At 47.1% G+C, this 67,498-nt stretch overlaps 1 protein-coding gene and 1 long non-coding RNA gene across 3 annotated transcripts; both read right to left on the reverse strand.

The window, feature by feature from the left end:
- Positions 1-8,713: 8,713 nt before the first annotated feature.
- Positions 8,714-10,134, reverse strand: CITED4 (Cbp/p300 interacting transactivator with Glu/Asp rich carboxy-terminal domain 4). 2 transcript variants are annotated; one of them, XM_019737091.2, is made up of 2 exons: positions 9,990-10,134; positions 8,714-9,826 (listed from the first exon to the last, which is right to left on the reverse strand). In XM_019737091.2, the coding sequence occupies exon 2, from the start codon at positions 9,807-9,809 to the stop codon at positions 9,258-9,260; it is 552 nt and encodes a 183-aa protein (XP_019592650.2). In that variant the 5' UTR covers positions 9,810-9,826; positions 9,990-10,134; the 3' UTR covers positions 8,714-9,257. The 2 variants fall into 2 exon arrangements, with proteins under 2 accessions (XP_019592650.2, XP_019592651.2); XM_019737092.2 differs by having other exon boundaries at positions 8,714-9,829; positions 9,990-10,114.
- Positions 10,135-21,729: 11,595 nt separating this feature from the next.
- LOC141572081 (uncharacterized) lies at positions 21,730-54,768 on the reverse strand. The gene is made up of 4 exons (XR_012497191.1): positions 54,415-54,768; positions 32,550-33,127; positions 27,493-27,709; positions 21,730-23,307 (listed from the first exon to the last, which is right to left on the reverse strand). It is a non-coding gene; the product is annotated as an uncharacterized LOC141572081 (long non-coding RNA).
- Positions 54,769-67,498: the final 12,730 nt, after the last annotated feature.

Here is a 67,498-nt window from a genome sequence, read left to right on the forward strand (position 1 = left end):
GGCCAAACCCAGAGGTAATGCCCAGAAGCCCAGACCTGGGTCACTCCACCCACAAGAACATGGAGGGCCCAAGGATGACTTAAACCAGCCACTTACCTTTGCTGATTTTCTTCTTCTTTTCCCACCTCCTGCTGACCCAGTGCAGCTGGCCTCCGGCCCTCCACTCCCTTGAAACTTCCCTGACAAAGACGTTTTTCACTTCCTGGTGGTCACATTGACTGGCCTCTTTTCAGCCCTCGTTTTACTTGACTTTATAGCATTAGACACTGCTGACCACACCTCCTTCAGGAAACACTTCCCTTGGCTTTTCCGGCATCTTCTTTGCTGGTTCTCGGCTGCCCTCCTAGCTGCTCCTCTCAGTCTCTGTCCCTCCCCTGTCTTGAATGTCTGTGTTACCCAAGGTTCTGTCCTTGGCCACTTTCTTTTATTACTATGTGTCACCATTCCTATGGCAACCATGGACATACTAATGGCTCCAAAACATGGTTATTCTCCGTCCAGAGCTCCCTGCTGAGCTCTCGGCCCACTCACCTGGCCTGCCTTTACCTGGACACCAACGCCAGATGAGCCAACGTATCACTTCTGTCTTTACCATCTCTCCTATCTACCTCACCTGCCACCACTTGTCCTAGGGCCCTCGTCCCTACCTGAATCAATGTGAAAGCCTTTGCAGCATTCTCCAGGTCTCCAATGTGCCCCTTTCAAATCCATTCTACTCACAGCAGTCAGAGCGCTCTTTCCAACACACAAATAACTCTTTTCCCACCCTGCTCATATGTTCCAAGGCTGCCCATTACCAACAGCATCGAGTTCAAGCTCCTCAAGTGTCATCCCTCTTTGGTCCTTGCCTACTTCAAATATATCCCTTGCCCCTCTGAGCACCCACCCGACACCCTAACCACATGGGACTTGTTGCGTTTTCCAATGAAGCCTTATCCATTCATGCCACTTGGCCATTTCACACACTGTCACCTCCCCTGGAATTTCTTTCTCTCATGTGCTCGTGTCCAAATTCTACCCCCTCCATTCCACTATGTGAGTGCCTCGTATGTGTCACAAACTTTGGTAAGTGCTTTCACAGCAGCCACCCATGGGTAAGTCCCATTATAATCCCTATTTCACAGATAAGGAAACTGAGCCTCAAAGAAGGGAAGTGAATTACCCAAGGTGCTCATTCGCAGTGATGACTGACTGATACCAACTCTTTTAAGTTCCAATAGTTTTTTTATATAGGACTCAGACCTCTGATATCTTCCCCAGCAAGTACCCTGGGGGCATAGGAAACTTGTATTCTGATCTCAACTTAGCCACTTATTATTTATTACTGCCACTCCCTGGTAGAGACTGCTGGTTGTCCACCAAAATCCAGCTTTCCCATCTTCAGTAGTAACTGAGTTATTGAAGAACAGATGTTTGCCAGCTACCTTATGGCTAAGCATGGTCATGTGATGAAATTCTTGTCAAGAGAATCTGAACAGAAGTGATGTGTGTATCCGGGCTAAAAACATTGGGTGTGTTCATCTCCTTACTCTCGTCTCCCTGAGAGCTGGATGTATAGGTGTCCATGACCCAGCCTCCACTCCACAGACAAATCCCCGCCCCCAAACAGAGCCACGTTGGCCTTTGAGCAGTCACCTTGGATCATGAGGGTAATGGCAGAACAATCCAGGTCTGAATGACTGGGTGGAACTAGAAAGAAATCTTTTTTGCTCTTTAAGCCACTTTTAAAATTTTCTGGTTCCCTTTGTTACAGCAGCAGCTGAACTAACACTTAAATATCTCTTCCTATGTGTACTTTCCTAAGTACATTAAATATTTTGACTTAATAAATTACTAGCTGTGTGGTAGTTGGCAAGTCACCTCACCTCTGTGAGCCTTGGTTTCCTTGCCTCCACATAACCTGGAATAACAATATATTAGTCAGATCACTGAGTTAGGTGAGAGGTTATGAGTCAGTATTAATGACCTAACAAGCAGACAGCTCACATGATTAGGGCACTAGCTGCAGATTTGAAAGACTTTGAGGTGAAGAAGATGAGGAGGAGAAGGAGGAGGAGGTAAAGCATTGCTATTTCAAAATAGTCATGGGAAATTGAAGAACTTTTTGGGATTCCTTACACTAATTTTATAATTTGGTATTATTTTATTTTGACTCACATATAGGGGAATAGGTGAACTAACCAAAACTAAATTATAGTAGGTGGTTCCCCAAATTTCCTATTACTAGGAGAAGGGTGACCAGGTCCTGGAAGGCATAAATAGCTGATGTCCCCTTCCACCTCTGGGTCTCCCTCTGTGAGCTGAAGAGCCCTATCCTTCCGCGATTTATGTGGGACATGCTCTGAAGTCACCGTCCCCACTCTGGACTCCTTTTCTGGACACTGTTAACAGCTACTGCTTACTCAGCACCTATTGAACGAATGTTGGAAACAACTATCACTTATTAGGGCCTTACTGCCTGCCGGGCCCCGTGCTGAGCCCACATCAGCCTTTAGCTCATTTAATCTGATCAGTTGGGTGTGTATATATTGGTACATATTTTAGATTATAATGAAAAACAAAAACAGGCTCAGAGTGGTAAAGTGGCTTTGACAGATGTCATCTACGTAGTTTGAGGCCAGAATTTAAACCCAGGTCTGCATGACCCCAAAACCTGGGCTTGTCCCTCAGCCCCGGTGGCTAGTTGTTGACCTCGCTCTGAGTGCAGAGCCCGGGTATAAGCACAACTCCGAAGGTGCCTCTGACTAGCTGTGAGAAGAGCCAGAATGTTCCTGTCTGTAATTTAAACCCAGAAGCGAGAGAGGGAAAAAATGGAGAGATTTGTTGACATAAAAATTATTAACTTCCAAAAGGCATGAGATAGCACAAACAAAGTCAAATAACCAGCAACAGATTGGGAGAGAATATTTGCAACATTTACAAAAGACAAAGGTTCACTATTCACAACATATACTAAACACCTAAATCACTAACAAAAGGACAACCCAGTAGAAACATGGGCAAGGAAATGAACAAGTAATTCTTAGGAGAAGAAATAATGTCTTTACTGACAATCAAAGAAATAGAAATTAAATCACTTTTTTTTTCTTTTCATTTAGACAGGTAAAAATTAAAGACATTGCTCAGGTCCAGTGTAGTCAAAGGTGTGGGCCACTGGGCACTCTCGCACTGCACGTGGCAGGACAGTGAATGGATCAGACACGAAGAGATACTCAGAGAACTATTTGGCAGCAACTATCACCATTTTATTTGCTCACATCTTCTGACCCAGTAATTCCCCTTCTAGGAATCCATTCTCCCAAGATGTCCCCACAGGTATTCAAGGGTAAATAAATACACAAGGAAGCACTGTGTAGCATTATCTGGAACAGTGGAATTTAGGAAACAAGCTAAATTTCCAGCCATAGGAGATTGGTTAAGTAGATTATGCACAATGCAGTCATTAAACAGATTAAGGTAGAGCCATATTTACTGACGCGTGAAGATTTCCAAACTGTATTAAGTGAAATAAATCCAATTAGATAAAATAGTATAATCCCATTTACGTATAAAAGAGATGTATATTATGTATATAACATAATGTACACGTTACCTGTCTGTGTGTGGAAAAACTTGTGGGGTCTTTGACTTTTCACTTTATGCTTTCTAAAGTGTTTGAATTTCCTCAAGCGTATATTACTTTTGACCAAAAACAATGTGTTTGTTTTAAAAACAAACAAGGATTGGCTCATCTCTTCTGTCTGGCCAGGGTAGGCTGGGCTGCCAAGGAGAGGGTCCTGCTGCCTGAATGTGCCAGTTGCCTGGGTGTGCCAATTTTGTGGCAGAGCCCCCAGCCAGAGCTGCTCACTAGGATGAGGCAAAGGAGTAAGTCGCTCTGGAGACCACCCTCTAACGAGCTGTGTAGGACTCCTTGCCCCATCTTGGCCACACCCCATGTGGGATGTCTGGACTTCATACTTATTGATGTCCAACCTCCCCTCATCCTACAGATAAGGACAACTTCTTCCCAAGAACCCTGTGTGTGGTTGAATAGGTTGCCTAACCTCTCTGAGCCTCAGCTGCCTAGAATGAGGCCAGCAGATCAGAATGAGGACCCGAACTACACCCACTTCCCAGAGTCGTTGTGAGGACTGAAGGAGAAAGCACATGGCAAGCCTACTGTCCCTGGAATGCTGGCTCAACACGATGCTAGGGAAGCATTGCATTTCCCTGCCCTCCTTCCTCAGTCCAGTCTCACCGTCTCCCAGGGCCTGTGAGGTAGGAGGAGAGGGGAATGTGGTCCTCCTCTACAGAGTTTAGAGAACTCGAATAATGTGCCTAGGGTCACAAGTTCATGGTCGTGCTGGGTCAAGAGCTCAGGGCTCCCAACTCCAACTTGGACTCCAGCCCCAAACTATCTTTCAGCCTCAGCTCCCTGCTCAGGGTTGGGAAGCGGCCACTCACTCCTACACTCTCTAATACTCACTCTGAGCCACACATGGGGTGGGGTGGGGACAATGAGGAATCAGGTTCTGTCCTCAGAACCTTACAGACCAGGGGGAAAGACTTCTCATCAACCCTGAAATGTGATGAAATAGGCCTTTCACAGGGGGAACAGGCCCTGAGGAGGGCATTTCAGGCCAAGGAAACAGTAGAGGCCCAGGTACAGAGGCATAAGGAGCATTGTGTAGCCGGAGCCTGGGATGGCTGGAGTGAAGGGTGGGAAGGTACCTGGAGGCTGGCTGGGACAAGGCTCTCTCCTCATCTCTGTGGTCGTGTTTCCCACCAACAGCTTCCATCTGAGCAGCTCACAGGGGCAGGCACTTAACATCACCTGAGTTCATTCTCTCAAGAAGCCTGTGGCATCTCCACTTGACAGATGAGGAGAATCAGCTCCTACTGTGTTTCCCCGAAAGTAAGACCTAGCCGGACCATCAGCTCTAATGCGTCTTTTAGAGCAAAAATTATCACAAGGCCTAGTCTTGTATTATATTGTATTATATAAGACCTGATCTTATATTATAGTAAAATAAAACTGGCTCTTATATTAATTTTTGCTCCAAAAGACACATTAGAGCTGATTGTCTGGCTAGGTCTTATTTTCGGGGAAACACGGTAGGAGCTTTCTTTATTACCTTTATCTGCCAGGGCACACTTTGGGCCTTGGGCCTTTACCTGGATGAACTCCCCAAGTTGACTCACACCCTGCCCTTTCATCACCACCGGCTCTCAGGGCTTCCCAGACCCTGAGCTGCTGGGCAGCACCTGCCCCGAAGCACTGACATCCATGTCTCTACATTGCACGCTCCAGGCTGGCCCAGATATCAAGTTCCAAAGTGTGTGCAGGTCTCTTCTCTCCAGATCAGCTGCTTAGGGGTAAAGGGCATGGCTGTTCATCCCCAACTCACCCCAGCCAAGCAGCACTGCTCTGTTTGCAATGTGCTCTCAGAAACAATGTCTCATTTATATAAATCTTTGCACACACACCTCTGAGGTTGGGATCATTCTCCCCATTGTACAGAAGAAACTGAGGCCTAAAGAGGCTCAGGGACTTCCTCTGCATTCCTGGCCACAAAATGGCAGAACCAGGTCTGGGACTCTGCTCTTGCTCTACCCAGCCAGAGGAGGGGAAGGGCCCTGGATCTGTGTACACCAGAATGTGTATGCTCACCCCACCACTTACCGGGGTGTGACTTGGAGGGGTAATTAACTGTCAGAACCCCAGTTTCCTGATCACTGGAATGGGGATGAAACTACCTAGCAGTGCTCATTTACAGGGTTGGGTGGCAGTTAAAGAAGAGGCTGGAAGAGAAACAGCGACTCCTGGGTGCTGTTAGATCCCATCAGGCCACACACCAGTAGGCACTCAACAAATTCTGACTTAGTCCTGCAGTTAGCAGTAATTCTGACCCAACATTTCTAACAGTCGGGTGGCATAAAATTAGGCAAGAATGGATTAAGGAATCCAAGAGGATTACTTGGTAATCAGCTAAATGACGTAGGCTGCCTGGGAAAAAGACTAGGGTCAGACTGGTCATTTAATTTATTCAACAAATGACTGTTGAACACTTGGCCGAGTTGGAATGAGGTTAATGATAATGGCGGCACTCTCAGTTATTAAGAACCTACCATGTAGTGGGAACTTTATTATATAGAGTCTCATTATATCAACCTTACAAGGTTGATACTCCCTAAAGTTTTTTCCTCAAATAGGGGGAATGCTAGTCAGGTCTAGTACCAGGGAGAGGCCAACGAGGCACCCAGAGCACAATTTAAGGAGGTACTTGCTGTTACGACTCTTCTGATACTCGCCTTACCTTCGTCTCCACCCCGTGCTTGTGCTGGACACCGTGATGTGCCTCGCAGACCCAAAGACCCAGCCCATGTATGAGAGTAAAATGGACAGGGCTGAGGGAACAGATGGCTGTAGGAGGTAGCCCCAGGAAAGAGGTGAGAGATACCTGTTGGATCTACAGGGAGCTGGTGTAATTAAAGGCATGCCTCGTCTTATTGCACTTTGCTTTATTGTGTTTCCCAGATGTTGCTTTTTTTTTTAAAACAAATAGAAGGCAAGCAAAAATATTATGGCTCACTTTATTGTGGTGGTCTGAAACTGAGCCCACAGTATTTCCCAGGTATGCTTTTATCATAGGAGAACCAAGACTCAGAAGGTAAGGTGACTTGCTGGAAGGCAGGCAGCTAGTAAGAGCCACTTCTGGAACTGGACCCTAAGGCTGTCAGAACACAAGCGACTACAACTACGTGCTGGTAGGAATGACACTCCATCCTCCCCTCCAGCTGGGAGGGTCAGAATCCTCCAGTGTCAGGAATTTGGGATCCAGGTAGTGGACTGCCCCAGCCTTTGTCTACCTGTTTGCTGTCTGACTTGTCAGTAGCCCTTCTGGGAGGGATGGGGGGGTGGGGTGGGGGAAATCACTCAGCAGCTGGACTCCCTCTTCTACCTCCCCCCTTAACTCTAGAAAGAGGCAGGTGTTGGGTTTTCATTGTAATGAAATGGAGAGCACGTCAGAGTTTATCAACTACTTATCAACCCATCCCTGACTTTGCTGCTCACTGTGAAATAGCAGGGCAGGGATATTAGCCCCATTTTACTGGTGGAGAAACTAAGGCCCTGAGAGAAGAGAATCAGGCCAGTGTCCAGATCAGGACCAGATCCTCCCACCCCAGTTCAGCCCCTCAGTTTCTGTCCAGCCCCTCAATTTCTGGCCTGGTGTCCTGGGCAAAGCCAGGGCAAACACTGGCCTGTCTGAGCCCAGAGCTCAGGTCAGTCCCTTTCCAGAAGGCTTTCTGCTCTTCCTTTCTGTCCTGTCCCAGAAAGCCCCATTATCTTAGGGGAGACCTTTATTTGCCAAACACCACCTGTCATCCACTCCATGCCTGTCCCGGTGATTCCAGAGCTGGCGCTGACACAGTGTGCTCTGGGTGAACTCACAGGCTGGAGGGAGAGTCATGTCAACAAACGAGCTTGGCAGGAGAGTGAAGCCCAACCACTGGGGACAGAAGGTCTCAGTTCTGTGTTCCTCTCCAGTCTTTGGAATTCATTCTCTCCTCTCCAGTCCCACTGCCCCATCCTAGCCCAATCTTCGGCACCTCTGACCCCGCCTCCTTCCTGCCTCAGTCTCTCTTCTAGCCTTTCTCCCACCCCTAGGGATCTTTCCAGGGAGTTAAGAGCAGAGTGGCCAGGAGCTCACACTGGTCACCAGGACTGAGGCCAAATCCTGCCAGGCCTGGGCAAGCTCCACGTCCCTCATCTGTAGAATTGGGACTGTGCCTACTTCACAATGTTGCTGTAAAGCCATTAAACCTTCTTTGTCCCTTCTAGAGACCTGATGTCTTCACCGTACATGCCCTGTACTTGTATGCCTGTCTTTGAATGGGCTCTTCACTTGCATGTCACCTTCTCCAACTCCCAAAGACGTACTGACCATTCAAGGCTCTGTTCACCACACCAAATGTCACCACATCCCTGCCACCTGAACTGACTCCACCCCCAGCAGAAACTGCTCCCTCCTCTGGGTTTGCCTACTGGGCCACCCTGTTTTCTAGTCCTCATCACATTCTTCCCTGTGCCATGAGTTGATTTCCGTCTGTCACCCTCCTACTCCCACCTGGACTGTGACTCCATGAGGGCATGCACCAGTTGGCAAAGGGACTGGAATAAAGCTAGCATCCATTTGCAGAATAATCATCGCTATCACTGATGGAGAGCTGCCAAGGTGTCCGGCCCTGTGCTAAAGGGCTCACATTGCATTTGATCCTCACAACCACCTGGAACAGGGACCATCTCTCTTTGAGGAAATAGCCTCACAAATCTGAATGGATGGTGTCTTGGATAAAGGAGACAACCATGGTTCAAAGTCAGGGCTTTCTGATTCCTCATGTACCATCCAGTTCCCTTCTGTGCTGTCTTCTTCCAGCAGCAGGTGGGGAGAGCACCCCCAAGCTCCCCCAACTCCTCTCAGGAGCTGGGAAGTCCAACCTTGGTGCACTTGGGTTACCCTGCCACCTAGCGGTGGCAGCCTCTGCCTTCCAGACGATGATATAATAGTTGCACAACTCACAGATAATTTTGAAAGAAACTGTCAATTTCCTCTCCTGGGCACGGCAGAGGGTTGTGGCCGCCATCCCACCCAGGGTCCCCAACAGCCTCAGGACTCTAGGAGCCAAATATAGTCAAGGGTTGGAGTGATAAGGAAATGAAAATGCAAGACTGTAAAGTGACCCAGTTTTATTTTGGTTTTTGGAGGCCAATGGGGCATTGCTCCACTCTGCAAGAGTTAGGGCTGTAAGGTCTTTCCCTCCCCAGGGCGGAAGGCCCAAAGACCTCAAGGCCCAGGCAACCAGAGAGGAGGCCCCAGGGGATGGCAGCTCCAGGGACCCAGTGATCACAGTGGGTTGCACAAGGAGAGAGGGAGGAATCAGGCAGAGGCCTGGAATGGCTCAGATTGGGGGGGGTTAGAGTGGGGGAGAGTGTGAGAGAGGACACGGAATCCAAGAACGTGGAGTCGGAAAGGGGGTCCAGCGCCCTTCACTTTACCGCTGAGGCTCCAGGTCAGAGAGGTGATGCCAAACTGTCATCCAGCAGAAGGCAGGGCCTGGAGTGACGCCAGGTGTCCTAGCTGTTAACTCGGTGCGTAGCCCGCTGCCTCCACCCTCACGGAGGGTGCGTGCTTGGACCCAGGCACTGGGTGCGCAGTCCGGTGGGCAGTCAGACCCCCGTTTACACTCGGGCACTCCAGGCAGGCGCCCGGCCGTGCTCAGCAGCTCACCGAGCCGGCGGGCGGCGCCGACCCCAAGTCTGAGAAGCAGTCGAACTCGCTCTGGCCCAGGAAGAGCACCGGCAGCTCGCGCACGCGGTGCAGCTCGAGCTCGACCTCCAGCGACATCAGCGCCTCTTCGTCGATGAGTTCGGCGTCCATGCCACCCAGGGCGTGCGCAGGCGGCGGCGGGGCCGGGGCGCCGGACTCCGGTTGCAGACCCGGGGGGCCTCCCGGGGCACCAGGGGTCGCGGTCGCACGGCCTGGGCACAGCGTCGCCACCGGCTGCAGGTGCGCGCAGCCGGCGGCCTGCGGCGGCACCGCTGCAAAGGGCTGGAAAGCTGGCTGCGGCCCAAAGGCCCCGTACGCCAGTGCCCCGGGTGGGGGCGGCGGCGGGCCCAGCGGAGCCCCCCGCGGCCGCAAACCGCTGTCCAGACCCGGGCCCGCGTACGGCTGCAGCGTCCGGAGCGCATGAGGACCATGGGCGGGCGCGGCGGGCGGCTGCCTCTGCACCAGGCGGTAACCCTCGGCGAGCATCAGGTGGTCGGCCATGACGGCGCGCCGGCTGCCTGCTGGGGCGGCGGGCGGATGGTCAGCGCGGGCGTTCCCCGGTCCCCGCCAGCTTTTCCTCTGCGACGAGGGGTCTGGGTCCCGTGCCCTCCCCGCAGCCCAGCCGGGCAAAGGAAAACTGAACCGGACCCGTGCTCCTGCCCAGCCCAGCCCAGGACCCACCGAACTGAGAGCTCCTGTGAGCCCAGTGGCTGGAACTCGTGGCGGCGAAGACAACGCACACCCACCAGAACCGACTCTGAGACCTCCGCGCCGCGGCTCCGGGCTCCGCGACTTCTTATACCCAGAGGTGTGGCTGCCCCGTCCCCGAGCGCTCATTGGCTGGATGAGACACCCCTGGGTGGGCCGCGCAGCGCTACCAGAAGGTCTTAACCCCACCCCCGTTGAAGCTCCGCCCTTTGGACTCCGGGCAGTGCAGCCGGCTAGGAGCGCTACTTTTCCAAGGGTCTGGGTTTGACTATCCCAGGCTCAGTCTCAGTGCTGGCTGGGGCCAAGTTTGAACTGACCAGAAAGTGGGGTGGGAGTGCCAGAGTTTTAGGCCCCCAGAGCTGCTGGATCACAAGCCCAATCTCTTAATGTTTCAGATGGGGATCGAGGCTCAGTATCAGAAGGGGTTTCCGTGGGATTGCAAAGCAGACCCTGGAGAGAAGCGAGATTCAAACCCGGCCACTTCTACACCGGCACGGGCACCTTAGCAGGGCAGGGCCCTACAGGTCAGCTGCTCGTCCCCATAACCCCAGGGGAGCCAGCTGCTCCTTCTCCGGCTCTCACTCACTCGTCTGTGGAAGCATGTACTGAGTTGTTATTAAAACAATTTATGGGCAAGTCTCCTGGAAGACTTGTTCATCTTTGTGACCTCAGCACTTGGCCCAGAGCCTGGGCCAGAGCAGGCTTTTAGTAAAAGTTAGGTGAATGAACAAATGAGGGAATGAATTGCAACTCATTCTCCTGAGTTTTAGTTTCTTTGTCTGTAAAATAGTAACAATAGCAGCACCCACCCCACTGGGCTGTTGTGAGGGTTAAATGAGGCAACGTGATCACGCCTGTACAGCGCTCAACACAGCACCTGACACATACCGTGTTTCCGCGAAAATAACACCTGGCCGGACCATCGGCTCTAATGCGTCTTTTGGAGCAAAACTTAATATAAGACCCAGTATCATATCACATATCATATCATATCATAAGACCCGGTCTTCTAGTAAAATAAGACCGGGTCTTATATTAAGTTTTGCTCCAAAAGACGCATTAGAGCTGATGGTCCTGCCAGGTCTTATTTTCCAGGAAACACCGTAGTAGGTGTTCAAAATTGTACCTCAACTGAATGAAAGGCTGGTCTGTCACTGGAGACCTGAGTGGGGGATGTTGCACCTTCCCTAGATAACAATAATAACTTGGATGTTTTGAGTGCATTACCTTCTACAAGCATCTTATTGGGGGCAGGGCATGGATTATCAGCCCCATTTTGCAGATAATGAGACTGAGGTACACTAAGGGAAAGTGGCCTTTCTGGGGTCAAGCACAGCCAGAGCTAGCATGTGAATGCCTGTGTCCTCAGAGCAGCTGGAGTCTCTCCCTGTGGCCAGGAGACAGCCTCCCTGAACCTTGGTCTCCACAAGTTTGCCACTCCGCCCCTCCCTTCTCTGGCTCCCCTAGCTGGTAGTGGCCTTGGGACTTCCTGGTACTTGGGTTTATCCAGTTGGTGCAGAGAGGAGAGCCCTAGAGTGAGAGTCCAGAGGCCCTACTTCTAATCACATCCCCACCACCTGAAGAAGTATGACCGCTGGGTATTGGGAGACAGGTGTCACTTTGGTTCTAGGGCCTGGGCTTTCCGCTCAGCGAAAGGAGGCTGTAATCCTTGCCCTGTCACCCTGAGAGCTTGTGGGAAGGTCACAAGTGACCGTGGTGTGATCATATTTTTTGCAACGTGTAAAAGCTGCACACTGGAATTCATTCTCTTGAATCGCTCTCCAATTAAGGCTTCACACAGAAATTCCTAAACCTGGCTGCACCTCAGACTCACCTGAGGTGTATGTGGGGATTAAAGGGGAGGGGGCCTTGAAAAGTACCAAAACTCTGGCCCCACCCAAGCCTCCTGACTCAGACTTTTTGAGGGTATTTTAAATAATAAGAATTTGTATCTTTAAAAAGTAACCCTTCATTCTGACATAATCAATCTAAGGACAGCAACATTTGGGAGCCAGTGTGCCATTATACCATTTTCCTTTTTTAAAAAAGTGTGTATGCATGTGAATAACGTCTAAAAAGTTCTTTAATTTACTCAACAAATATTTTTTGAACACTTACTCTATGTCAGGCATTAATCTGCTAGTGGTTTTTAAGCTTTTGGGATCAAGTAATTGTTTGAGAATGTAATGAAAGCTGCAGATGTCATGGTCACAAACTATTGCATATAAATCTGGCAGGTTAGCAGCTCTCTGAGAGATCCATGGGGTGCTCAGGGGTTCATGGAGTCTGGGTTAAGAACCCCTCTTAAGGGGGTGCTTAAAGACATAGTTAATAACGAACTAAGTAAAATAATTATCCACATGTTAGAAAGTGGAAGGTACTATGGAAAAAAGGAAAAGTAAAGTAGGGAGGAGATTGGGGGTGCAGGGGGGCAGCCTGAGTATTGCATAGGATGGTCAGAGTAGGCCTCATTGAGACCATTTGATTTGAGCAAAGACTTGAAGGAGGAGAGGGCATTAACCACGTGTTGTCTGAGGCCAGAGCAATCCCAGTAGAGAGAAAAACTGGAGTGTCCTTGTAAAATTCTAGCACTAAGGAGCTTTTTAAAAATGCACATTCTGGGCCCCCATCCCAAACTGGATCAGTTTCTGAATCAGTAGCTCGACTGGGGCTCAGCCATCTGCATTTTAATAAGCTCTGCAGGTGAAGCCCCTGAGTTAGGGTAACATCTCAAGGCAGGTGTGAGCAACAGCCAGGGGGGAGTGTGGCTGGAGCAGAGGAAGCTTGGGGGTGGGGGAGGCTGTCAGAGAAGAGGAGGATCATATGGGGCCTTACAGGGCCCTGTAAGGACTTTGGCAGAGGAGTGACATGATCTAACTCATGCTGTGACAGCCTTGCTCTGGTTGGACTGTCATTTGTTCCTAGCGTTTCCACGAACAGCCTCCTTGCTCTGCCTTGGACTTCGAGGCTCTTGCTCTTCTCTCTGCCTGGAATGCCCTTCTCGCAGACATCCACATGATCCAGTCCTTCCCTTTGTTCTCATCTCCATCTAAAAGTCACCCCCTCAGAGACCTTCCCTGACCAAGCTTTATCCTCTGCCCCTGCTCTGTTTTTCTTCCTAGCACCTCCCACCACTTGGCATTATTTCAGGTAATGTCTCCCCACTAGCAGCTCAGCTCCCTGAGAGCAGAGGCTTTGAATGTCTTGCACAGAATGTTCTGCACAGTATATCTGAGACATCAGAAGAGTGCTGGGCGCAGAGTAGGGACTTAAGTGTCTCTTGAATGAATAAGTTAGGCAGAGCAGAGCCTATTATCTTTTTGACAAAGGAGGAGCCCAGAAAATAACTCAGGAAGTTGGCTGAGGTCACAAGGTGTGTGTGGCGGAGCCAGGGTTGGAAGCAACGTTTGTAGTCCTTGGAGCATAGCACTCCCCACTGATGCAAACTGCTTACATCCTGAGTGATGTCTTTATGAGCCCATTGGGGGGAGGGTCAGCGGGAAGCTCTTGAGTTGACAGGGCCCCAGTAGTTCTTGGCTCTGACCAATGGAAGGAACTGGTAAGTCCTAGCCGGTCTTGCGCCACCAAGTGAGGATGCAGTTCTTCGTGCTCCTTCCTTATATCCAGTCCCCTTTCTTGAGAACATACAGAATGATGCACCCCAAGTGGCTTCTGCCTCCCCCAAAGACTGCGTGTCCTGGTCGTCAGGATCTCTTGGGTTTTACTCTTGCTGACAACCCCATTTCCACTACCCAAGGCAAAGCAAGGCTCAGATAAGTCTTAACAAATACTTCTCCATGGATTGACTGAGACTGGGAGGCTCATGAGAGGTACCTGGGAAGACCTGGCTCGAGAACTTATGGACTGGCTGCCCGGTCCCTGGCTGCTGCCCCCACCACTGCCCCAGCTGCTTGGCAGACTTGGCACTTAAACCTGGAGACTGCTCCGAGACTTGAGGTCCAGGCTCTGACTGGCAAGGAAAGTTTGTCTCTTCTGCAGCTTTTTCTTTAGGTTACATAGGAGAGGAGAAGTTTCTAGCATGTCCCTTAAGAGCCATGTCCTCCAAGAGCCCCCAGCTGATGATTTGCACCAGTGTAGGTTCTGCTCAGATGATAAGAACGAGGCAACTGTGCCTGATTGTAACAAGAATAATATTAGTTAATGTTTATCGAGTATTTCCTATGTACCAGACATGGGTTGGAGGATTCACACGTATTATTTAACCCTCATGAAAAACCTGTGAGTAGCTACTTCTATCATTCCCATTTCACAGAGAAGAAAACCAGGACTCAGAGAGAGAAGTGACTTACCCAAGGTCACACAGCTAGTCATGGAGGAAAGGAGTGTGGCAGTCCCACTAGTTGTCTCCCACTTTCACTCTCTCTTCTTTTCCAGCATGCCAGGTAAGTTTCACCCCAACAGATCCAGCTGTTTACCTTGCTCAGAATATTCTCCTCCCTCATCACCATATCTGCTTGGCTGATTCTCTCACCTCCTTCAAGTCTTTGCTCAAATATGACCTTTCTTTTATCCTGACTCTCCTATTTCATTGAAGTGGTTTCGAAAAATGTTCACACATTCTTTGATACTCCTCCTTAAACCCCCCCTCTCCTAAATGTGGGCTGGACATAGTGACTCACTTCGAACAAATAGAACAGAGGAGAAGTTGTTTCCAAAACTAGATCATAAAAAACATGTGCGTTTCTCCTTGCTCTTTCTCTCTTGAATCACTTGCTCTGGTGATGTTAGTTGACGTGTCATGAACACACTCAAGGAGCCCGATGGAGATGCCTACATAGCAAGCAACCACGGCTTCCTGCCATCACTCAGTGAGGAACTAAGGCCTTTTGCCAACAGCCATATGTGTGAGTCTCAGAAGCAGACCCTCAAGCCCCAGACAAACTTTCAGATGATGGCAGGCAGCCCCAGCTAACATCTTGTTTGTAATCCTGTGAGAGACCTTGAGCCAAAATGACCTACCTAGCCTTTCTTAGATTCTTGACCCACAGAAACTGAGATAATAAATGTTTGTTGCTTTAAGCTGCTAAGTTTTGGGGTGATTTGTTATACAGTAATAGATAACTAATACATTGATACAGCAACCGGCCCCTGTTCCATCCCCCAAATGGGCCTCACTTTGCTCTACTTTTCATTTTTTCTAAGCATTTATCATCTTCTAATACATTAAATAAGTCACCTATTTATTATGTTTAATTGTTTATCTCCCCACCACTAGAATGTCAGCTCCACAGCAGGGAACTTTATCTGTTTCATTATTGATTTATCCCTAACACCTTGAACAGTTCCTGGCAATACCCTATTTCATTAAAAAATGAGATATTATCAATATAAGGGGATTCTAATTTTGGAAAAGTTAAAATGTAAAACAGAATTCATGGGCCTGAGAATCAATAAAATATGGTTGTAGGAGCTCACTAAGCATTAGAATATAGAATGAGAGAATGCTGATTTTATTGAGGGCAGCAATATGCCCAGACAAAAATCAGACACATTCCTGGCCAATGAGACGTAAGCAGAAGAGGTTGGGTGGGGCTTCCTGGAAAACTGTTTAAAAATAGATGGAATTATGGAGAATAGGTAAATCCAGAGACAAAACAAATGGTGGTGTTTTCCAGGGGCTGAGGGGAGGAGAAATTGGGGAGCAACTGCTTAATGGGTACCGGGTTCCTCTTGGGGTGATAAAAATGGTTTGGAACTAGATAGTTGGTGGTTACACAATATGGAATGTATTAAATGCCACTGAATTGTTCATTTAAAAATGGTTAATTTTATGTTATTTGCATTTCACTTCAATTAAAAAAACAACCAGTGGATTCAGCCAGCAGTCACTTTTTGTGTTTTGCCTTTCCTCCTTTCCTGCCAGGGGTAAGGATGTGATGTCTAGAGAGGTAGCAGCCATTCTTTCAGCATGAGAAGAAAATAATAATAATAATAATAATGGCTAACATTTATAGAACACTTAACATGTGCCGATACTGTTCTAAGCTCTTTACACATATCAAGTTGCTTGATCTTTATTTATTTTATCTTCCTGTAAGGAAGGTAGTTATTCCCATTTTATAGATGAGAAAACTGGTACAGAGAAGAAAAATGATGGCACATGCTAAGGATGGCAGAGTAGAATCTAGGAGGAGCCTGGACCCTCCATGCACCATGGCGTCTCCGTAGCAGTCCCGGAAGACCTACTTTGGTCTTCTTACTATGTTATTTGAAAAAAGTATACCCCATTTAGTGAAGCCACTGTAGTTAGGTTTCTGTTCCATGCATCCTGAGATTCAAAGTTAGGTGGATGTGATTTTAGTGCAAGTGCTCTCCTAGCCTGCAAATCAGTTATCAAGTGCTTTTTGGTCACTCTGATCCCACTGGATGGTGGTCCTCTTGAGGGTAGAGATGGGATCTCCTTCCACACCAAAACCCTGTTCCCCATACAGGACCTGGTTGGTACTAAGCAGTGCAGTATGTTGATGGAATTAGCGGTTTGGACCAGCAAAAGAGCTCTGAGTTCAGGGAGGGAGACTTTCCTAGAAGTAACACAGACATCAAAGACGCTGTGAGCCTGGAGGTAGGTGAAGAGGTTAAGGAAGAGTGAGTCTTCTCGGATGGACAGCGTCTGGACTGACGAGGGCAGGGAAATGGGCTTTCTCGACAAAGAGCACAGCTCTGAAATGAAAGCACCAAGGCATGAATGTACAGCGTGAAGTTTAGCAAGTACCAGGTAGCTGTGTGGAGCTACCTGGAATAATGGTTATTTGTGTCTGGAGAGGAAGAAATCTGGCCTGAGCAGGGAAGGCCCTTAACTGTCAGCACTCACAATTCTGAAAACCATGTGCAGAGTTTCTACATTTTCTCACAAATAATCCAAGAAAGAGAAAAAGCCGGAGGATTTCACCCATTTTACAGAAAGGAACTGAGATAGAGACAGGTGGATCATTTAGCTAAAGTTGCATAGTTAGCCAGCAGCAAGGATGGGATTTGAACCTGGATCATTTTTTTAAAAAATTTTTTTGGGGCAGGGGAACAGTCTGTTTCTCCAGGGCCCATTAGCTCCAAGTTGTTGTCCTTCAATCTAGTTGTGGAGGGCACAGCTCAGTTCCAAGTCTAGTTGCCATTTTCAATCTTGGTTGCCATGGGCTCAGCCCACCATCCCATGAGGGAATTGAACCGGCAACCCTGTTGTTCAGAGCTCAGCCGCTCTGAAGCTGGGTCGTTTGACTACATCGCCTGCTGGAGCAAGGGATTGTCAGTGACTCTGTGCGGGGAAGGGCCATGGAAGGTCTCTGAGCAGGACAGTGATAATCCGCCTATTGGAACTTTCTCTCCTGCCAGTGGAAAAGACAGGATGGATTTGAGGTAAACTGCTGGGGCTTGGTAACAGACTCATTCATTCATTCATTCATTCATTCATTCATTCATTCATTCATTCATTCATTCGAAAAGTACTTACTGAGCTCCTACTCTGTGCCAGGCACTTCCTGACATCATGGAGCTTATAATTTAGTAACAACAGAGACAGGAACTAAGTGAAGAAACAAAACGATTAAACTGTCAAAGCTAGGAAGGAAACAAGCAGGGTGATTGGAACTTCCTTTAGCAAGAGGGGTCAGGGCCAGCCTCCCGAACAGGTAACGTTAGATTGAACCTGAAGGAGATGAGGAGCCAACTTGCAAAGAACAGAGGGAAGATGTTCTGGGCAAGAAGCAGCATGTGCAAAGGCTCAGGTGGGAAAGAGCTGGTGGGTTTGAGGGACTGAACGAAGGCCCTGAGTCTGGAGGGTGGTGAGCTGAGGGTTAGTGGTCAGACAGGTAGGCAAGGGGCAGGTTGTGTTGGCACCGAGGGGCTGAGTCAAGGGGTTGGATGTGTTTCAAGTACGATGGGAAACCACTGGAGCCAGGAGTCCCCCCTTGGTACCCCGATCAGGACAGGAGCCCTGTGACCGTGTGGAAGAGGGAGATTAGGGAGGGTCCAAGGGGCTTAACCACTTATAGTGGAGTCATATTTACATTTTAAAATCAGCATGTAAGGCAAAAACCACATGTAGTCCTTAAGACTCCCCTGTGGAGCTTATTACACTTACATCTTACCACATATAGTATATACAAACATGCCTAATATAAAAAATTCACCTATCCAATATACAACTTAATATTACTCTAAACACATAAAAGGGAGAGGTAAAGCTGAGAGTCAGTGAGTGCCCATATGGCATATTTGTGTGAGGCCCCTACAATGGATGCTGTGGGTGCCCCGCCTGGATCCCCTTTCCTGGCTGGTGCACCCACCTCTGAGCTGCCGCGATGTGGCTGCTAACAATCACAGCTGCCCCCTTCTCTTGAGACTTACCCTCAGCCAGATGGAAGCCACCCCTGCCCAACCCCTGCCCATCCCAGGACAGACTGGTGAGGGTACAATAGACCAGTCCCCTTGCCTCAATGTGAAGCTGGCTGTGTGGGGGCAGCTGGCGCTCCAGAGCTCCCTGTGGGCCAGGCTGAGACTGCATCCCTCTGCCTGCCCCCTTCTCTCTCAGTCTTCTTCTCCTGAGAACTCTGCTTCTAGGGAATCTGACCTTGAAGGGCATGCCTGTTAGGTGTCAAGTGGTTGATATTCACTGTCTTATTTAATCCTCACAGTAACTCTTGCAGGGATCTGCCTTGCTCATGGTGACGCTCCTCCGAGGAGTGCCCCCTTGCTCACTTTACCCGTGGGGGTCCCCAGTTGTGCTATGTGACCCACCTTTGCTGGACATAGATCCCTGTGCCATAGACCAGAGTGGTGGATCTTAGGTCCCAGCTGGGCCAGATTCTTTCTCCCAGCAGTTTGGAATTGGGACTGAAAGATAGCAGCCAGCCTGAATGACGCTGGGACTGTCACACGTACACCTATGTGTGAGCTGTGGTGCAGCCAGCTTTTGCCACAGGCACCAGATAAATGGAAGAAGCCTGTCTGCAGAGGGAGAAAAATGAAGTGAGCGCAGAGGAAAAGCAATGAGAGGGGAGACGGAGAGGGAGTCCTGCCTGAATTTCTGATGGACTTACAGGCTCCTGTGGTCCTGGAGTTTCAGGAGGTGCCCTGGTCTCCACCTGACACAGTCCTGATTTTGTTTGCGCTAGCTTGAGAGACACAAAAGGCATTGGCTAAGATGGAGAGTTTTGTCCCCGTTTTACAGATGATGAGAAATAAGCTCAGGAAGGGTAGATCACCAGCTTATGGGAACGCCGCCAGAACTTGATGCAGCTAGATGTCACAGCGAGGTCTGGCTCATTCCAAGGTCAAATTCCTTTCATTGTTCAGCCTGCCTTCCCTGTGCTCATGCCTGCGCACTGGGGACAAGGCTCAGGGCATGTGGGTGCTGAATCTCTGAGCATCCCAACTCTGGGCTGACAGAAATTGTTTTCTTTGGCTCAGGAATTCCTGAGCTGCCTCAGAAGATGGCAAAGGTGTCACTTCACCCTGGCAGGTGCTACTTCTGACCTGGAATCCACAGATATCCTGTGAACAAGTGGCCTGTGCCCAGCTTTGCAGCCAGGCTCAAAGGATGGCCCAAGAACCGTTGATCCTTCTCCTGAGGATGACCTTGACCTCTGGTGGCTGTGTAACTGGGACTGAGACCCTGCACATCTGTGGGAAGGGGAGTTTGGCCTGAACTGCATTTCCTCACCAGCATCACCCATCCCTTAAGAATCGGGCTGATAAACGAGTCCATGCTGAGCCCAAACCAGGCATGATTAATTACTTCCTCCTCTGTTTCTGCTGCTGCTGCATCCTGTGCCTGAGTCATTTCCGCCTCCCTGGTACCTAACACAACGCCTAGCACAAAATAGGTATGGGGGCACATTTGTTGAATGAATGGTGTTGAGTCTTACACTGTTGGATGTTGTGTCCACTCAGTCCCCCTGACAACACTTAAAGCAGCAGGAGGGTAGAGCCAAGTTTTACTCTATGATGGGGAAGGGCCGGGTTGGACAGGGCAAGAGTGTGGATTCGGCAGACATTCAGGAGTTCTTGGTTTGAATTCCAGATCTGCCCCTCTGGGTCTTCAAATCTTAGGCATGTTATTCCTCCTCTCTGAACCTCAGTTTCCTCATCTGTAAAATGGGGGTGATGACAACAACTATCTGACCACATAATCAGGAGGATTAAGTGAGATAATATACCAACAATTTCTATCATTGGCCTAACACAAAGTAGGAACTCAGTACATATTAATTTTCCTCCACGGAGGTATTTCCCACAGTGTCTGGCATATGACAAACATTTAGTAAATACTAGGTCATCTTCAGGCCTTCCTGGACCAAAGGGCCCTGGTCAAGCTACCAGCTGACTGCAACTGCATGAATGGACCCAGGGGATACCAGCAGAGCCCAGCCAAATTGTAGCATGTAGAATCAGGAGCTAGTAAATGAGTGCTGCTTTAATTCATACGTTTTGAGGTAGTTGTTACACAGCAAAAGCTTACTGAGACAAACAGTGAAGTGGAACAATGAAGTGGAAGAGGTCTTTAGGAGCAACTGGAACGAGAACTCTCTCTCTCTCGCTCTCGCTCTCGCTCTCCCTTTCGTCTTTGCTTTTTTGGAGCAATACTTTCTTTCTCTTTCACAGCACAATGCTTTTCTTTGCAGTGTAGAAAACATGGCTGAGTTTTATACCTTGCACCTTTAGCTAACAGGAAAAAAATGGACTCCTTTCTCTGCATTCCAGGTCTAAACACCCCTGGGAAAAGACTTGCTGGCCCAACTTGAGTCAGGCACCCCCACCTCCACCCCTCACATCAGACCCTCCCCCAATCAACCGGTGATGGGGTAGGGAGGGCAGGATCACAGAACACATCCCAGGTGACACACACTGAGCACAGTGCTATGCCAAACACTGTTCTAAGGCTTAATGTGTATTAACTGACGTCATCTTTATAATACAAGAATCCTATCAGAGCTGTTATTATCTCTGCTTTGAGGTAAGGAAACTGAAAACTGAGGCACGGAGAGCTGAAGTAACTTGTCCGACGTCACATAGCCAGAAAAGAGTGGCCGGGATTCATACCAAGACTGGCTCCGGAGCTCACACCCTTACCAACCACACTACTGTGCTTCTCATAGTGAGCTCCTGGGGTCGGGCTGGGGGATCTAAAGGATTGAGGGGTGGGCAAGGGGGAGGCCCTCCAAGGAAGGAACTGGAATGCTGAGCCCAGAGAAAGGAAGGTCCTTTCCCTAGAGGCCTTTAAATCACAGTGCCTTCAGATCTTAGCAGTGAGAGTGGAAGGTTCTGGATGATCTCTGAAAACGAATCTAGGACTAGAGTAGTGGGGAGATAATTGAAAGTGGGTTTCAATTCAATGAAAGGAATTTCTTGAGAGTCAGAGGTGTGTGAAAACAGTATAGGGGGCTCTGGAAAGGTGAGTGCTTCATTGCCAGGAGGTGGAGAAGTCCCTTGCTGGGGCCAGAGGTGCGTCTGAGAGGATACCTGCCGTCTCCATCGCTGAGGGTACAGCCCGTGCAGGAGAAGCGGAAGGAGCTCAGTGCGTAGGAGGCTGGACTGGGGCAGTGGGCCCAGATCTTTGGATCAGTAAACCGTCCCCTTCCAAACGTTAGGAACTGATAAGGGGGGCCAATTTTCTATTTTACCAAATCAGGGCATACAAAGCAGCCTAAGCAGCCATTCAAACCCACCTAAAGCAATTATCAGACACTTCACCACTTCATAAAAGGAAGGCCATTTTAATACCAAAAAATCCAAATAGACAATAAATATCCCAGAATAAACTATTGTTTTCTCTCAAGGTAAATCAGTTGACAAAGGTACACCAGCATGACAAAAAAGATATAGTATAAAAACCAATTTGAAGACAGAAAAATTAGGGCATAACACTTCATCTTACATGATTATATGGGACTATGACTATTTTCTTGATTTGAGTTTGTCCCTTTGAGGACCTCGAATTGCTGGAACCACAGACTTATTCTGGGATTAAAGAAATTCCACTTACTTTTGAAAATCCAGTTTCAAGGGGGGACTATGAAGGGAAATGGAAGCAATACCCTTCCAGCGATTTCATTTTGCAGATGAACTGAGGGAAATTAAGAACAAACAGCTTCGGGGTTCTCTAGCTGCTTTGCCCTTCACCGTCACCTCAGCCCTCCCAGCCCAGCTATCTGGTGTATGGGGAAGGGAAGCACAGAAAGGGGCTGCCTGAGGGTCAGGGTCCTCCTCGCTTTCTGCTGCCCACCCCAGTCTATGCTGCTGAGGACCTGCCACCTACCAGAGGAGACCATTTCAAACTGTCACAGAGAGATGTGGGTGGTCTTTATGAACCACTAGACCAGACACCCTGCAAAACCCCTCTCTAATCAAATTGCATTCCAATGACTAGTGCTCAGGGTCCTGAAGAAGCGTCCTGTGGCAGTCCTGGTTTGGCTGGTTTTAGTCACAAAAAAGAAGTACATGCATGAGGAAGGAGTCTGTTCTTATTAATAATAGTAACAGTAGCTGACATTTGGGGGGCCTTTCCTCTGTCAAGCAATGTGCATGCATTAGATTATCGAATTCTTACAATAACCCTGCAAGGTGTGTACTCTGATTTTTCCCATTTTAAAGATGAGAAGACTGAGGCCCAGGGAGGTTAATGTTCAGTCACACAGCAAGCAGCTGGCTAAAGTGGGGTTTAAATTTATGCCTGAAGAAGTGCTAAGGTTTCACTATTAACCACTGTGCCCTGTTCTTTATTTACCTCTCAAAATGTGAAGAGGAAGATTGGTGGGGGTGGGGCATGGAGAAATAGGTCCCATATCTGCCCATATCTCATTAAAGATCTGCTGTTTCCCAGTAGATGGAGGCTGCTGTGTGATCATCTCCAGTTACCTTGTGGGTGTGACCTGCTTCCTTGGCTGGTGTGTAAATTCCCTCAGGGGAGAGTCATGTGCCCCCTTGAATGCCCAGCCTGGTGCTGACCTGGCTGGGGACTAGGGGGTGTGGCTGCCCCCTGAGCCTGGTTCAGATGTAGGGGGCAGGGTTGGGCCAGGCAGGAAGAGGCAGCCAGAGGTTTCCTCTGGGTGGGCCAGCCTGGCTCTTGCTGGGCTGGAAGCCAGCCTGGAAAGGAACTTCCCAGTCACGTCTTAACTGTGTCTTCCTTGTGGAGAGAGCACAGCATTGGAGGAGGGGTTCTGCTCTTCACTCCCCCAGAAACCAGCTGCTTAAGATGGAAGAGGGGACTTGCGGTGCCTTCATTTTGGGGGAGGAGGCAGCAATTTCTCATAAGGCATCAGGATCTGGTTCTCCCCTCCTGGAAAGAGAATAATATTCCAACAACTGCCAAGCTGATTGGTGCCCAGTGAATGTCTTGACTTAGCTGGCTGATCACCACCAGCGCTTTAGCCAGTGCTGTAATAGAAACAGAATGTGAGTCACATAGGAACTTGTAGGTATTCTGGTAGCCATGTTTTTGTTTTTGTTTTTCGTTTTTTTTTAAGTAAAAAAAAAATTTTTAATAAATTTTATTTAACCGCAAATATCCAAAATTATATCATTGTAGTACATAATCAATATAAAAATTAAAGACATTTCACATTTTTTTGTACTGAATCTTTGAAATCGGTGTGTATTTTATACTTACAGCTCGATTTGGAGTAGCCACGTATCAAGTGCTCAGCAGCCACCTGTGGCTGGTGGCTCCCACATCGGACAGAGCAGCTTCACACCATGGATTCTGGATACAAAGACCCAAAAGTCTCAGAATTTCTGCATCCTAAGATTGCAAGGACTTGAGAAGGACTTCAAGGTCATCTGGTTAAGCCCCTCGCACACAAGGACATGACTTTCTTCAAGGAGATCCACTGTTGGGAGCATTTCCTCAATCCATTGAGATTTTGTTTCCTGGCAATTATTGTCAGTTTGGCTTAAATAAACTCTTATAAGCTTTCTTTTAGGCTAGATGTTTTTCGTTGACAATATCATCTAGTGGAATTAAATATAAAATATTAGTTTAAACTATTACATATAAAAATTTAAGACATCTGTAAAATAAAGTTCCAACCCAGTTGAGAGGCTCTTAAAAGGATCAACATGGTGGCCTCAATAAAATATCTCTCAAGATTAATTAAAAAAAAAAGGAGATGTACTGTTCATAGCAAAGCTGACGTCCACACCTACTGTGTTTCCCCCAAAATAAGGCCTAGCTGGACCATCAGCTCTAATGTGTCTTTTGGAGCAAAAATTAGTGTCAGACCCAGTATTATATTATTATATTATATTATATTATATTATATTATATTATATTATATTATATTATATTATATTATATTATATTATATTATAAAGACTCAGTCTTATAGTAAAATAAGACTGGGACTTACATTAAGTTTTGCTCCAAAAGACGCATTAGAGCTGATTGTCCAGCTAGATCTTATTTTCTGGGAAACACGGTAGGTATCTCTGTCCCAGGGGCCCCCTGCAAGGGGAGATGGGTTGCTAACAGCAAACGTCAAGTGTAAAACAGGGGCAAGAGGTAAGGCAGGAAGACACTGGAAGGAGGTAGAATGTACCCTACCCCAGTACACATACTCTCCTCTGTCACCTCCCTTTCTGGAGGGAACATCACAGCCTGGGCACAGGGTGGGCAGGAGTCCCTAAACCTGAACATAGATTCAGGCCCACCCCTTCCCTTCTGATTCTCCTCTCTTCTTTCCATATATATTGCTGCCTACAATGAGCTAGACTCTGTGCTCGGTTGCAGGTAAAGACAGGAGCAAGGAGCAGTTAACTCTGCCTTGGGCAACCAGGGAAGGCTTCCCTGTTGGACAGAGCCAGAGTAGCAGTACAGCTCAGTGGGGGTGGGGTGATGGAGGGGGGCTGGGTGATGAAGGGAAAGGGCGTCTAGGCAGAGGGAGGGTGATAGTTGGAGAGAGGGGAGCTGTGAGTGAGCTGGCATCCTATTTTCCCAGGGGTGACAGCTGCTGTTACTCTTTCTCCTCCCCCAACCCTGGGGTCTCAGGAATTACCATGGCTTCCCATGAAAGAAGGGAAATTCTTTTTTTTTTTTTAGATATGTGTGGCCCCCCTGAGGTCCTAAGAAGACCAGCACATGGTGGATACTGAGGGAATGGAAGCGAAAGAGGGAAGCAGAGGGTGAGGCTGGGTCAGCTGCACAGGGGAACATGGGGACCAATAAAGGGCAGGAAGGGAACTGGTGAGTCCTGAGCCCTGCTTATCCCACATCTTTAGAATCTCATTCACTACCTCAGTAGTAGGAGGTGGTATTGCCCTCATGCTACAGGTGTGGAAAATGAGGCTCAGACAGGTCCAGTAACCTGTGAAGTTTAAGGCCATTCTGTCTGATTCCAAAGGCTGAGCTTTCTGAGTTCTTCCTGGCATATTGTCACCTGGCTACTGCCAAGAACCCAGAAGTGACCAAGTTCTTGGCAGGCACCTCCACCTTTGGGGAGGCCTGCTTTATTGGGAGTTCCTGGTGAAGAGCGGGGTTCCTGGAAAGGGCTCCTATAATGGCAGGCACTACACCACCAAGCTTGGAGATCACCCAGTTACCACCGTACTCCACCCCCATCTCCCCCGGGGAAAGATTGGATGCAGCTCTGAGTGCAAGGTGGCTTGCTCAAGGTCATAGAGCAAGGGAGTGGGCAGAGGTAGTATTGACCACACCTGCCCCTGGGCACTGACTCATGGCAGCTGCTGTGGGAAAGCCACTGCCAGTCTTTCAGCCTTGGCTTTCCCAGCCAGGCAATGGGTAGGCTTGCTTTGACATATATATGTCTGGGCCTGGAGCCAGGGGACTGGGAAAAAGCTGAGCATAGCGCATCACCAGGACGCTTTGCCCTCGCCCTGTTCCAGTGCCAACAGTTCACATGGGGCATCCCTCCCCATGGGCAGGAGGCTTTCCAGTTCTCAGAGGGACAGGCCAAGCTGGGATGTGACTCAAACCCCCAACACCCAGCACAGGCAAGGTGACCAACTGCCCTGGTTTGCCCAGAATTACCTCAGTTTTAGCACCACTCACCCTGCATCCTGGGACTCCCTCAGTCCTGGACAAACACCGACAGCTGGTCACCCTAGCCCTGGCACCACATTCATTCTTGGTGCTCAGGAAATGTTCTAAGTGAAGGAATGCAACCAATGAAGAAAGAACAAATGAGCAATAGTGCTGGGAGGGTCGCAGAATGGGGACTGCTGTCCCCATTTCATAGACGAGGAACTGAGGCCCAGAGAGTTTATATCTTCAGATTGCTTGTACCTATCGCATGCCTTTTCTGCAGCACCAAATCTTCCCTAAACTGTCCCCTGAGAAAGGAAGAGAACGAATCAATGGCGCGTGGCAACCTCCCCGCAGGCTGGGCCACTCGGCTTCCCCTGGCACATGGGACTGCGGGCCTGCCGCTGCTCCCACCAGGTGTGGGATTGGGAATTCATGGGCGCGGGGCGCTTGGAGAAGATAGCTGAATGGCGCCGCGAGCGCGCCGATCGCCGCCTGGTAATTAGCCGGGCGAGCGGCGGGGCGGGCTTATCCACGATCACGGCCTCCCGGGCGGACTCCCGACGCCGCCGCCGCCGCCGCCGCCCCGGGCGGAGGGCACGGCGGTTCCCACGCTGGGCCCCGGCCGGGGGCGTTCTCGGGACGGCGTGGCAGCGCTCGCCACCGCCGCGGAGGCCGGGCTGTAATTAGGGTAATTGCGCGGCTCCCCGCCTGCGGCAGCTCAGGACACGGGCTGCGCCGCGCTGGGCCAGGAGTGGCCCTGGCTGAGGCCCGGCCTGGGGGCGCCCCAGCCGCTGGCCCCCACTCCTCCGGAGGAGTGACTTAGCACTCCCGGCCGCCCCAGCCCAGAAGGGGCTCCTGGAGTCGGCTTTATGGGGAAATGAAGGAAGGAGAGCGAACTGGCCTTGACGAAGTATCTACTCTATACAGGTGGTTGGCTACTGTTCCCGCTCAACGCAGAGTAGTGTCCGGTGCAGAGGAGAGCACCTGGACCACAGAAGTTGCTGATACTATGTAATAGAACAGCGTCCTAATCCCCGCAGCAGTTGAACAGGTGGGCGCTGAGAGGCCCAGAGGGGTTGAGGTGTGTGCCCAAGAATACACAGGCAGTACACCCAGGCTTCAGAGAGGAGACAAAGGCACACCTCGGGCACAGCAAACGTTGCTTTTGATTCCTTGAGGTCTTCGATTTTACAGCACCCCGAGTCGCAACCCTAAAGCCCACCCCTGACCCCTTAGTTTCTTGGCAGCCCTAATCATAACCCCAGGTCCTTACCACTGATACAACTCACTCAAAATCCTTCTGGAAAAGGCAGGTGAAAAAGAAATAATCTGATTTTAAGCTCTAATCCTAAACCCAACACAAACCTTAAGCCTACTGCATACAAACTCCCAGATTAATCTTGACCTTGACCCTCTGCCCATGTTTCCAACCTTATACCCCAAGGATCCCCAGCCGCTCCTCCCATCTGCCCCCTCAGGTACCTTCCTTCTGGGATGTCTGCTTAAGGTCTCCAGTAGCTGTTTGAAGCCTCCGGACCTTTGCACATGCTGCAGTCTCAGGCTGTGATATCATTTTCCTAGGAACATCCTCTGGTAAACTTCTTTCACTTTCAAGGTCCAAGGCAAGCCCTTTGGGTTCCATTCCCTTGGCCAGGCTCTCCACAGACTCTGAGCTCTTAGAAGGTAGGGTCCAAATCTGCTGCAAGTAGAAAATGGAAGTATAAACAATTAATTGAGTGTGAATGAGTGAGTGAGTCAGAGTATGAGGGAATAAGTGAATGAGTGAGAGAATGAATGAATGAATTATTGAATAAACAAGTGAAAACCTATTCTGAGCCTAAATCCTTAATCCTCTCTGTAGCCCTGGATTCCTTCCCAAGTAGAGAGCAACTGAAAGACTAAGGGAGTCCCAGATGTCCTGAGATTGTTAATTCTGTGTGTATGGTCACATGTGTGCATATACATTTGAGCTCGGGACTTTGAATCAGGCAAGTGACTGATTGACCTAAAGACCACTCCAGGCCCCCACTGTTTACCAGCTCAGTGACCTGGGTGAGTGACTTCACCTCTCTGAGCTCTGTTTGCTGATCTAAAATATAGTAACAATAATAAAACCCATCATGGAGAATAGCCCCTCCCCCCAGCCCCTTGCCTGAGACAGGCTCAGTGTTTGGTGCTGTAGGAAGAGGGGTAGAAGGAACAATCTTTCTTGAGGGCAAGGAACACCAGTGACAGTAGGAGGCAGGGCCACAAGAAAGGGGGACAGACTCCTGGGTGGGGAGGGAGGCCTCATGGAGGATGTGAGAATGAGTCGGAGTTTGCTGCTGGACAAGTCATGGCAGAGGCAGCTGCATGTTCAAAGATACCAAGCTGTGAACAAAGGGTTCCCTATTAATGCTGGAAAACAAAGTGGGAGGTGGGAAGTGGTGGCAGAAATTGGGCTGGCGAATCAGGAAAGGACTTAAGGGGCCTTTGACTGTTGTACTTTATCTTATAGGCAATAGGGAACCATTGCAGGTTTGAGCTGGGCTTTAGGAAGACCACTCTTACCAGCAGTGTGGAGGATGGCATGGAGGTGGCCCTGGCAGGAAGCAGGGAGGCCAGTTGGGGGGCTAGTGGGGGAGTGGAAGTGACATAAAATGATGTTGGTGATTAGCTAACCTTTATTGAGTGCCTACTATGTGCCAGGCGTGGTTCTAAATGCTAGCGTGCTTTAATTGAATCCCCACAACATCCATCAAAGTAGGTGTTCTCTTGATCTTCTAGAAATACCATCTATACACTAACATCTCCCACGTTTCTATCGCAGTCCACACCTCTCCTCTGCTGGACCTATATGTCCAATAGCCCATTGGCTTCTCCATTGGATGTCTAATAGAAATCTTAACCTTCTCATGTTTGAAAATGATCTGCCCAAACCTTCCCCATCTCAGTAAATGACAATTTCATCCTTGCACTTGCTCAAGCTAAAAGCTTAGCCATCATACCTGTCTACCTTCTCCCCCATCACCTACCCCCACACCCCACACCCTTTCTCTCACTCCCCACATCCCAGCTATCTGTGGATCTTATGGATTCTGACTTCAGCAGTTTCCTCAATCTGACCACTTCTCACCTCCCCGACTGCGGCCAGCTGGGCCAGACCCCACTGTTTCTTGCCGGGATTACTGCAGTGGCCCCATTTCTGACTGCTCTCCTTGCCTCTGCCCTTGCTGTGGACCCCTATTCTTCACATACAGCAGCCAGTGTGACCTTAACATATAAAGTCAGATTGGGTCCCTCCTCTGCTCAGACCTGCCCCCATCTCCCTAGAGTCAAAGTTGGGATCCTGAGAACAGCAGACAGATGCCTCCGTGATCTAGTCCCTCTCTCTGCAGCTCCTTATCAGACTTCCACCCTCCTTCACTCTACTCCAGCCACAGGGACTTCTTTCCCAGTCCTCCAACACTCCAAGTACCCATTAGGCGCAGAATTCTTGCACTTGCGGTTCCCTCCACCTGGAATGCCATCTCCCCAGATGTTCATGCAGTTCGCTCCTTCAAATTTCTGCTCAAATGTCACGTTGTTAGTGGGACCTTCCTTAGCCACCCTATTTAAAACAACAACCCTCCTTCCTCCCCTACTCAGGTCGTCTCTACCATCACTGCACTACAATGGCAGCTCCGTGAGGACAGGGACTTTTGTTTGTTTTACTGCCATGTCCCTGGTGCCTAGAATATTGTCGGTGCCCAATAAATTGCTTTCAAAATTGAATGTGAAATCCTCATTTTACAGATGAGGAAACTGAGGCAAAAGAGATTAAGTAACTTGCCCAAGATGGCACACTAGTAAGTGGTTGGGCTGGGATGATGAGACCCGGATATGGGCAGTGACAGCAGTCAGGGTGGCGAAGAGGGATGGGTGAAAGAGGGCCGTCCAGGTAGGCCCCCCTGACTGGGTTCAGAGGCGATGGGCTGACTGTGGCACCAGGGGGTGAACTTGACATTGTGGAAATTCACAGGGTTGACATGAAGATTAAATCAGTCTGGAATTGAAAACACATTGGATGTGTTGTGGAAAAAGATTTTTGAAAAGCTATCCCACGAATTTTTCATTCCCAGCCATTTTCCTGTCCTTCTTCACCCTTGACACCGAGGCATCTATTGCTTCTGAGGGAGGCAGATTCAGTCACTGACTTTGATTCAGTCAAAGCTAATCCCCGGCTTTGACTTTCTAAATGGGTAGTGGAGCAGACATAACAGTTTCAGCATCCAGGATTTTGATTTAAAGACCTACACACTTGGGAAGGGCAAAGAGTTTTTCTGAGACCCCAAACTTCCTTTTACATGTCAACCTGGAGTCTGGCTAAGTTGGACTTCTCACTGGGAGCCCTGTTCGGAAGGGAAGCTGTGAGGTAGGTAGGTGATCTTGAAATTTGAGTGTGTATCAGAATCGCCTACAGAGCTTGTTCCAACCTGGATGGCTGGCTGGCCCCAACCCCAGAGTTTCTGAGTCAGTAGCTCTGGGTTAGGCCTGAGAATTTGCATGTCTAACAAATCCCCAGGTGATGTTGACTGCACTTTGAATAGCCCTGATGTGGAGCCCACACCCCTCCAGGATGGAGGCATGGGGAAGGGAAGGCAAGAGAGGGTTTCCAGGACTCCAGGAGATGGGGGTGTAGAAATGCTTAGGAAAACTGTGGGCCAGAGGGAACCGGGGTTGGAGGAGAGGGTGTGGAAGCGGTGGCCAGGAGCAGTTCCCCCATTCTGAGATTCTCCAAGCCCTCCCCTCCACCCCTGTCTTCAGATGTTCCCCAAGAGAAGGAAAGGAGGGAGTGAAAAATCCTAAAAGAGTAAGCATTTTACCCCAAGGACTTGAGTGGACCTGGAGTGGCACAATTTAGAATTTCTTGCCGAAACTGCATTGGTTAATCCCTCTGTTCCCCTGAGAGCATGGGGAAGTGGCCATACAGTTGTCACATGTGGTTCAGAACACAGGCTGTGGAGTCATTGACTTGCTATGCAACCCTGGGCAGTAGACACCCTCTCCAGGCTTTTGTCTCCTCTAATGTAAACTGAAGATGAAAATATTCAGCTCACGGGATTGAGAGGCTTAAGAGAGATTGCACGCAGAAGAATGCAGAGCCAATGCCGGCATAGCACAAACATCCAATAACTGTATTTACTGTTATTATGGATTTAGAAATCTTTCCCTCCAATTTTTTCTTCTCTTTTCCTCCTTCCTCAAACACTTACTGGCACCCACTATGCCCTTGACATAGATTTTGCCCTACAAAGGGAATCAGACAGGTCAATAGGCAACTAGAGACAATGGGCTGGTGCTGTTTTGGGGTAGGCCCAGGGGGCCGGGGAATCAGAAGGCTTTCTGGGGGATGGCATGGAGTGCTTATTTAGCTGGCTTTGTAGAAGGTGGTAACATATCAAATGAAGGTTTTAAAAAATATAATAGCACTTGAGAAGGAAAGAGTAAAAATTATACAACCTCTCCCTTAGTCAAGGTTCAGAAATATAATTCCAACAGAAATATAATTGCATCAGTTTATAACAGGAGGCAGGAAAGCATGATGGACTTTGGAATTAGATAGACTGAGTTGGAATCCAGACTCTGAGGTTTAACAAACTGTATGACCTTGGGCTCGTTCCTTAACCTCTCTGTGCCTCAGTTTTCCTTATCTGTAAAATGAGACTAAAGATGTCTACTTGATATATGGGTTTGCTGTAAGAATTAAAGGAGGCAGACCACGTGAAGCGCTGGCATGTGTTTATTTGCTCATTAATTCTGAGTCCAGAGCTGGAAAGTGGATCAGGGCTGTTTCCTCTCCACCCTGCCCCCAAAGCAGGGCTGTCACTTTGCGTTCTGAATCACAATGAACTGAGGATCACCTGTCTTTCCCACTACCCTGGGTGCTCATTGAGGACGGGGTCCAATTCAGGCTTTGTGTAGTGCATCCACTTTAGAAACCAGTTTGACATCATTAGTAAAGTTGAAGACCACCTGCCTCATCACTCAGTAATTCCCTTGATATTTACTTTAGTGAAACTCTCGCACTGGGAGGAGTGTACAGAATAATCATAGCAGCCTGTTTGTAATAGCAAAAAACGGGAACATCCCAAATATCCGTCACCAGCAGACTGTAATTGATTGTGGCGTATTTTACAGTGGAGTGGTACCCAGCAGTGAAAAACAAATGACTTATAGCTCATGACATCCAGGAACCCCAGGACAATAATGCTGAACAAATAAAGCAAGTCACAGCAGAATACATTTAGTATGATTCCTGTATACACTTCACAAATGTGCAAAACGAAATGGTGTATTTTTAGGGATATAAACACATAGGGGAAAATAATTTTTTAAAATAAGGGAATGATAGACACATAATTCAGGATAGTGGCTTTCTTATCCTAAAAGAGGGAAAGCCCTAGAGCAGGAAGGATGCACAGGTGGCAAAAAGGAAGCTGGGCTGGGGGAGGGGTACAGGAGTCACCTCATCTTTACAATATACACATGTATTATAAAAATATTTTCTTCATACTTACCCAACAGGGTGAAATCATGACTAAGAAGCTTTAGAGGGAGGGGCAAGGAGGATGCACGTGGCTCAGAGCAGAGAAGTACCCATCTGGGGCTGTAGGACTTCGCGTTTAGCGGACCTGCGTTTTGAGGAGTCCAGGATATTTCCCTCAAGATGACCCTTCCCTTTGCTGTAATTCCATTATCCATTATCATCAAGGAATTCTTAGCGGTTCCTTCCCAACTCCTTCCATCCAGGAAAGGGAGGGCTCCAGGTTGGAGAGAGAAGGAAAGGGACGTTCACCCTGATGAAGTGGCTTCTCAGTTTTATTATACATCCGGGTTCTGGGGCTTTTACTGCTTCCTGGGCACCACAGCACCGTTGGAAAGAGCTAAGGAGACAAGGCTTGGAGAGCCCCAGGTGGAGCGCTCGGTGCCTCGTAGGTGGGTGTTCAATCAATGTCAGTTCAGAAAAAGGAACTGTGCCTCAACGCGATTCCCTGCTCCGCTGCAGCCTGTATTGAAAGTGACGCTGTGTTGACCCCAGAGGCAAGGTCAGACGAAGCCTTGCAGCTTCTGCCCGGTCTCTTGGAACAATGTCCTGCTGGATATGGAACCCAAATTCAGTTCACCAGATTTAATTCAGAAAAGCTTTTCAAAAGCTCAGTAACTTGGCAAATCTAAGAAGGGAGACATATGACATATATAATACCAGGGAAAATTCCTCCAACGGATGGAGGACCTTCTGTTGGAAGATTTACAATGGTGCCCAGCCCTCGTGTTCCAGGGACAGCCACTACTACAGCTCACCTCTGGGAACTGAAGCCTGGATCCCAGGTTCCAGATTCTGGAGGGAGTGTAGTGCAGAATCAGCAAACAGGTAGAAGTGCTCAGGACTTAAATTTGGGAAACCCCGACTCTCCCTGGCTATGGGAACCAGCCATGTCTCCTTCCCTCCTGAGCCTCAGATCCCCCAGAGGTAAAATGGGGGAGCAATGCCTGCTCCTCACAGCGCAGCAGTGAGGGATGAAATGTCCATAAAGTGCTAAGGACAGTGCCAGCTCAGGCAGAGGCTCATCAAAGAGTGCCCCCTCCTCTTTTCCCAGGTTGGAGAGATGGAACTGGAGGTTTCTTAATCACAGCCAATGAAGAAGCTCACAAATTGGCCCTTGCACCTCTGTCTCTCCTCCTCTCCCCTCATCTATCCTTTTCTCATAACCTCCTCACTTCAGCTCCTCTCTCTCCTGCCCTCATTCCACTACCTTGTCCTCTTCAGTGATGTTTCTAGAAGTCTAGGGCATGCCATGTTCTCTCCTCCAATGTGAAAAGCAAGTTGCTGCACTGTAACCCCCAGCACTAAAAAAGAAGCATGGCTTTGGTGGGCCTATGGAATTTGGAGGCATGGTGTTCTATATTTGGGTGTGTTATTCCTACTTATTTACAAAGTTATCCACAAGCCTTTCACTTGGAGTGGGGCCCAGAGAAAGAGAAGGTTCCAGGTGGTGCAGGCTGCAGTGCAGGCTGCTCAGTCAGCTGGGCCTTTTGAACTAGTTGGCGCAATCGTGCTCAATGTGATGTGTGTATGGGCATGTTGTATGGAACCTGTGGCAGGCCTGGGTAGCTGACTCACAGGGAAGGCCCATGGTTGTTGTGTTGTTGTTGCTTTAAAGAGCTTTATTGAGGTATTATATCCACATGTAATAAACTGCATGCATTTAAAGTGTAGAATTTTATGTTATGATACACACACACACACACACACACACACACACACACACACAGGGTGCCAAAAAATGTATACATATTTTAAGAAAGGAAAAAACTGTTAAAATTATGCTGATGGTAACCACTTTGAGCAACTCTTGTAATTGCAGAAGTCAAATGTGACCTGTAGTCATCTTTTGTTATCGGTATATATTATTACAATTTTAAAACAGTTTTTTCCTTTCTTAAAATGTGTATACATTTTTTGAATATATATATACATATATATATATATATATATATATATATATATATATATACACATATATATAGCTATGAAACTATACCATAATCAAGATAGTGAACATTCATCACCTCCAAAAGATTCCTCATGCTATTTTGTAATCCCTCCCTCCACCCCTTTTTCCCTGTCCCCAGGCAGCCACCAATCTGCTGTACATTTTTTGAGACTTTTATGCAAGTAGAATCATGCAGTAAGTACTCTTTTTGTCTGGCTTCTTTCGATAGCATAAATATATTGAGATTTGTTCTACTGGTTGCATCTTTCAATAGTTCATTCTTTTTTATCGCCGAGTAGTATACTTTGTGAGGATATACCACAGTTTGTGTATCCATTTGTCTGTTGATGGACAGTTGGGTATGCAGCTTTTGGTTATTACAAATAAAGCTGCTGTGAACATTCACATACAAGTCATTCCATGCACATATGTTTTCATTTCTCTTGAGTATATCCCTAGGATTGGAATGACCAGGTCATATGGTAGGTGCATATTAAGTTTTTAAGAAACTGCCAAACTGTTTTCCAAAGTGGTTGTACCAGTTTATATCCCCACCGGCAGCGTATGAGAATTCCAGTTTCTCCACATTCACACCAACATTTGGTATGGTTAATCTTTCTAGCTTTAGCCACTCTGATAGGCATGTAGTGGCATCACATTGTGGCTTTAATTTGCATTTCCCTAGTGACTAATGATATCGAGTATCTTTTTATGTGCTTATTTGTGATCTGTATATCTTCTCTGGTGAAGTGTCTGCTCAACTATTTTTCCCATTTTTTAATTGAGTTACTTGTTTTCCAATTATTGAGTTTTGAGTTCTTTATATATTTTGGATACAAGTCCTTCATCAAATGTATCATTTGCATATAAGTTTCACAGATTTTGTTTTTACATTTAGGTCTATAAATCCATTTGGAGTTACTTTTTATTTATGATGCAATGAGTAGATTAAAGGGTTTGGGTGTGTGTGTTAACATATGGGTGAGCAAATTGTCCCAGCACCATTTGTTAAAAAGACTGTCTTGTCTCCATTGTCATGCTTTCCAGTTTGTAAAATAGGAAGTGAGGCTCTGAGAGGTTAAATAACTTGCCCAAGGTCAAACAGGTAGTAAGTGATGGACAAGTGGGGATCAAGACCCAGGTCTGTCTGACTCCAAAGCTGGCCTATTCCCCCCTATGCTCTTGGGAGAGGAGTTTTGAGCATGAGTAGGTCTGGGGGAAGTCCTCTAAGGCTGGAAGTGATGACCCCTATGTTAGGGACTTTTAAAGTTATAAAGCGCCCATCAAATGTAAGTGGGGCTGGGGGGGTAGGGAGGGCAGTCATTGCTATCATTGTTATCCTGGCTTCCCAGGTCTAATTTGAGAGACTGAAGAACTAGCTTCACTGTATCCGTGATTGATTTGGTTACATGAAAGAGAAGCCCACACCATCTAGTTTAAGCAAAAAGTGTAATTCAATGGAAGGTGTTACAAGCTATCTCACAGATCTCAAGGGCAGGCAAGTCACACAAGGGCTTCACTCCGAGGACTGTCAAGATATCAGGATGGAAGTCTCTAGGCTTGCCCAGCTGCCCTCGTGCTTCTCTCAGAGCACTGGTTTCCTTCCTCTCTCTCTCTCAAATGGGTGTCCCAAGCAGGTCTCCTCAGGGAGTCTACATTACATTACCCGACCTGTACCTATACCTAATTAGGGTCAGACTTTCCTCGTCCTGATTTCAAAGCTCAGGAATCTGATTGTCCCAGCCTGGCCTCTGCAGTGGTTCCCTCTGAGGCAGGTACCCAACTCTGGCCCATTAGCTGGACAAGAAGGGGGCTGGGCTGCATAGAACAAACATGGGCCCAGGACCTCTCTGGATTGGAGTCAAATAAGGACTTGTGAGCAGAGCAGGTGCCCAAGAAGGAACCCCCTTCCCACTTGCTTGGTCTGGGAACCAGGAGGAGGCCGATGAGGTCATCCTTCTGCCCCATCACTTCTCAGTGCCAAACTTCTTCAGGGGTAAAATTCCTCCATCTGGGATCCCAGTGCCTCTGGAAACTCTGGAAGATTCTGGGAGAGCTCAGTGAAGAGCATGTAGCTCATGTTTTGGGGGCTGTTTAGGATTCCTGGGACTTGACTACTTGTTTTTCTTAGTCCCTGAGGGGTGGTTTACAGACCAATCCCAAGGAATTTCCGGTCTTGCCTCCTGAGTCACTGGCAGACTCAGAAACATGACAGATAAACATGTTGTTTCACCAGCTACCTCTCTCTCACTGATTTCATCTGGTCTCTAGGTTTTCCTCCCCTGGGTGTGTATGACTCTTTGAATCATAGACTCCTAGAATGTCAGAACTGGAAGATCATTGCGTCCAAAGGCCTTCCACCTCTCAGATGCAGAACCTGAGATGCACAGAGGAGAGATGAATGGACCCAAAGATACCCAATGGTGGGATGGGAAAGAGTTTTAAGTGGTACGTGGTTACACATGCTGTCATTGTCATAGACATTTTAAGCTAAAGTATAGTACTGCTTAGTCTGAGACTAAATTCACTGAAGTAAAATAGTCAAATAAGGAAAAACATGAAGTAAATCAGCTTCCAGGTTGTATTGGATAAGGCAAAAGATGAAAGTAGTACGGGAACTAGTGAAGTTTAGGAAACACTACATTGATGGAGAGGGAGGGAGTGAACGGACGAATGAAGAAATGAACAAATAATGGGCAACAGTGGAATCTTTGGGTTTGATTTTTTTGTAGACTCAGAATTACATCCCAGTCCTTGCTTTCCAAGTCAGACAATCATCATGGCCCACAAAACACAGCCCCAGCCCCCACAGGTAACTACGCCTTCCACTCGGTGTATCAAAAACTGTTTACCATACTGTTCTCATTTTCCAGGTCAGCAAACGCTACCCTCAGAGGCAACTGAATCTACCTTTTAATGTGAGTGCTGTGGGATCTGGTTTCCCAGTTTCCTTTGGGACCTTGTTCCTAATCTTACAGAGGGGGAGGGTCTTGCAGGACCAGACAGGGTCTTTGGCTTCCTGTGGGAACCGTCAAATGCAGCCCTCCTTCCTGGAAAAACCCTGGGCCCAAGCCAGGACTGAGTAATAGAGGAGAAACCACCCTGGATGGTAGCTGAACAGCCCTAAGTGACCCTGGGCAAGTCCCTTCCCTCCTGCACTGGGTTTCTGATGCTTCCTCTGATAAATAAAAGAATTTAGTTCCACATCACTAGTATGCTCGTCCGAGAAACATTTACTAAGCTCCTACTACATTCCTGGCATTTGCTTGGCATGTGGGCAGATAAATAGAGGAATTGGACTCTGTGCCTGGAATAGCCCACACTCAGGTAGGGTGTGGGACATGGTACATTATAATGTATTATTGCAGATACATTTGATCAGTGCTAGGTGAGGTGGACAGTTCCTGCTAAACACAGGATCCCCAAAGTGTCAATCCAGGGACAGGAACACGTGAATAACTTGCAAGGTCACAGGGCTGCCCCCAGAAAGCTGTTGGCCCTTGGAGGTAAGGGCAGCCCTGGACCCAGCTCCAGATCCATCCCACAGCAAACCAGGTAAACATGGGGTTTGGAATTAAGCAGATTTAGGTTTAGGTCCCTGAGCAGACACTAACTAGAGAAGGTAGCTTCATTCTCTGGGCCTTGTTTTTCTTCTTTGTCAAAGGGGAATGGTGCCCCTAAACTCCCCGGGACTTATGAGGTTTCCATAAGATAATATAACGTCAAGAGCTTGATACAAGTCCTGGCATGTAGCGTGCTCTGACCTTCCAGGCAGGAGGTGAAAGAGCTGGACATCTGACACCCCTCTGGGAATATACCCACCCCTTGCCTCACTTGCTGAGGGCCTCCTGCCCCAAGAGGTCTTGCCCTAGGCCTCTCTTGATCCTAGAATGGTATGGTGGTCTTTCTTTCTCCTAGGCCAGAGTGCTTTCCAGTAAGTCCTTTTCTCCTTATCTGACCATGAACTCAGTAAGTGCCTGAGAGGGAGGAAATTGGAGGGGCTGGAGCCACGGTGAGAGCCCTGGGGAAGGCCTGCCAGGGCTGCAGGTTTCTTCCTTTCTTCCCAGCAGTGGGTCAGCGCTGGAGCTGCCCTCTTGCCCAACAACTTGCCCTGGACAAGGTCACATCCTTCCCCCCTTCTTGGAGGCAGGACTGAGTGGCTTCCTAGAAGAAGGCAGGCAGGGCACACCCAGGGGAAGGAGAAAAAAGCTGGCTGGGGTGATAGGATGGGCAGGTCTGGAGCCCTAGGGCAGCAGTGGAAGAACAAGTTTGCCCACATTCTTGGTGGGCCCCAGGATTCCAAAGCACTTTCTGTTTTTGTCATTGTCAGCCAATCACTTGCTCTGGCAAGGCCACAGTGCACCAGGCTTTTCAGAGCACCAAGCCCTTCCATGTGCAGGCCTCATTCTTCACAAGCCAGAGATGGGTACCATTTGCTCTGTTTTGCAGATGAAGAAATTGAGGCGCTGAGGGGAAGAATCACATGCCTAAACTCAGAAGGGCTGATAGAAAGGAATTAACCTTTCACTGAGAACCCTGTACAAACCAGGCAATTCCATAGAAGAATCAGTCCTCCTTTCAATAGCCCAGCAAGGTGCCCTGTTGATATTTTCCCCACTTTACAGATGAGCAGACCAAAAACCCAAGTTGGTGAAGACATTTGTAAGCACAGAACTAATACATGAACCCAGAACTGTTGGGCCCCATATCTCACTGTGCTAATCTCTCCTCCATGTCAAAGGCAGGGAAGCTGAGACTCAGACAGGTTCAAGCTGGGCCCAATGTCACACCACCAGCAAGTGGCAAAGCTAATTTTCAACCCAAGTCTTTCTAACTCTAGAATTCCTGCCTTTCCCACTAAGCTACATTGTCTCAATAATAATAATAATAATAATAACAGTAATAACTTTTTTCATGGAGTAACTGGCTGATACCAAATGACCACAAATCTGTCTCAAAGACATAAAGACCCAGAACAGAAAAGGCTACGAACTATTATTACCATTATCATTAACATTATTATTAACCACTAACATTGCAAGGTCAGCATTTACACTGTATGGCTCAGACATGCAGAAAGAAAACTCTGTTTCTTCTACAACTAAACCCAACTTGATCACAGCTCCCCTTCCCCCAATTTTATTTCTGGGTGAAAGTTTACTCTCCTCACAACAGCTGAATTCAGTACACGATCCTGTATTTTCTTTTGTTATAAAGGACATTTGGGACAATTGGTAAAACCTGAAGTCAGTCTGTAGCTTAGATTATAGTACTGTATAATGTTAATTCCCCAATTTTATTAATTGTGCTGTGGTTATGCAGGAGAATATTGTTGTTTTTAGGAAATCCATGTTGAAATATTTAAGTATAAAGAGGCGTCTGTCTGCAACTTTGAAATAAACACACAGAAAAAACGCATAAGCAGAAGAATAAAGTAAATGTAGTAAAAGGTTAACATTTGGAGAATTTGGATGACGGGTATCTTTAAATTCTTTGCACTATTCTTTGTAACTTTTCTGTAAATCTGAAATGATGTCAAAAGCAAAAAAAAATTAAATAAGAAAATGTACTGTTGTTTGGAGAAACTGTCAAATCTGGACATGACCTCTCTATTAGGATGGCTGTATCTCTTGGTGGGGCCCACTCCCCACCCCTCATGATGACATCTGGTAGCCAAGGAGCTTTCCGTGACAGTCAAGGCCTTTGGGCCTAGACTTCTGAGCTGCTTTGCCCTCTTGAGTCTTTGGTGTCAGCTTCCCTCCCCATTGCTTCTCTGCCGGTACAACTGGTCCAGCCTGGCTTTGGGCCTGAGTGTGTGTCATTCCTGAGCATGACTCTGTAGTCATGGCCTCTGGTGTCAAGGCTGTGTTCTTCGAGTTGTCCCAGTCCTGACCCTAAGCCTCTTACAATCAGCGTCTTACCAGGGCTTAGCTAGGCCCTCCTGGGCACTTCTGATGCTTACCATGACCTACGATGGCCTTGGGGGAATCAGAACCGTGTATGACTCAGTCCCATTAGGAAAACTGAAATCACACTCATTGTTTTGAGAGAGAAAATTTAATATAAGGAATTGGCTACACAGTATTGGACAAGTGGAAAAGCAAACAGTGAGTATCAGAAGTATTAATTGCAGGAAACAGATACCCCTCGGGATGGGAGGACGCGGGAAGAAGTTGGGGTTATTAGAGCCTAGAAACTGGGACCCAGATCCCTTTGAAGGGCACACCTGTGGCTGGTGCTGATATAGCCAAGAGGCCCCCAGAAGGCTGGCTCTGGGAATGTGGAAAAAACCACATTATTTCTACTGGAACCAATTGCCACTGCCAGAGTAAAGGGTTGTTGTGAGGTGAGGCTGACAGAAGAGCAAATAGAGCATCAAGGGCTTCCTGCCTCACCCAGTCTTGGACTCTCTAATGCCCCCTATTGACAGAACTGGTCATGGAAACAGCTGACAAAACAGAAATGGGGCTGGCCCTGTGCCCAGCATCACAAGACAGACATAGATGGGTGGGTTTCAGGCTAATAAACAGCTTAATAACTGGCATTGGGGGAGGGGTGGGAAGTGGGGTGGAGCTGGGCAAAGTGAATGTGAGGCGCTCCCTAAATCCGCCTCACTGCCATTGAACCTCCACTGTGGCTCCCAGGTACTGGGCGAAGCGAGGCATAGTTCCTTTGCTCTGCGGGCTTCTAACAGCCTCCACTGCCTGTCCTACCCGGGCGGGAGACTCCGAGGCAGGCCCCAGACTCGAATCTCATGTTCTTGCTCTTTTCTGTTTCTTAACCCAGCCAGGAATAGCTCTTTGTCTGACACTAGAATCTGCCTACTCTACGGCTTTAGAAAAACTTTCATGCTCTAAGTCGTCCAAGTTTTATTTCAAGTTTCATATTAAAGTTTACTTAAAGAGAAAATTTTAGAATTCTGGAAAACTTTTTTCTCTCCTCTATACGTTGACTCTTTGCAATTGAATATCTGGCTCTCCAAAACAATTTTGGTTTGGACTCTTTTAAGAGTCCAATTTGACATTCAGTGCTAAACAATGACTTCTTTCTCCTAGGCTGTGTTCCACCAGGGCTCTCAGACAATGGATGAAGGGCCATGAAGCAGCAAGAAATATTTGGGTGAAGAAAAACCCTCAGTTTAAAAACTCCCAATATTATCCTTCTCCAATAACATGAAGTGAGTAGCAGCTATGTGCTCGGCACCAGGCCATCATCACATGAGGTCTGTCAATTAAGTTCGCGAACTTGCCACCGTGCACTTACATTGGCAGCACTGTACAAACAGCTCAGGAAGGTTTCATAACTTTGGTATATCAGGGTCTCACAGCTGTGTTTGTGTCAACGTGTGTTGGTGTCTTCCTGAGTGGCATTCATTATCGTTGCGTGTTTTTGTGTGCTGTTGTGAGAATGTCTGGGCTTGAATTAGAGCAACGAACAAACATTAAATTTCTTGTTAAACTTGGCAAGAGGGGAAGTGAAATCAGGGACGTGTTAGTCCAAGTTTATGGGGATAATGCCATGAAGGAAACGGCAGTGTACATGTGGATTAAATGTTTCTCTGAGAGGAGAGAATGTGTCACTGATGAAAAGAGGTCAGGGCAGCCTGTAACAAGCAGAACTGATGAAAACATTGCAAAAATTCATCGAATTGTGTGTCAAAATCGCATAGCAGACCAAGTAAACATCGATAAACAGTTAGGAAAATCTTAACTGAAAATCTTGGCTTGAGAAAGGTCTGTGCAAAAATGGTCCCAAAGGCGCTCTTGCATCATGACAATGCACCAGCTCACACGGCACTGTCTATGAGGGAGTTTTTAGCCAGTAAACAAACAAACAAACAAACAAACAAAAAACCTGTATTGGAACACCCTCCCTCCTCACCTGATCTGACCCCCAATGACTTCTTTCTTTACCTGAAGATTAAGGAAATATTGAAAGGAAGACGTTTTGATGACATTCAGGACATCAAGGGTAATAGAATGACAACTCTGATGGCCATTCCAGAAAAAGAGCTCCAAAATTGCTTTGAAGGGTAGACTAGGCGCTGGTGTCAGTGCATAGCTTCCCAAGGGGGAGTACTTTGAAGGTGACCATAGTGATATTCAGCAATGAGGTATGTAGCACTTTTTCTAGGAAGAGTTTGTGAACTTAATTGTCAGACCTTGTATTTGTTCTCTCAACAACCCTATGAGGAAAGTACAAAGGTCTCTGTGATTTCAAAGCTTGAGCTAGGCCACACTGTCCTTCCGGGGCCAATTCTATCCTCCCACCTTTTGGAAACTGAGGCCTAAGAGAGGGCTTTGCCAGCCCGTAATGAATACAAGTTCTGGAACACTCTAGCACTGGGCAAGTCACTGAACCTCACTTTATATAAAGTAGGGATGTAGTAAGGATTTGAGAAAATGGATGGGAAGTTTTTTGGCACAGTGCCTGGAAAACAGTAGACATCTGATAAATGGCGATACTGTTAATAATAATAATAATTAATAAACATTTACTCACTGTTACTATGTCAGGTACAGGTATAAGCACATTAGATGTGTTAAGTATTTTAATCCCCACAATCTCTCTCCATCCACGGTGGGACACTCGGCCTCCTCCCAGCCAGCCCCACTGGGTAACCTCATAGTTCCTGTCGCACCCACCCCTAGGCCACAGCTCTGAGTGTGAGTCATGCCAACATACAAGAGGACACCATTGCACTGGTCTGTGTTCCCATCGGGAGGGTTGGAAGCATCTCCAGGGCCTATAGCTTTTTGTTAGGATTGTTGTGGTTCTCTTTCATTCAGTTCTTTGAGTGTTGTATAAACTTCAGTTCCCAACCTTTGTAAGAACTCTTTTGTTTAAAAATTTTCTTTTTAATTTTTCAATTACAGTTGACATACATTGTTATGTTAGTTTCATGTGTACAACATAGTGATTAGACATTTATATAACTTAAGTGTTCACCCCGACAAGTCCCTTTTGTTGGTTTAATTAAGAAATTTGAAGGTTTTATGATATTATTAATCATGTTGTTATTTTTTTTCTACTTGTTATTTTTTATAGCATTATTTGGAAACTATGTTAGATTTACAAAAGAGTTGGAAAAATGGTACAGAGAGTTCACCCAGCTTTCCTTCATGTTACTGATATGTAATGTGTCATGACAATGGCACATTCATCAAAACTAAGAAAGTGACATTGGCACAACACTATTAACTACAGACTTTATTTGGATTTCCCCAGTTTTTCCACTAATGTCCTTTTTCCGTTCCAGGATCCCATCTAGAAAGTCACATTCCATGTGGTCGTCATGTCTCCTCAGTCTCCTTCATTCTGTGATGGTTTCTCAATCTTTCCTTGTTTTTTCATGACCTTGGCTTTTGAAGAGCACTGGGTAGGTATTTTGTAGAATGTCCCTGAGGCTTTGATGTTTCTGTTGATTAGACTGGAGTTGTGGATGTGGGGGCAGAATATCACCCAGGTGAGGCGGCCTTCTCCTTGCATCGTATCAGGGGCTACCTGACATCAACATGGCTTCTTCCTGATGACGTGAACCTTCATCGCTTGGTTACGGTAACGTCGACGCGGTTACTGTAAAGTTACTCTTCTTCCTCTTTCCATACTCTAGAGGCAAGTCACTAAGTCCAGTCCAAGTGGAAGGAAATTAAGCTCCACTTCCCAGAGCAAGGAGTAGAAGAATATGTGGACATTTGTTAAAGGCACAATGGCAATTAATATTTTGAAGAAGATACTTTGAGGTTAGGTAAATATTCTATTTCTCCTTAAAATTCCACCCACTCTTAGCATTCATCAGTGGATCTTGCTTGAAGCAATTGTTAGGTGCTATAGAAGAACACTTTTTAACATAAAAAAGACTGTGGTAGTCATTGTTTAAGAAAATCCATACTATCAATAAACTATTGTGAAATCAGTTTCTGTAGTCTATGAACCACAATAAAATCTATATGTTCTAGATGGATTTAAAATTTATTGTATTCAGGGCTGATTTAGAGCTGGGACCCACTGCTGTGGCCACATGGGCTCTGATTTTTTATTGAAATAGTTCTGCCCTTGTTGGTAAATAATAATTGCCTCCAGCTTCCACCCCTCCCCAAGTGTTTGGAAGCCTTTCCTCCTATCTCCACAGTTAAAAACGAAACAACACTTTCCAGACGTTTCAGTTATGAGCACACATCAAATTTTTGTTACAACCTTGCTACAGGGGTAAGAATGTGTGGCAGACCTGTTCACAGATTTTCTCCTGGAAAGAACACTTGATGGGAAAGGAGAGTGTCTAGAATAATTCTTGTTAGATTAGCATGAAAGGGGGTACACTGTCTAGTTATTAGTCAGATGAGAGCATGACTTTTGGAAATGGGTTTTGGGACAATTGCTTGTTTAACACGATCCAGCAACTAAGGAGTTAATATTTGGCACAGGACAGGAGACTTCCTTGAACTTCACACCCAGCTTGGGGTAGGGCCACTTTCTTTCAGTTGGTCAGCCCTGCACGGGGCTAATTGCTAAATACTTTGAATAGTATCCACGTTTGGGTATATACACCAGACGTTAAATAATCCGTCCGCAGTGTGGTTCAGGGACAATTTGATTTGGCTCAGAGAAAGCAGGCGTTAGAGTCAGAAAGCTCTGGTTTTGAAAACTGGTATGGAACACAAGTTCTGGAACAGTCTAGCATTGGGCAAGTCACTGAACCTCACTTTATATAAAGTAGGGATGTTATGAAGATTTGAGATAATGGAGGGGAAGATTTTAGCACAGTTGCCCGGAAAATAATAGGTACTTGATCAATAGTAATGCTATTAACAATAATGATAAACATTTATTGACCAGCCACATTACATGTCAGCCACAGAGCTCAATACATGTATTATTACATGTATTATTACATGTATTATTAATTTTAGTCTCCACAATAACTCTATGATTTAGGGGCCTTTACTATCACCCCCAGTGTACAGATGATGAAATTGAGGCCCAGAGAATTCAAGTAACACATTTTAAGTTCAAACAGATAGAATATTGATGGAGCTGAGATCCAAATCCAGGAAGCCTGACATCAATGAGTCTATGACAAACAGACTGTATACGTGGGTGCCCTCTTATCCTTTGCAATCACTCTAAAGCCTTCCAGAATTCCTTAGCCCACAGGTTGGGAGCTCTTGCTATAGACCAGACGGACCTTTGGCTTCTTACGAAACATTTCTGACACCAGTAGGGTATGGTACTTCCTTTTATAACTTTATAGCAAGAGGAAGACAGATAAAAAGAAACAGGGATTCACACAGTTACCTAGAAACAAACACTGAATGTCTTAATGTACTTGGCGGGCAGAGTGCAACTGTTTGAAAACAGTCATTGGATATTTGTTCCCCAGAAAGTACTGTCCCAGGATCGCCATTTGAGAATTAATGCCAAGTTGTCCACTTTCTTAGATTTCACAAAACTTCTCCAAACTCTGAAGGAAACACACCCCATGCAAAAAGGAAAAACAGGGCTTCTCTAAAAGATAAAAATAGGGGTGGCCCTTTGCAAACTTTTTTTTTCTGCTTCAGGATAAAAGGTACAAAAAATTCCTTCGTCTCTCCTCCAAAGGGTGAGGTGTGATGGAAGGTGTTTATTCTACCACCCACCTTCCTCCACACTCCCCCCCCACCCCCCCGCCGTGAACTGTGTTGAATGTCTGAGTTTTGGCCCTGCTGAGGGGCAATGCAAGATCTGTTATTTAAAAGGAGTCGCCTGAATCTTGGGGTCAGGGATTGAGAACGAAAGCAGCTAACTCAAACAGTACATGACCTGGGACACTAAGAGTCACAGCCCAAGAAGTGACCAGGTCCTGGGTGATGTGTGTGTGGGGAGGCAATGCCCACTGACTCACTGCTTGGAGCTGGCACAGGAGAGACACTACAGTGCGGGAGTGAGTGCAGCACAAGTGCCACACAGGGGAGCGGTGCTGCATGGCAGTGACAATGGCATCAGATGACGGCCTATGGACTCTTGTCCCCATCTTGGGAGTGAAAGTCAAGCAGGTCCACTTCTCTTGGATTTTAGAAGCCCCGGCTGTTCTTAAATGACCCAAAGTGGTCAGAGTGGCAGGGAAGGAGAGGCACTGCCCTTCCCCCAAAGGTGATTCTGGACTTTCTGCTAACCTTTCAGAGGGTGTTCAAGACAGTTTAAATTCAATCTGGATAAAAAAATGTTAAAACACCCCACGAGTTCTTTCCCAGTTACAGAAATATAACCATAGCCTCCTGCCACATCCCTCCTAGGGGACAGTGACTGCTGGAACGGGGACTTGGCAAGACTCAGCACTCCTGATCACGAAAGTTTTTCTCCTCCCCATCACCCATCCATGCTTAATTCACTGGGAACCCACAAAGCCCCTTTGTGTGCAGTGAGCTGTGTAGCTTGGGTGGTTGGAAGGGCCTGGGCTGGCGCTGTCTTCAGAGTTCGCAGAAAGAAGTACTTCGACTGATGAAGCTGGAGCCAGGGAAAACAGAAGGAGTAGGAGGAAAAATAACCTGCCACCAAAAAGCTCCCGTCTTATGGAAGAGCAGTATCACGTTGGATGATCGCTCATGAGACACAACAGGACTTTCATTATTCATTGTGCTCCGAGACAAAAGATCTTTCTGTTTCTGCTTTATGCTGAACCATTTTTGAATTACCTGGAGATGGAAACCAGTTTTGAGAGCCCCAGGAACAGCCTCTGTGGGCAACTTGCACCCACCCGTAAGGAGGACCTCGTATTTAAGCCAAGACCCCAAAAGCCGATTCAAGTATATCATAGATCCTTTAGGGAGTAAAGCCCAATTTTACTGAAGATTTCATCGGAAGATGAAAGACAGGGTTACATTGCACACTGCAGAGCAAAACTTAGTAAGTGAGCTGCTTAGACTCTTCTGTTCTCTCTTCCTGCCTGGGAGTTTCCTTCTTGGCTGCCAGCTCCCCGTCTCCTAGTGCCCCTTGCCACGGCCTTCACCCAACTCCCTGCCCATCTCTTCCCATCACCCACTCCTCCTGGGCAGAGCAATGTAGAGACCACCTGGCTAATTCCGCCTTGCAAATAGCATCCCTCCCTCCAAACAGAAGACCTCTTTGACTTAGCATCCACTTTCCTTGGTTTTGGCTGTGGGAGAAATAAAGAAATAATTTTTCCTTCTCATGGAGCCTTTTCTCTACCGCCCCCTTTTGACATCCATAAACATAAATATCACTTTCCTCCCCAAATCATCAAATATGAGCTCGGAGTCTCTAGAATTTATAGGCAGAGGAAAATAGGGAAAGAGGAAGGCTGAAGAATTAATTGATAACCTCCAGCCTGATGTGACTTTCAGGGACCGACGAGATCTCACGTGACACGCAGCAGGTCTGGTGACTTGGGTTCCGCCTTGGGCTCGTTCAGCTGTGTCCCAGGACTGGCATCAGATCAGGTGTCCACAAATGTTTCGTGAACGAATGCTTCTGGGCACACCACCTCGATTTTTGCTGCCTGTATCCTCATTTTAAAAGGGAGGCAATAACTCCTTTCCTATCCACGTCTCAAGGTTGCAGTGAGGATCAGATGAGGTAATGGACGAGAAGGCACCAAGGAAGCATAAAGGAACATTCTTTCCTGAACTCTTAGCACTCTATAGCCTTTGGCAAAATTGTGGAGAAAGTAAACTAGCCTTTGGATGTTACCACCTTGCGCTCTTTTCTTCCTTCCCTTCATGAGTCAGTTCCTCTTAGTTTGCTCAGGTGCTGCTTCCTTTCCATCTGCCCCTTCTTCCCCCCATCAGGACCCTGCCTGGGGAAAGATCAGCTGTCAGTCATTTTCACCTGAATGCGAGTTTCAACCCACATTCCCTCACCAACCCCAGGCTCTAACCCTGGTCTCTGACCGTGATGTGAAAGGCCTTATGGCAATGGTCCTCAAGCTTCAGTGGGCACCAGATGGCACGTTCCTGGGCCATGCCCTGGAATTTTGGTTCTGTAGATTTGGGTCAAGGCCTCAAAATCTACCTAGAAGTATGAGAGAGCCAGGTGATTCTGACTCAGGTTCTGTGCTCGTGGAACATGGAAGAACACTGATTTCTAGAGTTGGGGACTTTATGAAGAGATAGGGTGGGCAGGGGATCTCACTGAAATCACACCAAGGCAGAGCCCCCGAGTCTTCCCAGAGCAGGTCTCCTGCGGGCATCAGAGAAAGCCATTGCTTTGTCAAGAAGAATAACAATTGTTGCCACTGTTACAAAAATTTTTTAACCCGGCATCTCTCCCCAAGTCTTGGGAGGGCAGGTAGTACAGTACCTAATCCTGGGGGACAAAGTTGAGGCCTCCAGAGAGGCTGGGTTTGGTCTCACCTTCCCCCTGGTCCCCATGATTGTAGCAGATGAGAACTCAGGGGGGCTGCCCCCAGGCCAGCACGCATAGCTGTATACCGCATCGCTGCTTGTGGGGCCAAAGCTGTCTGGTAACTCCTCCTGGGTCCCCACTTTACCTCAGCCATCCTGGTCTGATCAGACATGTGGAAGGAAGTGGAGGGGTGGTCCTCCCTGAACCTCACGCCCTTCCTCTAACCCTCACTGAATTATGTAATGTCCACTTCCTAAATATCTGTAGAACCTGCCTACTCTTCCCTATTCCCATCCACCACCCAAGTCCTGGCCCAGAGACCAGCTCCACTCCTATGGGCCCACTGCCATGGTGGAGCAAGCACCAAACAGGGCATTTTCCTGGCTACTATCACTCCTTCTGGGGTAACATGGCTAACAGTGTGACTCCATTTGCCACATCTCATCTAATGTGGCCCCGTCCCCCTGGCATAAATGATTGGTGCAGAGGTGGGTCTCTCACCCAGAAGGGACCACTCAGAGTCCCTCACAAAGAAGAGGGCAGTCGCTCTTCAGTGGTGGGCACTGTGAGGTCAGGGGAAGCCTCCACATGGTTGGTGGCCATATTCCCTGCAACGTGGCAAGGAGGAGAACCCGACAGGAAACTGAGAGGAGCAGAAGCAAGGGAGACAGACAGGAGGGTCATCCGAGAAGCAGTGAGGACTGAGAATTGACCAGTGGGCTTGGCAACGTGGAAGTCACTGATAACCTGACAAGGGCAGTGTCAGAGATGAGGTGGACGCAGAAGCCTGTCGGGAGGGCAGGAACTAAGGACAGACAGGATAGATCACGCTGTGGAAGAAAAGGGCAGGAGGACAGCAGGAACAAGGGGACACCATAAGGAGGAGAGAACCAGAGAGGTTCGTTCGTTTGCTTTTTAAAGATGAGATAAATAACAACTTGTTTGTAAGCTCACGAGAATGACCCAGTCAAAGGGGGAAGGTTAGATGACTCTCGAGCGAGGAAGACTTGCTGGAGGGACGTCCCTGTAGAGGTGAGGGGGTGGTGTCTGACGCGCCACGGGGAAGGGCTGGGTTTTGTGGGAGCTCAGACAGTTCATCCCCAGGAAGAGGAAGGCTGGCCAAGAATGTGGACACAGATGCTGGTGTGGCCAGTTCTTCTGTTAGCTTCTGTGTTCACAGGGAACTAGGAGGCAAGGGAGGGGGAAGAGAAGGGCTGAGGTTTGAGGATGGAGAAGAAGGTAGGAAATAATCAGCTGGGAGAGTGACAAATCTAGGGACACACTGGGCCATTGCCAGGCACACCAGCCACCACTTGGTGTGAGCAAATGTGACTTAAAGTGAGACCCGTCAGCATGGGCACGTCACAGGTCTCCCCAGAGGGGTCCCATCCTCTGGGGATGCAGAAAGGAAGCCGCCTGGGCAGGTGCCTCTGTAGCAGGTAGGGGTCCAGTAAAGGTCCCTTTGGTCACCTTCAGCTCACCCTGTCAGCACTCTCGGTGGGCCCTGCTGGCCTGTGCTGCACGCTCTCCCTGCCCATCTCCTGCTCCCTCATCCAGCCTCTATCACACCCCACGCCCACTCTCTCGGGCTAGATTTTGGCATCCCAACAGTGAAACAGACTGCCTTGGGAGGTAGTCCGCCTCCTCGTCCTGGAGGTGGCAGCTCAGAGGGGGTTTGTGGGGAGGGGCACATTTTGGATTGGGGAGGAACTGTATTAGTTGACCTTGGAGTCCGAAGATATGTGTGTCTCTCCAGGCTCAGACACATTGTGGCTGGATGACATAAGCCAAGTTCATTCACAACTCTGAGCCCCAGTTTCCTCACCTGTAAGTTGGGGACAGTGACCAGACCTAGCTCATAAGGCAGTGAGTGAGCTCATGATCCTCGAGCGCTTGACACCGTGAGCTCTCGACAGCAGTAACTGGTGCTGTTTCTTTCAAACCCTGTGAAACTTCAGTCTGAAATAAACAGCCAGTGTAGGAAAGAAGGAACATTGCTCAGAGATGGGTTATGTGTGGGTGGAGCAAGGAGAGAGGAGACGGCTGGGGGGTGGTTTTCTGATTGCTGAGCAGGCAAAGATGAGAAGCCTTTCCCCAAAGCAGCCGAGCCCATCAACATGGGTCAGATCCATGTGGACCCTACTCTGCCCCTTGGCCAAGGCGCTCCCCTGTCTGCAGCATACTACCATCTTCCCAGCGTCCTAACGTGCAGACACTGTGCCTTTCCAAAGCACTTTGCACACACTGTCTCTTTGGATCCACCCAACAAATTCCTACCTGTGATGAGGGTATCATTAGGCCCATCTTTCAGATAAGGAAACTGAGGCTGGGAGAGATCAGAGAGCTGGGACTCAGGCTCAGGTCTTCTGTTCCTGATCTAATCAGTGCTCTTGTCATGCGGCCAAGTCAAAGTCTCTGAGCCCAAGAGCCCCACCTGCAGGTGGAGATGAACCTGGATGTTCTCTGGAGCGCGCCCCCTCCCACACACCTTTTCTTTTTTCTTTCTTTTAAGATGCTGTGAGCCATGGGTGTGGCCACCCTGGGGCGCAGCAACGCTCCAAGCAGGCAGCTCAGAACTCTGTGTTCCCACCCTTCGGCCCAGCTCCCCTTGGCAATGCTCCTGGCTGCTGCCCAGGCAGTAGGGCACACAAGCCTCTATTGATTCTGGGTCAGGGCTAGAAGAATGCTCCTTTGTTGAGCGTGTCACCCTCCTCCTCCCTGTGTCCTTGCCCACAGGAGAGGCGGTCAGGTAGGAAGCAGCCCGGCCATGCCTCCTTCCCCAGGGACCTCAGAGGGAAGCACGGGACAGGATAGCACCCCAGCTCCCGGAGAAGGCTCCAAGTCCTGCCCTCTCCTCTCGTCTCCTCTCCTCTCCGCCACTTCCCATCACCTGGTCACTGTGTCATTGCCCAGTCCCAGGTCTCTCAGTGGGAAAATCCTCTCCACACTTCAAGGTCCTGCTTGAATGACGGCTGCTCCACAAATCCCCATGAAAACAGGGGCTTGATGAGAGGAGGAAACATGGCTGGACCCTTATGCCCAACTTGGAACATGGTCCAGAAGAGACATCTCAGAGTATCGAGGAACAAATGATCTGCTTTCTGCCAATGGCACCACTCCTCTCCTCATCACCCAGACCTGAAACCTGACCAACCTGTTATTTGGTTGTTCACAAGTTCTGTTGATTCTTCTTGAAAAGTCACCCAAACTCCTTAGCCTGGGCTTCACAGCCCTCCCCAGTTTGACATCAACCTACCCAATGCCTCCTTCTGCTGTCCTGGACTCTCCTCCAGGACTGTCCATTTGAATGGACAGCATTCATCCACCTACTTTATCCCATTTATTGAGCATATACTATGTGCTGCCATTGTTCTAGGAGCTGGGGGTTCTCCAGTGAATGAGACATAATCCTCTCCCTCAAGGGTCTTAGAATCTCTTTGGGGTAGACGGACAATAAACAAGTACACAAATGACTAAATAAGATAGTATTGAAGAGTGTAATGAGTGCTCTGAAGAAAATCACGCCAGTTAGGGGGGTGGAGGTGATGAAGAGACTGTACACGTGTAACAGGGAGGCAGCGACTGAGGCGGGGTGGGGGTGGGGGCACAGAAGCTGTGGTAGTTGAGGTCACAGAGGAAGAACTTACATCTTCTGTGGAATGTGATGGGAAGCCACTGCTCTGCTGATGTGTCATGCTCCGTCTTACCTCCAGGCTTTGTCCTGCTACGTCTTTTGCCTGAAATGGCCTCCCCAAGCCTCTACATCTTTCTCAGTCACACTTGGATTTCAGGGCTAAATGCCAGTATCACCATCATTCTGAAGCCTTCCTTGTTTCCTCTAGATCTTTCCTTTTAATTCCTAAGATGGTACCTCTAGTCTTGGGCTTAACTGCCTAGACTGTTCAAGATCAGATTCTCAAACATTTACTCAATACCTGCTGTGTGCCTGGCACTGTGCTACACGTGGGTGCCTCGTGCATCCCTTCTCATCAACCCAGGGGAGGTTATGTTACGCCCAGTTTTTACAGATGGGTCAACTGAGGCTCAGAGAGGTTCAGCATCTTATCTGAGGCTTCACATTTAAGGAGGGTTGGAGGCAGGATTTGAATGGACAGCATCCGACCCTGTGAGGCCAGCTCCATTCTTGGGGCCCACAGACACTTCTTCCTTGAGGTAATTTAGTTATGGCATTCAGGGGCCTGCCAATGTGTCTCTGATCGTCTCCCTCATCTTCTCTTCCACAGGGACCATCGGGCCAGGTACCCTGCCCTCCTCAGCATTCCTTGTCCGTATGAAATGCTACTCACAGAGTAATGAGTACACCACAGGTGACAGCCTGGCACGGGGCATCCAAGGCTGGGTAGTGCCCCTACACCTCTCTCCCCTCCTGCAAGTTCCTGCCAGAGAGTCCGGGAAGGACCTCGCTGTTACCAACACCCTCACCGCAGGGCCTCTCAGTCATCCAGCAGAACCAAGGCCCAAGACTTTGGAAAAGTTGCCATATCTTAGGGTTGTGTTATTAGAAATACAACTACTATTTCTCCCAGGCATGTGACGTGATGGTGTGGGAAGAGCCATAAGGGGCTTTGGTACAATAACTCTTCACTGGCCCAATTTTTGTTAACCAATCTTATACTTTGCCTTATGGGTTAAATTCAGGATGTCGATGATAATAATAAATAACCACAGTAGGTACTTTAGCAAGGACACTCAAAGTGAAGGGAACCTGCTGGGCACTTCACATACTCTACCTCACTGAATCCGCGTAACAATCCAGGATGCAGGTGTGATTATTAGCCCCATTTTATAGGTACAGAAACTGAGTCTCAGCTAGGGAAAGCAACTTGCCTGAGGTCACAGAGCGGAGAAATGCTGAAACGTAAACCCCAGCCCCAACCTGGGTCTGACGAACCGCAAAGTCCTTGATCTCAACCTCTACAACCCAATTCTGCCACCAGGTGCTCAGGAGACCCATGCCAGGCAGTAGACAGGTGAGGAAGGAGTAGTTACTGGGGCTCCTCAGAGAGGAACACTGCAACCAGGGACACTCAGGGCCCTGCCTTCCTGGCTCTGTCTCTTCCCAGCTGTATGCCCTTCTTCATGTTGCTTACCCTCTCTGTGCCTTCATTTCCTCAGCTAAGAAACAGGATGGCATTAAATCCTCCCTCCTCTGCCTAACGTGAAAAGGAAGTGGGATGATATTTGTGAACATGTTTTGAGACCATGCTGCTTACACCCTCCGTGTATTATTACCCATTCCCCAGATTTCCAGGATGAGTGAACGGTGGGAAAATTGGGAGCAGCACTGGGGGAGGAGGGAGAGCATAGCGCTGGGTCAGGCTTTCTCTGGGTAGAGAGAGGCAGGTGAACGTTTTGCTCAGCCAACCTCACATGACAAGAGGAACCTGCTAACTGGGTCACCTTGCAGTCGGAAAGAGCTATTCTGGGATCCGCCTGCCGCCTCCCAGAGCAGGAGCTGGGAGCTGGGCTATTTCAGGGGTGGCACGAAAAGCTCATCTAACAACTCTGTCTTGGATCCCAGCCTTACCTTTGTGCCTTGGGTCTTGAGAGGCCAGGTGGTCCTGGTGGGTGCTGTGTTGCTGCCCTCTGCGTGGCTGCCCTGGGGTAGGCAGTGGCAACCTGGGACCATCCAGCACAACCTTCCCTACCCCCAGGAAACCACCGTCGCAGGATCTGTGGATGAGGACAGCAAGAGCTGTGACTCTCAGCTCTTGAATGCCATAGTGCTGTGACACTGGGCAATTGGCTTTACCATTCCGGGCCTGGGTTCCCCCACCTGTAAGAGAGGGATAATGGTGCTTCCTTCTAGGACTGTTTTGAGGATTAAATGAGATAATGACCAGAAGCCCCCAGCACAGGGTCTGCCCAGAGGAAGTGCTTGATAAAGGGTTATTGTTCCTCACTGAGCTTCTGGGGCTTTCCGTGCTGCGATGATGACTGTGGGAAGGACAGTAAATGGCTCAGCAGGCTGCATAGGCTGTGTGCTGTGGGGCGGGGGCAGTGAAAGGAGGACAACGCTGGAGACGTTGGCCTTTTGAGGCTCTGGAAACAGAAGAATCCTTTCGGAAGGAACGTGGCTACGAGATGAACAACCGACTTATGTGAGACTAGCTCAGCTCCTGCAGTGTGTCTATGCTCCAAGCTTTGGAGGCCTCATCTGCAAAATGGGAGTCAAAACACTTCCTTCCGGTGCTCTCGCTAGGACAGAGGCAAAGCCTTTGCACAGGGCTCGGCGCTTCTTAACAGTTATTGTTGTCTGTCTTCAACGTCACACCAAGCCCACGAGGAAAGTGTTCTTATCCCCATTTTATTGATGAGGAAATGGAGGCACAGGGAGCGGAAGTAATTTTCTAAGTTCTCACCATTAGGAAGCAGTTTGGCTGAGATTTGAATCCAGTCTGACTCTAGGACTGGCACTTTGTACCACGCTCCTTGCGTGGCGTGTGGCAGGTGCTCGATAAAGTGTATATAGATACGCAGATCTGTATATATGACAATGCCCAGCATGGCACAGTTACATCATCAGGGGTCAGTAATGGGCACCTGTTGCTATCGTAATTTTTATTCTCATCATGACCATGGTTCAGAATTTAACCGGAAATTATAAAGCTTAAGAGTGGCTGGTGATGGTAGAGGGTGATCTAAGATATTAGGAAAGGCAACAATCCCATTCTCGAGGGAATTGTCAAAAATAAGGCGTAAAAAATCTAGTCATAAGTGACTTCTTTGCAGCATTCTCTGTAATTACAAAAATGAATATATATATATATATATATATATATATATATATATATATATAACAGTAATGCAGTAATGGAGTGGTTAAGTAAATGATGGTTGATCTCTTTGGTGGAAAATTACACACCCATTTAAAAAGATGACAATATGACTTATTGAAAATATTTACGAGTATTATGCAATTATTATTAAAGGGAGAAGGCTGAATATAGCATTCTATTTCTGCTCTAATTATACCTCTATTAAAAATATCAACTGCATGTAGAGAAGAGCTGAGAGGGAATATGCAAACAGTCGATGTGTTAAATGCTGGAATTAAGGGTTTCTCTTTTTGTAATTGATTTAATAATTCAGCCATCATTTATTGAGCACTTACTAAGTGTCAGTCACTGTGTTAAGCATGGTTATTACTGTGGGTTATATTATTAGGCTGCAGGAAAGCTTAAAGAGAAAAGAGGTTTGATTGCCTCTCAGAAGATTCTGGGAGTAAGCAGTTCAAAGCCAAGGTGGCAGCTTCAGGGTGTCAGGGACCCCGGATCTCTCCGTCTGGTGACTTTGCCATTCCAAAGAAGTTACCTTTTCCTGGTAGGGCACACCACCATGTCCACATGCAGCCAGCAACATTAGACAGGAAGGGACGGGCATATGTCTCCTCAGCAGAGGTGTAACTGGAAGTTACCTACACCACCTCCATCCTTATGCACTGGTCATCCTTAGCTGCCAGGTAGACTGGGGCATGTCATTACTTTGGGAGGTCATGATCCTAGCTACAAATTCTAGATAATGTAGAAGGGAGGACAACAAGTGGGGGACCTCTGCTACAGCATGACAAACTAAGTAAATTGAGGCCACAATCCTTGAAGAGCCCACTGTCCAGTGAGAGAGAAACACATACCGAGAAATGATTATAAGATAGTCTGAGAAGTGCTGTGATTGAGTTATGGGATTACGCTCCCTGGAGGGGCGTTAGTGGCTCCATCTCCCACGAAGATTTTGCCTTCACGGGGAGCCACCCTGTTTGTACCATGTGGCACGGTGCTTCCCCAGACCCCAAGATGTGATTGATCTGAGCAAGGGAAAGTAGCACTCCTGACCCAAGCTGGACCATCCGGGGTCTTCTGGGAGCATGGACGGAGTGCAGTGACCCTGTGCCCTGAAGGCAGCAGGCTTCTATTGGATCCTGGACCTGTCCTTGGAATTCATTGTTTCTTCAACTCCTTGCCCTTCAATCTATGAGTTTCCTTGGTAACCTCCCAAGAAAGTCATCAAATCCCCCATCATTTTTTTTTTTTTTTTTGTCTTAAGGTAGTGACATGAGACCAAAATAAGCTAAACTAATTCAGGTGTCAGGATAAGTTAACAAGCAGTTTTGCTGAGATTCAATTCCAAGTGGATATTACCCTCAGGTGCAATGAGAAGCCAGGAGGGTTTGAAGGAGGGCAAAAGGGAAGGCTTTCCAGCCAGGGAATCAGCAGCGTATAAATCTGGAAGCCTTCTACTTCCGTTAGTAGTTTATTGATGGTGCAACAAAACTACCACCGAGAAGAGCAAATACTTAGCAAAAGTTCTGGAGGGACAGGCAGCTGGCAGCAACGATGGAGCTCAGGATGAAGAGGCTGGCGTTTGCCATCCAAGGCGGATCTGGGTTCTACATTGCTGTGTAATGCTAGACACAGCACGAGATCCTTCTGGACCCATTTCTTCAATTCTCAGAAAAAATCAAGAGTATGTAAGTAAGTAAAAAAACCACAGCAATATCTGCGAAAACTACACCAGCACTCTATCCAGGACCTGGCTTAACCCTTGTGGTGGAATCATAGGTCGTTTCTCTCCCAGACCCTCCCTCTGCAGTCAGCCTATCAGCAGCTTCCAAGAGCCTGGCCTCCACAGGTGTGTGTGTGAGTCCACACCCTTCTCCCCACCAGCCCGGTCACCTGCTTGTCTGAGCCCCTGGACAACTACTTCACCTCCTGACTGAACTTCCTGTTGTAATTTTGTTCCCTTCCGATCTGTTCTCTGCAAACCAGCCAGCATGATCTTTTTAAAAATCATATCAAGTGAAAGAAGTCAATCTGAAAAGGGCACTTGGTGTGTGATTCCAAGTACATGGCTTTCTGGAAAAGGCAAAACTATGGAGACAGTAAAACGATCAGTTGTTGCTAGAGCTTTTTTGGGGAGGGAGGGATGAGGAGGTGGAAGATGGGATTTTTCAGGCACTGAGATTGTTCTGTATGATACTGAAATGGTGGACACGTGTCATTCATTACACATTTGTCAAAACCCATGTGCACAAAAAGTGAACCCTAATGTAAATTATGGACTTCAGTTAATAATAATGTATCAATATTGACTCATTAATTGTAACAAATGTATCACACTAATGCAGGATGTTAATAATAGGGAAAACTGTGTGTGTGTATATATGTGTGTGTGTGTTTGTGTGTGTGTGTGTGTGTGTCAGGGTGAGAGGGTATATGGGAACTCTGTACTTTCTACTCAGTTTTTCTGTAAACCTGAAACTACTCTAAAAAGAAATAATGCCTATTAATTTTAAAAAATCACATCATGTCATTTCCCTGTTTAAAACCTTCCAACTGCTTCCCATTACACCTTAAAAAAATAATAAATAATGCAATTCCTTCTTCTGGCTGATGAAACCTCCAGGATGTGGCTACTGCCTTGCTGTCTCTCTTCACTGACTGGTACTCCAGCCACTCTGGGCTTTTCTTTGTTCCCTAAACATACCCAGTTTATTCCCATCTCAGGGCCTTTGCACTGGCTGTTCCCGCTGTCTGGACACTCTTTCCCCGGTTTGCAGATGGCTGGTTCCCTCTTATGATTCAAATCTTAGCTAAAACATCACCTCCTAATAGAATCCTTCCCTGACCACCCATTATAGGCAACCACCCAGTCATTGGCTGCTATAAAATCCTATTTTAACTCTCTGCATGAATCACTGGCTGATAGTTTTGCTGCTTGTGTCCTTGGTGCCTGGATCCCCACTAGAATGTAGTTGTCATGGGAACAGGGGTCTTCTCTACCTTCTTTATTTCTGTGTCTCCAGTTCCTAGAACAGTGCCTGACATATCATAGGGGCTTGAGAGATACTTACTGAATGAATGAATGAATGAATGAATGAATGAGTGAATGAATTTACTGAAGCTCAGGCTAGGTGTGAGCTGGCTCCTGGATATTGCAGAAGATGTGGTCCATGACCCCTGAGATGTCACCGTCTAATGCACAGAGGTTTATGCTGGACCTCCTGGACAAATAGCGGAGTGACTAACTGCATGGGCCATGGAGCCAGACAGCCTGGATTCAAGTCCTGGGTCTGGCCCATAGCAGCTGTGGTCTGTAACACACACAGGAAGGTTCTTAGAGCATCTTATCTGCTCAATAAATACTAGTCATTGTCATTATCATGCAGGCCGTATAAAGACGCACACAACAGAGCACCTCTAGGACCAGAGTTCAAGGAATCTAGGAAATCGTTTGATTTATTCATTTGTCTCTGGATTTTGGTAGCCAGCATGAGAAGGGGGAGGGTGCTTTGGGGAGCCTTCCTCCTCCCAAAAACTCTATGGGGTGAGTCCTGTTCAGGCTATTTTATAGATGAGAGAACTGAGACTCAGGGCAGTGAAATGACTGACATCGTGTAACATAGCTGGTAGGTGGCAGGACCAGGAATTACACCCAGGTCTGACTAGCGTCACTGTCACGCCCTCTCCTACCTCCTCTCTCACCATCCTGCTCTGGAGGCATGAACTCTGTAGGTTTACATGGGTGGCAGCAAAACAGAGTGGGCAAGGGCTAGGATGTTTGTGTAAACGAATCTGATTCAAATCTTAACCCAGGCGAGACCTGGGGCAAGGCTCCATATTGGAAAAAGGGGGAACATAGCAGTTTCTGCCTCACAGACAACAGATAGCAGCTCTCAGGACGGTGCCTGGCAACGGGTGGGCCGGTGGTGAATCCTCAGTGACCGAAGGCACTGCAGAGTAGTTGTGAGGGTAGATGAAATGAGGCTGGTCAGACGATAGTTCCCAAACTCTGTAACGGAGGACCAGATCCGGGACTCTACAAGGTGGCACACACGTGGACAGGAATTCTGAGGCGGACATTCAAAGCTGGGAGGAACAAAAGCAATCATGTTGGGGCCACATGAGGTAACCAAGGGCCAGGGAGGGGGCGTGAGCTGGCCTGGTCACCCAGGAAGCTGGGGGCAGATAGCTCCAGGGTTTAGGTCCTGGGCGAGGCCAGACTGCTGAAGGTCTCAGCAGTGCCCAGGGCTTCCTGCCCGGCTCAGGCCCACCCTGCTTTTCCCTGGCTGACCCGGATTTGAGAACTGGCTCTGCCCTCACTAGGTGTGGGCAGGGGGTTCAACACCTCTCTGAGCCTCAGTTTCCTCAGTGTTAAAGTAAGAAAACTAATACCTCTCTTGGCAGAGTTGTGAAGATGAGATGTGAGTGTATATGTGAAGTGCTAGCACGGTGGCTGGCACATGGTAAGTTGACAATAAATGTTAGTGTCCCTCTTTCCTCCTATTCCCCACACTGACATTGAAAGCAGCCTCTAACCCTCAGCTGGCCACCACCCTGTTTTAAAATCTTACTCTTCCAATGGCCTCTGAGGTAATGTCAGAATTCCTTAGCCTGGCATCTAGGGCAGCCCAAGCTATTTCACCTGCCTGCTTTACTGCCATCTCTTTATAACTAATGTGCTGTCAAGTTAATAAACGAGTCTACAGCCCTTTTTGGAAATGCTGCATATTATATCCTTGTCTTGCAGAGCAATGCATTTTAACATATTAAGGGTTCTGAGAAAGCCTGCAGGAAAGAAATCTTTCACCTTGCTCAATCCAGAATTTTCCAAACAAGTTTGACCGTGGAGCCCTATTAATATCTCCCAGAACATGCTTTTGTTTCCTGAACACCCTTGGCAGTTTCCTGCCTGCCTGCTTTGCGTAGGTCAGTGGTGCTTCCCACAAGGCCCTTCCTCCCCAGCACATGTTTACTCATCCAGAGGCCGGGACCGGAGACCTCTCCTTGGGCTGGTGGAGTGAGTCCCTCAGGGTGTCCTCAGCTCTGTGTACACGCTCTGTGCACCCTCGCTCTCCCACCCCAGCACTTTGGGCTCCCCTAGCAGGTCCCACCGCTGCCTCCCCAGGATCCACCTCTCTGCTCCCCCTTCCCATGAACCTGTGTAAGTCATATCTATTCTCTATTAGAAGACCTTCAAAAAGTACCTCCTCTAAGAACCTTTTCTATAATATATGCCCCATCAAGAAAAATCTCCCTTTTCCTCATGCTTTTCTAGTTAGAGTAAAAGCTTGGTGAAGTAGAATCCATATTTTTTCTTTCTTCACAGTGCTTTGCGCTTAGTAGGTACTCAGTGAATGCATGTTTATTCATACAGTCTACCAATATTTACTGAGCACCTATTAAGCATCCTATGCTGAGTGCTGGGGATACAGAGGGAAACAAGATACACATGGAAAGCAGTAATGGAAGTGGGAAAAAGCAAAGACTCTGGAGCAGACAGCTCAGGTTCAAATCCTCATTCCACCACTGACTAGCTGTGCATCTCTGGGCAAGTTACTTGACCTCACTGTGTCTCGGTTTCCTCATTCCTAAAACAGGGAAAGTATCTATCTTAAAGGGTTCCTGTGAAGATTAAATGGCATGATAAATGTAAAGTGCTTAGAATAGTACCCAGCACATATTGAGGACTGGATGTATGTTGGCCATTATTATTGTAATAAATGTTTTCTCTTTTTGGCTCACAGAGCTGCTCTTTAATAGGGAAGACAGATGTTGAATAACTGATTACACAAATACTATGTAACTGTTTTGAGAAGTATCAAGAAGGAGAAGAACAGTGCACAATGGGAGTATAAAACAGAGGGCCTGGACTTATCCAGAGGGTCAAGGAAGTCTTCTCAGAGGACATGACATTGAAGCCATGACCAAGGATGAACAGAAGTTGCCAGGCCAAGCAGAGATTGAAAGGTGTTCCAGGCAGAGGGAACAGCATGTGCAGAGACACAGAGTTAGGGAGGAGCTTGACATTTTGAGGGAACTCAGAGAAGGCCAGAATGATGGAAGCTCAGAGAAGAGTGAACAGAGATAGAAGGTGAATTTGCAGAGTGGGGTAGGTCATGTTGGGCTTTGGGGCTTCATCCCAGGAGCTTTGGGAAGTAGTGATCATATCTGCATCTTCACAGACCATTCCAGAGACTGGTAGAGGACCCCAGCAGGAGACTGGTCCAGGTGAGAGGAGCTGGTGCTTAGACTGGGGTGCTGGCTGCGGGGAGGGAGATGCGTGTATTAGAGACTGGCTAGGAAATCAAAGAACTGACAGGAAGGTGTGACTAATCTGAATGGGCTGCAATGGGAAGAGAGGTGGTGAGGATGCACCTGGTCTGAGCAAATGTTCTGAGCAAATGAGAAACTGAAGATGAACCTGCTCACGTGCAGGGGGACGTGACGAGTCCCGTTTGGGGCTGAGTGTGAGGCTGCAATGGGGTTAATAACTCAAGGGGAGTAAAAATAATACATTAAGTCAAATCATACTATATTAAGAATATAAAAGTGGGCGAAGTAATTATAGGTTGATTAGAGACTTTGGGTTGAGAGAGAGATAACTTGTGTGTGATATCAAAAAAGACTGGGGCTGTTCCTTTTTTATGGAAAAGAGATTAAAGTGGAGATGGTTTTCGCACAGAGATGTTGGGGGGGGTGGTGTTGGTGGGATTTCGACCATGGCAGGCTCATGGCAGTGCCTGGAACTGGCTGAGGTTAGGATCTTGACAGTGCAGACATACTCACTCACTTGTTCATTCAACAAACACCAATTGTTGAGCAAATGTTCTAGGGTTTGGAGATACAACTGATCTAAATATTCCTTAGCTTCTACGGGAGGAGACAGACAACCAACACATCAGTATATAATTTAACATCAGATCAACTGCTATAAAGGAAAACAAAGGAGAATCAAGAATAGGAAAGGGACCCGAACACTTTGAGTCGCATGGTCAAAGCCTCTCAGAAGGAGTGTCAATGAAACAATTGAGAAATTACAGATTTCTGATTTGGAAATATACTTGTATATAGGGATACCTTTATAGTTTGGTCATCTTTAAATGTAGATTAGTAAATAACTGATATAAGTATTTATAACTTAATAGAGTATGAAATCACAGCTATAAAAATGAACAATGAAATCAATAGAAAATCAATAAAAGAAAATTGTAACAAAAAAATTTTAGGTCATTCCAGAAGCACTAACTCACTGAGAGGGATAGATAAATTTGTAAAGCAGGTATGAAGAGGCTCTGGAGTCTTTGATAACCCAATAAATAAAAAAGGGGATCATGTGAACCCATTGGAAAAAATATTTAAAATTCTTTTCAGATGACACAAATTACTGAACTAAGAGAACATCAAATGTACAATGAACCACTACAAAAGGACATTGATGACAAACTGGGTAATGCATTTCACATCAGTTAAGAGAGGATTTAGGATTAGTCAGGAACACATAAAGCGTCCTGAAAGACTTGACAGAGGTCTTCCCAAGTTTCACAACAATCCTAAAGATTTACTCAATGTGACCAATAGGCAGTTGTGAAACTAGAAGAAGATTTTCTAAGTTATCAATAAAAAATGTTTTTCCATGCTGGAAAATAAGTCGTGCTGGAGGGAAGGCAGAATCATCTTTCTCTTCTCTCCATAGAAACACAAAACTACAAAATTGTCATGTATGAAGAGGCAAACAAAGAAAATGCAGCTCAAAATGTAAGAAATTGTAAAGGTACGTCAGACACACAGTTCATAAAAATGTTATGTACTCTTCTGGATTCTGTGACTTTGGAGGTATTTGTCAGCTGTTAAAATTTAATAACCCGTTGTGATTTGTTCTCATTCATTACAAACCTTCACTTTTACACCTGCATTTGTTAGCTATTGCTATCCTAATGCTGTGTAACATACCATCCCCAAAACTCAGCGGCTTACGACCACAATTATTTATGTGTATTGGTCTGCAAATCAGCTGGGGCACTGCAGCTTTAGGCTTCCACAGCTGGGAGTCAGGGATCAGAAGATGGCTCTGCCCCACGGGTCCCATCTTCCACCTGGGACCCGCATGCTAACCAGCACGTGTCCTTTTCCTGGTGATGGCAAGGTACAACGTGGCGAGGCCCACCCTCAGAAATGCCATGCTCTCACTTCCACCCCATTCCAGAATAGCTGCAGGATGACTGCTCTAACAATGAACATTCTGCAAATAAGAGCTTCAGCCATAGCTTGAAATACTTGCTACAACAAAATTCTGCGTATTGAATTTAAAGTCCACGTACATCATTTCAAGCAATTTCATTCCTCAACGACAGAAAAGAAAGTGTCGTTAGATTCTTTAAATAAAATTTCAATGTCTGTAAGTGCTTAAATGGTTGCAAAAAAGTGGTGGTAGTAATTTGTAGAGGCGATTATTTGCAATTTTTGATCAGGAATTGTGTGTAGCTGTTGCAAACACAAAATCTATGTCCACAAAAGGAAGTTCAGATCTCTAGGTCAAATTTTGAAAAGATTTTTTTTTGGAAGTATTTACAAATTCGACATGTAGTATCTTTGCTAGCTGTCTTTTAAGGGGATCCCAGGTACACAGAATTAGATTATCATAAGCCTTGGTTTATGACACACACTTAACATTGGTCCATGTATATTATACTTGGTTTAGTTATTTATAATAATGTAACGTGTTACCCAAATAACCATAAATTGCCCCTCCCATCCCCTGCCTTCTCTCAGCATCACATTTGGACTTTTATGGATCCTGGAAGCTTTTGTCTTTGTGGGTCTTATCACTCTTATCACACACATGCGCGCAGACACACACACAAACACATGCACACACACACACACAAACACAAATATATATGTATTTGATGACTGCATTGGTATGAAGAATATATGAATATTATATATTAAAAATTCTCTTTTGATGTAAAGATTTATTTTTTTTGCTTCTGATTTTCAAGGAAATTAAAATGTTTTCATGGGCCCTAGGCACTGAGTCTACTATATCTAAGGGCTCAGCCAGCCCCCACGTGAGGTGCCCACCCCCCTGGCTCCGCGCTCATCATTCCTTGTTTTCTTTGTGTATCATAATCGATTATAGCTACGGTACATGTATTCCTTAAAAGAACACTTTTAATGTTGGTCATTTTTACTTTTACAAAGGATATCATATTGTATATATTTTTTGAGATGCACTTTTCTCATTAGTGTTAGATTGGTAAAATGAATTTATATTTCAGGCAGGTCCCTGTACCTCATGCATTTTGACTCCTGCCTGTTGTACATCACGTGTGAGGATATCACAGTTTATTCATCATTCTCGTGTTAATGGGCATTTAGGATGGATGTTTTTTATCCTGTCCTACAGGAACGAACAACCCCAATATTTCAATGGCTTTAGCACAAATATTGATTTCTAGTTCTCAGTCTGTGAGGCTGAGGATCTGCTGGGTCTTTGCCAAAGTGGAGGCCTGGCAAAGGTGAACAGGGAATGAATAATTATAAACAAGCGACGCAGTTGATCCCAGATGGTTTCCAGGTTTTACTACTCAGAGCTCTGCTCCGAGTAAAGCTGCTGGTTCATAAGCTATGTGAATGTTCAGCTTCAGAAGTTAATGCCAGACTTTTCGAAAATAGTTTCACCAATTTACATTCCTTGACAATGTGCAAAAGATCCTGGGGGTGAGGGGTGATCCACATCCTTTCCAACACTTGGTATGACTTTTAATTATTGTAAATTGAATTGATATAAAATGGTGTTTCACTGACACTTCAATTTGCATTTTTCTGATCACTGACACTGTTTACCATGTCTTCACATTTATTGCCTATATGTGTTTCTTGCTCTCTGAAATATTGTGCTCCTACTTTTTTGTCCATTTTTTCTCTTTTTTTAAAGTTTTCTTCCTTATTGATTTCTAGGAGTTCTTTATATATTCTTCATATTAATCCTTGGTTGCTTCTGTGTATTGAGATTTTCTCCTACTTGATTGCTTGCCTTTTCACTTTCTTCAAGAAGTTTTTTGTTGGCCAAAATTCTTAATTTTAATACAGTGAATGTTATCAATCTTTCATTTTGAAGTACATGTCTTTGGGGCCTTATTTAAGAAGTTTTCTCTACTCCAACCTCCAAAAGATATTTACCTATATTTTCTACTAAGAGTTTTAATGTTTTACTCTTGAACTTCAAGTCCCTAATCCATGTAGATCTGATCTTTGTATATGTTGTGAAGTCATGTTTTCCAGCCCCATTGTTTGGACATCTTCCCTTTCTTCATCGTGGTACGTCACCTCTGCCAGTTACCAAAGTTCCATACCTGTGTGGGCCTGATTCTCCGTCTCTCCATTCCTTCTCATGGGTCAGTCAGTTTGTCCTTATGTCACTACCACCTGGCGTTTATAGGGTAGCTTCATAGTAAGTCCTGATTTCTGGTGGGGCAAAGCCCTCGGCCCTGCTCTTCTCAGAAGTGCCTGGTGCACAGCAGAGGTCAGAGGGGAGTTGGACAATCTCTTACATAAAAATGAGACATCTGTGGCAAAGCAAAAAGGGTGAGGGACTCAGAATCAAGTCCAGATTGAACCCCAGTTCTGCTCCTTCCAAATGAGTGGCTTCAGGCATGTCAATTTCCCTTTTGAATCTTGGGTTTCTGTGTGTAGACTGGGAGTAATGATGCTATTGAACAAAAGTGTTCTGGGGATCAGATAAAACCGAATATGAGTAGAGATCTTGGTGTCTATTTGTTGACCCTGAGTGTTCCTGAGATGGAGCCCAGAGATGTTAAATGACATGCTTTAGGTCACACAACTAGACTGACCCCATGCTGCCTTCTCCACTGCCAGGATTCAAAGATAATTTCTAGATAAGTTAGTCTTCTCAGTTTCTTTCTTCCTCTCTCTTCTAAAAAAGAAAAAAAAAATCCATTTCCGAAAGCTCATGGTACACCATAGTTCCCAATGACCCCATCTGCTTTGGCTCTTTCTTATCTGATTGGAAAAGAATAACACGGATAAGGGTCTCTCAACAATGTTGGAGAGGAAGCCAGGCTTATTTAAAATCCAACTTCTTTTGGCTCTGTTACCACTGGCCTTGGCTGAGCCGTGGTTCAGGGGCATCCGAAAGCAACCAGGTCCGGGCGTGGCTTCCAGGAGTGTCCCTGGGCTGACAGTAAAGTACCCTGGAACTCAAAAATCATGGAAATGGTACTGACCTTGGGGGTTAATTGCCAAAATCAGTCTCTGAGGCAGGGCCCATATCTGTTTTCCCTCTGTCTCTCCTATTTCCACCATGTTCCCTTGCACAGAGCAGGTGCTCAGTGAGTATTTGTTGAATAAATAAATGGATGTGGTCAGAAAGATGCAGAGTCACCTCAAGGAGACAGCTTGACCTTATTCTAAAGACACGTAACACAGCCAGAGAAATGTGTGCAGCTTACCAACAGATGTGGTAGTCTTACAGAGAGAAAGGTTTGCAAAAGTTATGAGTGTGTTAAAATACAATAATTAAAGTGTGTAACTGGCTTAGAAACTGATAGAGAGATAAATGGAGTAAAATGAAATTCACAAATAGACCTAAACACATAAGGAAATTTGATATAGATAAGGGTGGCATTTCACGTATGTGAGGGGGAAATGCATATTAAGACAATTTATGGGCCATCTGGAAAAAAAATCTAGCTGTGCCCCTAACTCACTGCATACTGTACACTAATATAAATTCCAGATGGACTAAATATTTATAGATGAAAAAAAACAAAACTATTAAAATATCAGAGAATGTTTGTTTTCTTAATGGAG

Source organism: Rhinolophus sinicus, linkage group LG06 (assembly GCF_036562045.2).
Source record: "Rhinolophus sinicus isolate RSC01 linkage group LG06, ASM3656204v1, whole genome shotgun sequence".
In the NCBI taxonomy this organism is placed as follows: Eukaryota; Metazoa; Chordata; class Mammalia; order Chiroptera; family Rhinolophidae; genus Rhinolophus; species Rhinolophus sinicus.

Excerpts from the sequence above, each read along its gene's own strand:
- CITED4 (XM_019737091.2), bottom strand. The coding sequence starts at position 9,809 with ATGGCCGACCACCTGATGCTCGCCGAGGGTTACCGCCTGGTGCAGAGG.